Source organism: Trichosurus vulpecula, chromosome 7 (assembly GCF_011100635.1).
Source record: "Trichosurus vulpecula isolate mTriVul1 chromosome 7, mTriVul1.pri, whole genome shotgun sequence".
NCBI lineage: Eukaryota > Metazoa > Chordata > Mammalia > Diprotodontia > Phalangeridae > Trichosurus > Trichosurus vulpecula.
Window position 1 is genome coordinate 195,200,632 of NC_050579.1, and position 51,198 is coordinate 195,251,829.

At 37.8% G+C, this 51,198-nt stretch overlaps 1 pseudogene; it reads left to right on the forward strand.

Annotated features, from left to right (window-relative positions):
* The first annotated feature begins 2,838 nt into the window (after nt 1–2,838).
* On the forward strand, nt 2,839–28,172 carry LOC118857754 (annotated as a pseudogene).
* The last annotated feature ends 23,026 nt before the right edge of the window (nt 28,173–51,198 follow it).

A 51,198-nucleotide genomic window follows, 5' to 3' on the forward strand; every position in this document is an offset into this window, starting at 1 on the left:
TTCGGTGACCCTATTTGGGGTTTTCTTGGCAGAGATACAGGTGTGGTTTGCCATTTCTTTCTCCAGCTCATTTTACAGATGAGAAAACTGAGGCAAACTGATATGAGTCTTCCTGACTCCAGGCAAGGCAGTCTATCCATTGCACCACCTAGCTGCTGAATAAGTTGATCAGGGCTAGGGTGGCCTGGAGACCACGTGTGGCCCTCCAGGTCCTTAAGTGCTGCTCTTTGGCTGAATCCAAACTCCATAGAACAGATCCTCTTAGTAAAAGGATTTATTCCGTGATGTTTGGATACAGTCAAAGGGCCCCACTTGAGGACCTAGAAGGCCACGTGTGGCCCTTGAGGCCTCAGGATCCCGACCCCTGAACCAGATAAATTCTCACTTGCTCTGCTGCCCCTCTTTTTCACCTGGAACTTACTTCCCATGAGGCCTGGAGAGTCAGTGCAACTTAAGTTCCAAGAATGCCAGATAGTCAAGAGTAAGATAATACATGGTGTCCCATGTTTTAATAGCTTAAAGCTGCACCAAGACTTTTGGAACATCTGTATGCTCTAATGTGTTTTGCTAACTTGAAAGCTCTAGGTACTATCATTATAATCCCTTTCCTTCATTTTTCACATTCTGGGTTTTTTTTTTGTTATCAATACGGCTCTATATTGATAAAATTAGCTCCACCTAGACATATTGTTTATAACATTTAAAAATAATACAGTGTTTCTGTTTGTCCTTTTCCCTTACTTCTTAATTTCCCTGCCTCTCCTTTAGCCCAACACCTCCTCCTTACTTCCTCTCCACCCCCCACCCCCCATCCCCCTACCTTACATATTCCTCAAAGGCAAGGACTGGGACTATTTGCATTTAGTATCAGGATTAAAGTTCTAAGAGATTTTTAAGTATCAAGATTTCAGGATTTAGAACTGGAAGAGATTTCAGAGATCACTTAGTCAAGCCTTCATTTTATAGATGAGGAAACTGAGGTCCAGTTAACCTCCAAAGAGGTGAAGAAACTTGAAGTACTCTAGTTCCTTCAGCTCACAGATGAGGAATTCCTCAAAAGACTTACACAGTGTTCATAGATACTGAATGCACTGTTATTGTCATCTTATCTTTTGTCTGCTTGGAAATCTCAGTGATAGCCTAATGCTCTATGATAAAATACAAATGCCTCAGCTTGATTCTTAAAGTCCTTCATAGTTTGATTTCAGCCTGCCTTTCTGGATTAATTTCACATTTCTTCTGTTCACATAGCCTTCACCAGCCAAACTGGACTACTGAGTAGTCTTCAAATTTTGGGCCCCCTTCATTTATTTATCTTTAATAATATTTTTCCAACATTTTTTTAACCATTTTTTGCTGTGCCTACCCTTCAGATTGACTTATTTAAACAGAAAGACAGTCCTTGCCCTTGAGGAACTTAACCTGGGCCTCCTTCCTAAAATGAGGATTCTGGAAAGAACTAGCTAATCAGAGGGGAAAAGGTTTGTTCCAATGTTCTTAGTAGTCCAGGAGTGAAGGAAGCTTCCAGGGAGAAGTTTCTGTGGCGAGGTAGAGAAAGTCCTGTGGTGAAGAGTCAGTAATATAACCTAGAGAGAAATTAGTGAGTTGATCAATTATTCTATAAAATGATGTTTTCTTTTTGCCTTTGCCTACCAGGGATGGATAACCTGCAGCCTGGAGGCTGCATGTAGCCCTCTAGGTCCTCAGGGGCAGCCCTTTGACTGAATCCAAACTCCACAGAACAAATCCCCTTGATAAAAGGATTTGTTCCATAAAAGTTGGACTCAGTCAAATGGCCTCACCACCCAAGGACCTAGAAGGCCACATGTGGCCTTGATGCCACAAGTTCCCCACCCCTGACCCTACACAATTAAACCAGCTCTAATTCCTTTATTTACTTCTCCATGGAGAACCTTTGAAATATTCTTCCATTTTGCTTGTGACTCCCTTTTGTTTCCTAGTTATATTTCTACAGAGGTTGCCCGTATCGATACAGTTCAGTTGTTTCAATGGTATATCAATTTGTTAGTTATTAGATAAGAATTTCACATTTCTAGTACCAACATTTAAATTTGTGTGTATAGTCTAAAAACAATGGTTATATTATCCTCTTACCCCTAATTCTATAACTTGGCCTCTGTCATTGAAGAACTGAGATAAGGCTACATGGGACTGAGAGCCACTGTATATTTGTCTTCATTCTATGAGTTACTGTGGTCAAAGAAGTCTTCACTTAATGGTCCACTCACTAGTAATGATCACCTTTTTATTTGTCAGGTTCTTAGACAGCATGGTCTTCTCACCAGGACTACACTTGAAACTTTCTGAGCTTTAGTAAAACCTGGCAGAATTTGTGTTCCATTTGCCCCGAGAAATCAGGGTCATTGCCACACCACGATGGAGTATAAGTAGGGCTTTTGTGGAGTTTATATATCCATGTAAGATGTGGTAAATTATTGTCAGATATCCAACTTTGGGAGAGAGAGAGGCAGCTAAACTATCCATATGGAAAGCCTGTCAACTGGACCGTACCTCTTGGCCTATGGAGGCTAGAGCCAAACAGACAGAGCAGATAATAACAACTGTGCAGAGCCTAAGACAGAAGTTTATTTTCTATAGTGAGGGAAACAGCTTGCAAGCAAAGAGGGAAACTGGACACATGTGCCTGGTGCCCCATTCCCCACACCTGCAGCGGGGGACCTGATTTAGTGGGGGCAAATCTCAGTACTTCTACCAATGGCTATGCAGTGAGTTGTAGCCCTCACAATGAGAGGTAACAGTAACAATGAGACAAGTTTGATTCATAGCAGAGATTCGTGACCAGAACATGGATACAGCATGGCTTCTCCAAGCTCAGAGAACACCTGGTGCTGGTCAAAGCAATATAATAATTGTGTGAAACAGTTCTGGGATTTTGCTGTGGTTCATCCAGAGGGTGAGTGCAAAAGATTGTTGTTACGCCGAGCTCAGGACACAGCTTGCTTGCTGGGCCTTAGCTCTGGAAAACAGGGTGTCCCCTAATAGTATCTTGACAAAACAAAACTATATAGTCTGTCAGCAAAGAAAGTTGTTATGATTACGGGATTAGAGTATTTGTATGCAGGAAAAGCTTCATAGTCAGGCATAGTAGTTTCACATCATAGATTTATAGATGAAAGGACCCTGCACACCATCCAACTTTCTGAAGAAACAGGCCTAGAGAGGTTAAGTGTCTTGCCCAAAGTGACACAGGAAAGGGACAGGTGCTATTTAAATCCATCTCCTCTAACTCAAAGCCAGTATTCTTTCTTCCGTAATACACTGCCTCAATAGCCCCTTTTGCACAGTGCAGCTTCAGTCAATTTCATTTTCTGTTTGTGTCCCATGTACCTATTACTAGGCAGAACATTAAAGGCAATGGAAGAGGATTTGTTGACGTTCCTTCAGTATAGCATGTCAAGAGTCAGTTTTATAATGTGTATACCATGCATTTAGTAAGATCGACTCTTGCTATGAAACTGGGAACCTGGCAATTTCCTTTAAACTCTGTCATCCGGAGAATCTGAATTTCTTCTCACTCATTTCCATATCTCCCTGGTTCCTGTGTCACTTAGGCTAGCCACAGGTAAATTGTCCAGAAAATGTACAGACTCAAGAAAGTAAAAATTCCCGATAGTGGCACTGTCAGTCCATGTTCATACATGGGGAAGATAATGGATTCTGGGTTCCAGCTGGAGTTGATCAAAATATGAGACGGCATGCAGAAGTTATAAAACTCGGCCACACTATATTCCTGATAGTGCAGACCGCAGGAAGGTTAGAAAGTGTTAGAAAACAAAGGATCCCAGATCCCCTCTTGAACTACTCCATTGAGGTTTATGGATGATACTAGGCCATAGAATGAATGCTCTCTAGATTCTCCTGCCCAAATCATGAATCCACAGAAAGATTTCCCTAGAGTCCCATTAATATCTCAGGATTGATAAGCTTCCAGGTCAGTTTGAGAGCTGAACACAGAATGGCTACCCCTGGAGACCCCAGGGCAGTCCCAGCATAGTCTGCCTGAGCTCCTCCAAGAAATAGCCTTCTTTTAGGCCTGTGACTGCAAGAAAGTGACTTTGGGCCATTCTGGAAAGACATAGCACCACATTTCTTGCCCAAGTCCATTAGTGGCCCTAGCCTTCCCCAAGCCTGGGGCTAACTATCTGAGCCTAAATACCTGAACCTGACACTGGAAAGGAGCAGCCTTAGGGCATTCTAGCTGGACCCAGCTCAGCTCCTCATGAAACAAAGCTTGAGGTCTATCAGATTTTAACTAGGCCCCAAACTAGCCCTGGTTTAGCATAGAGCCTCCAGGCTTTTTAGGCAGGATTGAGGTGGGCACCTAGGCTCCAAAGAAGGTACAAGAACAAGGTCCTAGGTAAAATTAAGCCAGGGCAGTCCCAGAAGCCTATGGTGGGACCCCAGCATGTCAATAATCCCTAGTAATGGGAGAGATGGAACAGGAAGGAATCCAGGAAGAGCCTAGAACAGACAGAGGTCCTGTAGCTCTCTTGCAAGATGGAGCTTTTAGCCAGAGTCCAGCTTCCAGGGTCCACTGTACTCATGAATATGTAGGCTCTGCCCCCATACCATAGGGTTTCTCAGCTGTCCTTGTAGTCTCCAGGCTGTCTGCAAAAAGGAGAGTGGTGAGTTTCATTTTCTATTCCACGGGACCATTATTAGTTTTTAAATCACTCTAATATGTTTTTCATTTATGTTATTAGTCTTAGCATACATATATTGTCCTTTTGGTTTTGTTTACCCTATGCATAGTTAAGAATATAGGTCTTTGGGAAAGATTTCGCTGTAGGTGCTATTTCAGAATCCAAAGATTAAAAAAAAAAAGACTGTTAAAGGTTTCCTCATTCATATTAGAACAAAGACTCCAAACTAAAGTACTATCTTAATATTGTTTTGTAATATCTGGCCTAAAGAGTCAGAGGAGTAGGAGTGAAACCATGTAGTATATTTCCGCAAATGAATCAGCTATATGACTACTACATGTAAAAAGAATGCTACACACAGGACATTCAGAAAGCAGTTTTACAAAAACAAACTTAAAACAGGATTCAGAAACTTAATTTTGAACTGCTATTATAATCTTCTGGGAGAATGATGCTTAAGCTTCATAAGAACACTAGGCAGTTTGTGTGATTGCTGATTAGGCATTTTACCTTTCACTTGTCTCTGCATTATTCCTTAACTCCCCCAAACCTCTGAAATTCTCTCCCAACTACTTCCTCAATCAATTACTTCTTTAACTGCCACAACAGATTGCTTCTTGATTTGGATTTAAGACCTCCAGACACCATTTGAACTCATAAGCTTGAACAGATCCTTTTGAGAATACTGTGCAGTCACCTCCTCAGGAAAGGAAACAAAGCATAAAAAAACAGCCAAGAAACCAATCAAAAACTCAGTTGAGTCCATGCTCCACGTTGGGCACGACAGTTGTTTGGGGGAATGGAAGGGGTGGGGTGGAGGGGACAACAAACTTCATACACCCATTTATGCAATCCTCTTCGCAAGAGTTTTGAGATAGAGTATATCTCATTTGTGAAATGAGATGAATTGGACGGCCTCTAAAGTCTCATGCCTAAATGTTGTGATACTTTGACACAACCCCACTCTCATGGAGCTTAGTATGAAGTAGAGGATCATAACACCTACAAGAATAATTGTTGGGTAAAATGATACATAAATACATTAGAGAGATGTAAAACAAAGTGCTGTTAAAGAGAAAAGAGGATACTGTCATCTGTATAAACATCTCCATTTTCCTCAGCAGTAAGTCATTGATTACCTGTGGCTAATAACAGATATGCTTACTCCAGGTGACGCCTTATTATACTGAATATAAGATGCTATACATTGGAGTCTAGAGACCCACCTTGTATGGGAAAAACTCCAAATCTATCTATAGAGCCATCTTTTTTCTTCTACCCTCTAAATTCATGTTTAGAATACCCCATCAGCTTCTACAGATCATTTTTCTTTTTTTGTTTATGTCCTGGAACATAAGGTTTTGCAAGTGAGTTTATATTTATAAATTGGTTTTGCCTTTGGTTGTCATTCTTTCTCTAATCAATCAAGAAGCATTTATTAAAGGCTGACTATGTACTATGCTCTGGGGTTACAAAAACAAAAATGAAATAATTTCTGTCCTAAAGGAACTCACTTTATTACTTGATAAGGAGATCAAGTGTTTGCTGGATAAGATGGTTTCTAAGAACTTTTGATTCCCTTATAGTGGATGCTTTATATCCTGTTATTATTCATCCTTCATTTTTCAAAAAGGACCAACGACATCACAGGGTGATATCTTGATTTGTGCTAGAATAGGATTTAAGTGAAGCAGAGTTGGGCAAAGTTGTCAGCCTCATTCTCTTTTCCAGAGTCATTAAAGTCCAGTGGCAGGACAAAAGTCAAGACAATTTGCAATGGCCCATGATGCAATGGATGACCATGGCATCTTTGGTGTCTGAACAAGCTGTAAGTGCTCCATAGTTCCTGCTTCAGCTGCTTTCATGGCCATTGGAACAGATTGTTCTCATCAGCCCATTTTCCAGAGGAAGTAGAGGATCATAACACATATAAGAATAATTGGTAACCAGAGGAAGGTAGACATTCACTAGGCATTGGTAGACATTGGCTAATTTGCCAATGGGTTTAATGTATCCTCAACCTGGTTTAGCCAGTCTGCCAAGACAATTTTTGCCAGGGTGTGGCTGCTGCACATGCTATAGCTTCGTGGAGCCACAAGTGAAATCTAGGTGAGAGATGGACACCAAAGGTGAATGAGCAGCCTTGAAAAGAGCTCAGTAAGCCTTCACATCAGAGGTGCTAGTCTTCCCTAAACATTCCATACACTCCAATATATCAATGCCATAGGAAATCATCGCCATCCCTGTCTGTGACTGTTTCTTTATCCAATTTCTATTTTGGAGTGACAATGATCTGTTTATATGTGTGTGTGTACACACACACACACACACACACACACACACACATATATATATATACATATATATGTATATATATATCAGGTTAAAGCTCTTTTATTTGGATACTATATCTTCTTATCATTATCGTTTCTTCTAATTTGATTTTGATTTTTGTTTTTAGTGTAATATGTTTAACAGTACATATACAACTGATTCAGAAATGACTCCCACTTTGGTAACCAGTCATTTCCTGTCTTTTGGAAACATAGTTTTATTTTTTAGTGATGTTAGTATTATTAATACTAGACATGAATCTTTGTGTTAATCTTTGTTGTAAATTTTTAACTGTATATTCAATCAACTATAAATTCCTTGAATACAGGTAATGTTCCATTTTTTCCTTGATATCCCCATTGTTTAGACAGTGATTAATAAATGTTCATTGAATTTAATGCTTATCCTGAACACTGACATGAAAAAATGATGGATCGCCCCATGAAATGATGTTTCTTGTTGCCCTTGGCTGTACACAAAAACCAACTCCACCAGGTTTTTAATTTGCTTTTCCAAGAAGAACCTTTGGGTTGTTGTAATGGGGCAGGGGGTGGGAGAAGAAGAGACTGATTCAAGCCAATCTCCTGTTAGTTTAAATATTAGGATGAAATAAGACATTCGTAGGTGATTCAACTGTTAGCAAAAGATAGCTTAATTATTCATAAGATATTTATTCAGTGTAAGGTATGTGCTACTCATGTAAGATATACATGTCCACATGACAACATTGATAGCTATCTCTGGAATTTTGCCAATTCTTCAAAGGTGAATGAAATTTTGAGCATTCTCCTACTTCAGTGACCAGAAGAAGAAGCTTCAATGCTATTCTCCAATCTCCAAGAGGAGGGTAGAATTATATCTATCTGCCCCCCTAAATATTGCTGACCTAGATGTACATAGGTTCAGAATAAAAGTTACTGGCTCCCATGGCCTCTATCCCTTAAACGGGAAGAATAGTCAATAGCTTATACCCACCAGTTTGACCCTTTTCTACTAAATGTTAGTTACACAAAAGACTATCACACATAATCAATAACAAATAAACCCATTTATCCAAACAACAAGCAGAAATCAGAGAAGTTATACAGATTGGAATATAGCAGAACATGCACAGCAAATGAACTCTCTTGCTGGGAGCAAGGTATCTCAGTTTAAAAAAGAAGAGAGGAAGACTTTGATTTCACCCACTGGCAAATGCCTTGAATTCCCTGGGACATTTTCAGGAGCTGCCTTCCCCTACACGTCTTAAATATTAGATATCAAAGTCTGTCTGTAAGTCTGTCTCTCTCCATGTTTCTAGAGTCATTCCCTAGGAGAGTCTGGCATCATGCATGCTGTCTCAATAACAGGATGAAAAATGTCTCTCCAAAGATTCTCCAGTTTTCCCCCCACACGATCACAAGCATTCTATTAGCATTTTCTGCATCGATTAGCAGAGTCTCCTACAAAATACCCCAGGCTTAGCTAAAGATATGTTGTGGTAGGAGTAACATCCTACCCTTTCCCCTCATGCAAATTAGACTAATTTTTCTGTAAAAAGTGTCAAGACCATCTTAAGTATCAGTTGGCTCAGGGGATTAAAGGTTCGGGCTGTGAACATCAGTTTTTAGCTGCATGAGTACAAAGCGGTCGCAGCGATCTCCAGGAGCTCTCTGCTTTTTGGTTGTTGAATCATGATGGACGACTCAGAGAAGGGAGCTCTATTTAGGTGAATCAACTTGAGGTGTCTTCAGTTTCTATCCTTGTTGACTATCCTGCTATGGTTAAGTAAATCCCCTTTTGCTCATTGTTGGATGATCTTCCAGTGTGTAATTGTTTTCTAATATGTAACCTAAACTGTCGACTTAGGCCCATCCCAGAACACCTGGGTTGCATCAATAAGGACACTGTAGCACTTAGCTTGAGTAAATTGATCCACATAGATGGATCAGCAGGGTGTGATGTGGTGAGTCCCATGGCCTTGGGACATCAGCCAAGTCTGATCCCAATTCCCCATGGGAGTGTTACGCTCTTAGATGACCAAGAAGCCAAATCAATATGGCAAGAGACTACTAGGAAGCTGTGTCAAAGAACTAGCCTAACCTATTTGGTGAGGGAGTGGGAGAAATCTATCTGGGATATAAGGATCCTATCACAATTGCCTTTTCATTTGGCTGAAGTTTCCTTATATCTTCTGATTTCATCTATTTTGAGAATGTCAGTTCTCATGTGACTCAGTTCTTCTAGTAGTATGTTGGTTCACTGGTCATTGAACAAGCATCTCATTTATAATAACGACATATAAATGAATTTTTATAGATATTCTAAAACCCCTGTGAGTCTTAGTAATTGTCTATTCCCTTTTCAACCACTTTGTACAGTCACCATAGGAATAGGAAGGGTCACATCAGACTGAGGGCTGTTTTGTATTTTTCTTTGTTTCATGAATTACAAAACTTAAATGATTAAGATGATTCTATTTATTATTTATAATCAGTTTATATTTTCCAAGTACTTAAAATTAAATGATTCTCAAGGCTTGAGACAGGATTTAGAAGGTTGTAGTGTATACAGACTCTCTCTCTGTGTGACTCTCTCTCTATCTCTCGCTTTCTCTTTCTCTCTCTCTCTCTCCCACTCTCTCTCTCTCACGCTCTGTCTCTCTCTGTCTCTTTCTGTCTCTCTCTCTCTGTCTCTTTCTGTCTCTCTCTCTCTGTCTCTGCCTGTCTGTCTCTCTGTCAATTACTTTCACTTGCCAATTTTGTTTATCTGAGTTAGTAGTAAAAAGAGAAAAATTAGAATCAAGTACTAAATGGGAAAGAAAAGGCATGAGAAGGTGAGAGGAGCTGAAGGTTAACATAGTAGAAGAAAGTGCGATGCATTTTCTAAAGAGCTATATAAGTGCTCAGAGGTGGAAAGGTAAAATTAAAACTTCTAAGAGAAGAACTAGAAACCCAATTGCCCAATTAACCTGAATTAATCACCTGACTGTGTCTGTTCTCCCACCCACCTCCGTATGTATGAGGATTTAGTAATATTCCCGTTAGGTCAGATTTAAGATTGCAACCTTATCAATGAAGAATTGAGATGGAAACCACATAAGAGATTTCCTCAAGCCTACATAGTAAATTAGTAGTATCAACAGTTAAAATTTCACATTTTTCATCCCTCTTTTGATGTTCAGTACGTATGCTGGTTGTGTTACTTCATGAAGAACAATACCATTTGAAAAAGAAGACTATGTAGAGTAAACACAGCAAAATGACATTTCCAGCTAGAACACTTCAACCAATCATTTGTCTAAACCCCAAATTACTATTTTTGTGTGTGTCCAGAATGGTTTGTAAATAGATAAGGTAAACTTTGTTTGGCTAAAACATTTACATAACACACTGAAGGGTCATTGCAATATATTCCTGGAGAAGTTTTCTACTGGTTAAGGAAAAAAAGTGTAAATGATGGCCATAATATGTAGATATTATCATAATAATAACAAAGCATTATGTGATTTGGCTATTTTGCTCGAACTCTCTGGGTGGGCCTCAGCTTCTTTGAGGTATAAAATGAGGGGGTTGGGTTACATAGACTCTGAGGTCCCATTTAGCCCTAGATCTATAATTCTCCTAAGCCAAAGAAGATTGCTATAATTTGATTGAGGTAAAAAATAATTTAAAATGAATTAACATAGTGTAAGAAATAACTATTATGGGGCAGCTAGGTGGTGCAGTGAGTAGAGCACTGGCCCTGCAGTCAGGAGGACCTGACTTCAAATTTGACCTCAGGTACCTGACACACTTACTAGCTGTGTGACCTTGGGCAAGTCACTTAACCCCAATTGCCCCCCCCCAAGAAATTAAGAAATAACTATTATTTGCTTTTTAGAAAGAGTTTCATTTCATTCTTGATGTGATATGGCTTGCTACGTGTATGCATGGTGTATCCAAGGAGACTTAAGTTAGTGAGAAAATAAAATTGTTAATGCCACATAATAATATCTTTATTCAGTAGGAAGTTTCCTGGGTAAATAATATCTGCATCATATAATAACAACACTATACTCACATTTTAACAATAATCTCTTTCATTCAAAGGCTTCCTAAATATCTCACTAACTATATAGATAGATATTGAAAGACATCTTGGAGTGGAGAACAGAGCATGCAGGGGATAACAGGTCTGATCAGTGCTCTTCTTTGTACCATGTAAGCCCAAAGACAATGACTAAGGGACAAATCACAGGGTCACTCCCTGTTTTATCTGATATGTACAAAGTTGTAAGGTATAACTGAGCAAACTAGTCCTGTGAGATCTGTCAGAAACATCAGAGCCAGAAAAGGAGCTCTAAGTATCTTTCCTCACTATAAACAGCTAAGCTGAAGACATAGGAACTCTTAGTCTCACTGTAGGTGAGGGTAAGAGAAAGAAGTCTGAACATCAAGAAAGAGGAGAGACTCAAGAGAGGCAGGCTATTTATGAGTAAAACAGGAATATTTCCATAATATTCTTACTTAATGCAGAGATTATGTGAAAAATCATAAGAAAAGGATGAAAGAGAAAGATGGAAGAAGAGAAACAAAAGATAAAAGTATAGAACACTGAATGAAAACCAATGGGGGAAAAAGAAGTAATAACTTTGGAATAGTACTTTTTCAAATTTTCCTCTAAATGGTGTTTTGGGTTATGGTGATTTTGAATTGTAAATATTTGGAACAAAAACTTTCTTCTCTTCATATGTCTGTGTTCCTCTCTCGCTATGTGTGATTTTAAAAACGTGTAGTCCACTGTATTAAATCATACACAAAAATCTGCCTGTTCTTATGTTTTCATTGGCAATATGCTTAATAAATAGGTATTCCATTCTCAAAAAGACTTCATAGAAATAAGAAAAGCACATCAATATGTAGTTAGTAATGTCTTCTTTGTGGCTCCTTTTCTCATTAAAAACACTGTGACCTTTTCCATATATGTATTTATATGGAATATATGTGTTATGGAGGGAGAGAAAGACAGAGACATTGATAGAGACAGAGAGACAGAGAGAGAGAGAGAGAGAGAGAGAGAGAGCGATGTAATCAGTCCTAAAATAAAATGTTCAGGCACTACGGAGACGCTGACATCATGCAATCAAATAGTGATAATAATAATAATGACTGCTTGCCTTTCATGTGCTTCACTTTCACATATATTATCTCATGATATACTCACACCTTACAACAATGCATTATGGTAGGCAGTCTTGGTGTTACCCCCATTTTATAGATAAGGAAAAGGGTTTCAGAGATAATTAGCAACTTGTTTACAGTCAATTAGCTCACTAGTGGAAGACCCAGAACCAAAACACATTTCCTGACTTTCAGTCCAGTGCACTTTTCATTACATCACTATTTTTGGACAGGTACATATAATGACATTTCTGTATACATATTCTCATTGCTGCAGTTATGGTTGCCTATCATCATTTAAGATTAAAATGGCCTGCAAATAATAAATCTATTGAAGCACGGAGGTTAAATTAATTTATCTATTTGCTTGTCAGCAATAAATTCCACATTGAGAACTTAATGACTGTCAGACATTAGCATGCCATCTAAACAGTCCACTTCCACCCACTCCGCCCTTTGACCCAGTTTCCACAAAAAGACTTCTGCAATTACTTGAATGGTACAGAAGCTTTATGCTAAACATGTCCCAACTCTGTAGAGCAACTTAAAAGCGTTGCCTCCCCTACCTACTTCAATGACCACCATTTCTGTCTTATCCAGACCTAGGCATATATATGCAAATCAGGGCAAACTGAGGGTTTCTCTTCATATAATGACCTCGGAAGATCTATCCATGATCATATTCTTCATTTCCATCTGTTTAAATCCTATCCAAGACCCAACTCAAATGGTACCTCTTCAGTGAATCTTTCCTTCTCTGATTCCCCCAGAAGAGGGAGTAATATTTTCTACCTGAGAACTCAAATAAATAGCACCTTGTCCTTGACTTTATTATGAGCTTAATTTTATTTTGTATTATATTTATCAGCATACAGTATCTTCTCAATATAACTAAAAGAAAGAATGACAAAGAATGATGGGAAAAAAATCAGATGCTCTTACTAGTTTAAAAAAATTGAGAAGATATCAGTAGCTCTTTATCTCTGCCTACTTTCTCATTTCTTTTTCTTCTTTTTTTTTTAGTTTTTAAATTTATTTTAAACATATAGAAAATTAGAAAAGAAAAAACATTGCCATATACACAACAGAACACAAGAGAGGATTCAATAAAAAGCAATAAATTTCCATTTCAAGAAAATCTATATAGTAAATATTATAAATTGTTTTCAAAGCTGTCTAGTCTTTCTTTGCTTCCTTGTCTGTTTTATTTTGTTCTCTGCTATGTACTTATTTTTCCCCTCCCCCTAAGAAGGCTACAATTAAGCACAAATACATACATATATATATGTGTGTGTATACATACATATACACAGATATCCATAAACATATACACGTATACACTCATACACATATATGTAAGACCATACTATGCTTATTTCCACTTGTCATCAGTTTCTCTTATGGTACATAGCATCTTCCTTCATCAGTCCAAGTCTTTCCACGTTTTTCTAAATCAACCAGCTCACCATTTCCTATAGCACAGCAATATTTGAACTCAATCACTTTCTATGAGAGATTGGTCTACCAAGGAAAACTGCCCTGAAGTCATCCCCGCCTCCTCAATTTTCTGCATTCCTTCTATTCTTGGCTGCATAGGTTTTATTTTTGCAAGAAAATATTAATATAAAATAAAAAAAATTATCCATTTTACACTTCAACAATGCTCTCACTTTATAATATGGTTTAAGGTCTGATAGTACTGAATCTGCTTCCTTTACATCTTTTTTCCCCTGGTTTCTTTGAAATTCCTGACTTTTTTGTCCTTCCAAATGAACTTTGTTATTATCTTTTTCTGATTCAGTAAGATAATTTTTTAGTAATTTACTTGGGATAGCATTGCATAGATAGATTAGTTAGGTAAAATTGACATTTAAAAATTGCATGAATAATAAATAGTTCAGTTATTTAGATCTTACTTTATTTGTATAAAAAGTATTTATGTTTATATTTGTATAGTTCCTGTATCTGTTTTGGCAGGTATACTCTCAGGTATTCTATACTGTCTATTTATTTTAAATGGTCTAAAACAATATAGTTTCCCTGTTTTTCTCTTTTGATTAAATCTATTTTAGCTTTAACTTTGTCTGAGATCATGATTACTACTCCTGCTTTTTTAAACATAATAAATTCTACTCCTGACCTTTATTTTATGTTTGTGTATATCTCTTGTTTTTATAACATTTCCTGAGAGGAACATACTGTTGAATTCAAATTTTTAATCTGCTTCCATTTTATGGGTAAATTCATCCCACTCACATTCTAAGCTATAATCACTTGTGGTATATTTTCCTCCTTCCTATTTTTCCTCACTATCCTTCTCACCCTATTCCTATCCCTCTTTACTCTTCTGCTTTACCCTCTACTTTGCTCTCCTATTCCTTAACCTACCCATCCCTCCAAAAATCCCTCCCTTATCCTCTCCCCCCAACCCTATCTCTTTACCCTCTTATTTCTCTCTGAATTTAGAAGACTTTTGCATGTATATATATGTATATATATATATATACACACATATATATATATACATATATATATTTCCTTCTTTAACCCATTCCTGATGAGAGTAAGGTTCCAGCAGTACCTGCCCTCCCCCCACTAGCTTCTTCTGTATCAATTTTTCCTTTTATGCCTCGTTTTTATGAAATAATTACTCCTTTTTTATCTCTCCCTACAGTTTTATTTTTTTAATATTACCCCATCATATACCACTCAACCCATGTCTTTCTTTTGAACTATCCAAATAATTATGACAATCATAAAGTATTGCTAATATTTTAACATATACAAAGTAAACAATTTGACAATATTGAGTCTTTTATAATTGGTCTTTAATATATACCTTATATTTCTCCTAGATGTTATATGTCAAATTTTCCATTAAGTTCTGGGAGTTTTGTCACAAAAGCCTGAAAGTCTTTGAGTTCATTAAATATCCATTTTTTTTCATTCAGGATTATACTTAACTTTGCTGGGTAAGTTACCCTTGGTCATAACTCGAACTCTTTTGCTCTACAAAATATAGTATGCCAAGACCCATGGTCTTTCAATGTAGTAGGTGCTAGGTCTTGTGTAATTCTTACTGTAGCTCCACAGTATTTAATTTTTTTTTCTTATTGCTTCTGATATTTTCTCCTTAACCTGGGAGCTTTGAGACTTGGCTATGATATTCCTGTAAGTTTTCCTCCTGGGATCTCTTGAAGGTAGTGATTGGGGAGTTTTTTTTCCTATTTCTTCTTGTTCTAGAACTTCAGGGCAATTTTCTTAATTTTTTGTAATATTGTATTCTTTTTTTAATCATAATTTTCAGGTAGTGCAACTAACTATTCTTATATTATTTTTCCTCTATCTATCCTCCAGATAGGTTCTTTTTCTGATGAAATGTTTCACTTTCTCTTTCTTTCATTCTTTTGATTCTGTTTTATGATTTCTTGGTGTCTTAGAATGTCATTAGCTTTCCCTTACCCAATTCTACTTTTCAAGGAATTATTTTCTCCCTTAAGTTTCTGATTCTCTATTTCTAGCTGGTTAACTTTCTTTTCATAATTTTCTTGATTTTCTTGGATTGCTCTTTTTTTTTCTAATTTTTCCTTGATCTCCCATATTTGATTTTTAAAGTCCTTTTAAAGTTCTTCCAAGAACTCTTTTTCTGCTGGGGATAACTTAATGTTTCTCATTGAAAAAAGGAGTGCCTTTTTTTAAAGCTCCTTTATCTTCCTCTGAATATGAACTCCATATCTTTTCTATTCCCATAGTATGTTTGGGTTCTTTCTCCTTCGCGTACTCATTTTTATTTATATATTTTTTGGTTTATTTTGTCATTTTTTTTTAGCAGCCAATAGTGCAATTGAGTTGTAGTCCTGCGGTATGGGGAATGATGCCCCAAGCCTCAGCTCCTTCTTACTGTTATTTTCTGAGGTCTCTGGGCCCAACCTTGGGTTTTCCTCTCCACTCCTAAGCCACAGCTAGAGCCCCCAGCCACACTGTTCCCCAAATGATCTTGCTAGGGATTTGTGGTCCCTCCAGTGGCTGCAAACTACAGCTGTCTTCTCTGCCCTGGAACTGAAAGCAGGGACTCTCCTATCTTGTATGTGCCCATAGCCAACAGGGTCCCTGCCCCTTGCTACTATACTCACTGTACTACTGTTTGCTAGCTCCTTCTCCCTGCAGCCACAGTTCGATCCACGTTTGGTCAACACAGCTGTGCTTGACATCCTTCAACAGTGGAAGGTCCTTCAATCTTCTATTCAGCTGTTAGACTCTGTCCCCCTCCCTCCCCCCCCCATCCCCCCTATCCCCTTCCCCCCCCCCCCCCAGCACACACACACACTGTCTGTGGGATGAAAGTTTCTAAGGCTGGGACTGTCTCTCACCCTCAACCCAGCTGTCCCAGGGCTTGTTAATATTGATGCTGCAGTCAGCCTGGAGGTATTTGCACTTCCCTCAGGCCAAACCTCTGCCAGGAAAGTTGGGTCTTTCTTGGTGTCTTCTCAATTGTCTTAGGAGGACAACTGCTTTACCCCATGTTTATTTCTGCTGCTCTCAGGCAATGTTCTTTTTTTTGTGGTGGAAATTTGGAGAACAGGTAAGTTTTCTGATGTATTCTGCCATCTTCCCAGAATCCTCTCTAGTACATATATCTTTGATAAACATTATAGATGAATAGTTAGCAGGGCCTAGAACTGAACAAGAGGAGAGAGGGTTGTATTGCCTTTGGGAAAATGCAAATTAGCTTTTTAATAAACCCAAGCTTCTTCTTAAAACAAAAATCCATCTTTTTTTTTTAAACAACAGTATTCTTCTAATGAAATTATATGGTTATGAATCATGGAATATTATAGTCTCCAAAGAATTAAAGTCAAGGATCACCAAAAGGGCAATGGTTCATGGTGGGCATAAATAGGCTACAATGCATTACCAATGTGGATTTGGTATCATCAGAGAAGGGGCTTCAGAGTGATGGATGATTGGAAAAAGTGGCTCTAGTTATGTAGAGAGAGTGGGAAAAACAGTATATGTATACTCCACTGTTAATCATGTAGTGTTGAGAAATCCAGAGGGAGGCCCATGGGACATTGGATAGAAGGATTATTGGGAGAACATGGACAAGAGTGAGAGGCAGGCAGCCTAATGTAGTGGATAATGGGCCAGCCTTGAATTCAGGAAGATCTTAATTCAAGGTCTTGAACCTTATCTAGTAACTAATAGCCATTATTGTGACTAATACTGAATATATGACTGTGAGAAATCACTAAACCTTATAGTACCCAGGCAACTCTAAAGATTATAAATTAGACATATTTGCTACTCTTTGATGGTAGGAGATTCCATATTAGCAGTTCCCCATACAAGTTAAGGCACAGATCTAAACAAAAATAAATAGATAAGCTTAGTCTTATAACCAAGTATAATCGAGTATAACCAAGAGGTATATATAGGTTGTAATCGGTACCCGAGAAGGAAGTACCCTCATTGATGAGATCTTCACATTCCTCTAAGTATTTAGGTTTGAAAACTAAATGTGTAGCCAACAGTGGATATTGTCTGTATTAACCAAACTGCTTATTCTTCCCAGTTATAATCCTATACCCAGGTTGTTGTCAGTTCACCCACTATTTTCTCCCTCTACATGTATAGCTGGATTTTTATGTGTCTGAGTATTAATATCTTCACCAATCAAATTTCTTGGCCCAACTCCTATAGTGGGAGCAACTGATTAATAAAAATACTTTTTACTGGAAAAATAAAATTCTTTCCCCCTTCCTTTTCTTATATATCCCTTTTATTCTCCCTTTCCTTTCTTCTTTTAATATCATCAAAACAGAACAAACCCATTCCCAGTCATTGTTGTCTTAATTAACTATAACCCATAATGACGTTAGAATTCTGAGAAAACCCTCATATTATTTTCTTTATTTCTCTTCCTCACTCCTTATATCTTTTCAGTTTCTGCTTGTTGTTTCTTCCTTCAAAAGATCTCTTGAATTCCTCCCTTATTTTCTTTTTAAATAATCTATTGTAAAATTAATGCTAAATATAATTTTAAACTGTGAAATTTGATTTATAATTATTTACATTTAAATTAAGGAATTTCTGCTTATAAAATGTCATGTTTTCAATGACTCCGTGTAGTTTGATCAAGATTCCTTATCTGTCCATTCATTTCCACTTACTTTTTTTCTTTTGTGGTAGTAGTTAATATATACTCTGTTCTTTTGGTTCTGTTTTTTATCACTTTATATCAGGCCTGCACAACATACAGCCTGTGGGCCGCTTGCAGCCCACCAAAGGGTTTCGGACAGCCTGTGAAAAATATAGAGGATGTAAAACAAGCCTGCACAACATACTGCCTGCAGGCTGCTTTGGTGGGCCAAAAGTGACCCATGGACCACATGTTGTACAGACCTGCTTTACATTATTCCTTTCCTTCCTTTAAGTTATCAAGCAAAAACTAGCCATATGACTTTGGCATAACAAAACTAACTTACAGGATTGAACGGGAATGCTTGTCCACTGTACAAAGTATTTTACTCCTTGCAAAGAAATAATAGCATCCATTTTATACCTCACACTGCTTTCTATCCCTTTATTCATAAATTGTTCGCCTATATATGTCTGATAGATAATATATTCCATGTTCCTCAAATTTTCTTATAATCTCTCTCTCTCTTTATATTTAGGTCATATATCCATTTTGATCTTATCTTGCTATATAGTATAAGATGTTGACCTATGCCCAATTTCTGCCAGAATGCTTTCTATTTTCCCAACAATGTTTACCAAATAATGAATTCTTGTCCCCCAAATACACCTTTACACTTGTCAAATAAAAACTTACTATATATTAATTAGCTGTTGTAAATTGTTGTCTACTCTGTTCCACTATCTACCTTTCTATTTCTTAGCTAGCACCAGATAGCTTTGATAATTACTCCTTTATAATACAGTTTTATATGCATATATTATATGTATAGTTTATATGTATGTACATAGTTTATACATAATTTAATATCAGGTACTGCTAAATTCCTTCCATTTGTTTTGCTGGACTATGCAGATATTTATTGGAGGATTTGTTTTTGAAATTTTTTTTAAAAAATGCTCAGTTGGGGTAAGGGGTAGTGGGAGGAGCAGATAGATAAAAATGCTTGTTATTTGAGAAATATGGGGTGGAAAAATATGAATGGTAGAGAAAAGGCAGGGATTCATCTGAGCTCTCTCCAAAACTCCTCTCAACACCTTTGAATAATGCCATAAACAATTTCTGGAGTAGCAGAACCAACAAAAGGATGGGGTGAAATAATTTTCCAGCCAGAGACAACCTAGAAGGTTGGCAGGAAAGGTCTGTTGCACCTGGGTGAGAGTGGAGCACAGTCCAGGGCAAGCCATGCCAGTACAGCCCCAGTCCCAGCAAACTAGGAGCAGCCCTCAGTAGCTACTGAATCAGCAGTGGTAGCAGTTACTTCCAGGGTTCTCAGCCCACAAATGATAAGGGGGTTGAATAACTGGTCAGAATGAGATTAAAGGGTTCTCTTTGCTAATACTGAGGCAGAACTCTGTTGCTTTGTCCATACTCAGATCTGGGTTGTAGTCTTGGATGGCAATCCCAGGGTGAAGAGGAGAGCTAGCACACTGGAGCGTGCAGCCTGGGTAGAGCAGGGATGCTGGTCACAGTTCCAGGGTTAAAAAGAATGCTTGTGGTCCCTCACAGATCAGAGCACAGAACAGAAGAGTAGTAAACACACCTCTCCTTAGATCATATCACCTTTGAAGAACTAAAAACTTACAGGTCCCTAGAAGTATCTCTGAAAACAGCTACACAAAACCCCTGAAGCTTGGGACAGTCTGTCCTCCAGCCTGGAAGTAGAGCCCTACTTTAACAAAGAGTTAAAAATCAAGAAATAGACTGGGGAAATGAGCAAACAACAGAGAAAAGTTCTGACCTCAGAAAGTTACTATGCTGAGAAGAAAGATCAAAACACACTCAGAAGAAGATAACAAGGTCAAAGCTCCTACATCCAAAGCCTCTAAGAAAAATATGAATTTTTCTCAGGCCATGGAAGAGCTCAAAAAGGATTCTGAAAATCAAGGAAGAGAGGTAGAGGAAAAATTGGGAAGTGAAATGAGAATGATGCAAGAAAGTCATGAAAAACAGGTCAACAGCTTGGAAAAAGAGATGCAAAAAAAAATACTGAAGAAAATAACACCTTAAAAAACAGACTACGCCAAATGGTAAAAGAGGTCCAAGAAGCCAATGAGGAGAAGAATGCCTTAAAAAGCAGAACTGGCCAAATGGGGAAAGAGGCACAAAAATTCACTGAAGAAAAAAATTCCTCAAAAAGTAGAATTGGTCAAATGGAAAAGGAAGTACAGAAGGTCACTGAAAAAATAATTCCTTAAAAATTAGAATTGAACAAGTGGAAGCTAATGACTTTATGACACATCAAGAAACAATAAAACAAAACCAAAAGAATGAAAAAATAGAAGACAATGTGAAATATCTCATTGAAAAAACAACTGACCTGGAAAATAGAACCAGGAGAGATAATTTAAAAATTATTGGACTACCTAAAAGCCATGATCAAAAAAGAGCCTAGACAGCATCTTTCAAGAAATTATCAAGGGAAACTGCTCTGATATTCTAGAACCAGAGGGAAAAATAGAAATGGAAAGAATTCACCAATCACCTCCTGAAAGATCTCACAATGAAAACTCAAAGAAAAATTGTAGCCAAATTCCAGAGTTCCCAGGTCAAGGAGAAAATATTGCAAGCAGCCAGAAGGAAACAATTCAAGTATTATGGAGCCACAGTCAGGATAACACAAGATTTAGCGGCATCTACATTAAAGGAGCAGAGGGCTTGGAATATGATATTCCAGAGGGCAAAGGAGCTGGGATTACAACCAAGAATCACATACCTAGCACAACTTAATATAATTGATGAGGGAGGAAAATGGATATTAAATAAAATAGAGGACTTTCAAGCATTCTTGATCAAAAGAGCAGAGCCAAATAGAAAATTTGACTTTCAAATACAAGACTCAAGAGAAGCATAAAAAGGTAAGTCAAAAGGGAAATCATAAGGGACTTTAAAAGTTTAAGTTGTTTACATTCCTACATGGGAAGATGATACTTGTGACTCCCAAGAATTTTCTCATTATTAGGGCATTTAGAAGGAGTATATATAGACAGAGGGCATAGGTTTGAATTGAATATGAAGGGATGATGTCTTAAAAAGTAACATTAAGGCATGAGAGAGAAGGCACTGGGAGAAAAGGAAAGGGAGACGTAGAATGAGGTAAATTATCTCACATTAAAAAAGCAAGAAAAATGCTTTTACAGTGGAGGGGAAGAGGTGGGAAGGGAGGGGTGAACCTTACTCTCATCAGAATTGGCCCAATGAGGGAATAACATGCACACCCAATTAGGTATAAAAATATATCTTACCCTACAGGAAAATAGGAGGGGAAAGGGATAAGAAAAGGCATTGGTGATTGGGAGGGCAGATTGGGGAAGGGTGTAGTCAGAAGCAAAACACTTTTGAGGAGAGAGAAGGTGAAAGGAGAGAGAGAATAGAATAAACAGGGAGGGTGAAATAGGGTGGAGGGAAATACAGTTAGCGATCATAACTGTGAAAAAAATTTTGATGCAAATTTCTCTGATAAAGTTCTCATTTCTCAAACATACAGATAACTGAATCAAATTTATAGAAGAACCATTTCCAAAATGATAAATGATCAAAAGATATGAACAGTTTTCAAATGAAATAATCAAAGCTATAAATAGTGATATGAAAAAAATACTCTAACTCACTATTGATTGGAGAATTGCAAATTAAAACAATTCTGAGGTAATTCCCCATATCTTTTAGATTGGCTAAAAGGACAGAAAAGGAAAATGACAAATGTTGGAGAGGATATGAGAAAAATGAAACACAAGTGCGCTGTTGGTGGAGTTGTGAACTGATTCAGCCATTCTGTAGAGCAATTTGGAACTATGCCCAAAGTGCTATAACACCATGTGTGCCTTTTGACCTAGCAATACTACTACTAGTCTGTATCCAAAAAGAGATAAACAAAAAGGAAAAGAACCTATATGAACAAAAATATTTATAGCAGCTCCTTTCTGAAGGCAGGGAATTGGAAATTGAGGGGCTGCCCATCAACTGGAGAATGGCTGAATAAACTGTGGTATGTGATTATGATGGAGTGCTATGGTACTATAAGAAAGGAGGAGCAGGATGCTCTCAGAAAAACCTGGAAAGACTTGCATGGGCTAATGCAAAATGAAATGTACTGTGTACAAAGTAACAGCAATATTGTAAGAGGATCAACCATGAATGACTTAGCTGTTCTCAGCAATGAAAGATGCTATCCATCGCCAAGGAAAGAACTGATGATGTCTGAATACAGATACCTTTTTACTTTATTTTTTCTTGAGGTTTTTTGTTTTATTGGGAAAGGGGTCTATGTTTTCTTTTGCAACATGACTAATATGGAAACGTTTTGCATGACTATACAAGTATAACCTATCTCAAACTGCTTGCCATCTCAATGAAGGGGTCTGGGAAGAGAGAAAGGGAAAGAATGTGGAACTCAAAGTGTTAAATATGAATGTTAAAAATTGTTTTTACATGTAACTGGGGAAAAATAAAATACTAAATAGAGCTGTGAATCAGTACAACCATTTTTGAAATCAATTTGAAATTATGCAAAAAAGTGAATAAAATGTCCAAAAAACTTAAAAGAAAATTAATAAACTATTACAAAAGGAAATGCATACATATTAATAACACAGACTTTAACCTTAAGCTCAATATTTTTCATTTTTATTTCAAAGTCCCATGGATCTAAAAAAGGTGAGAAATGGTGTGCTTCATCTTCATTCTTTTGGTCTCAGTTTTTATCTTTGCATTGATGAGAGTTTTAATGTCAAAGTTGTTTTTCTCTATAATGTTGTCATCTTTATATAAGTTGTTCTCCTAATTCTGATCACTTCACTTTGCATATCCCTCTTACACATTCCTTATACCCTTTTGGTTTCTGTCTTATTGTTTCTTCCTCCAAAAGATCTCTTGAATTCCTCCCTTATTTTCTTTTTAAATGATCTATTGTAAAAATAATGTTAAACATAATTTCAAACAATTAAACTTCATTTATAATTACTTACATTTAAATTAAAGAATTTCCATTTATAAAATGTCATATTTTCAATGACTCCCTATGATTCCATCCAGGATTCCTAGTTTCCACTCACTTTTTTCTCTTTTGTGGTAGTAGTTAGTATACATTCTATTCTTTTGGTTTTGTTTTTATCGCTTTCATAAGAGTCTATCTTTCTTTATATTCTTCATTCTTTTTTATTTTATTTGCCTTATTGCATTCTTTTACATGAATTTATTCAAATAAACAGATCTATGATCTCTTCAGTGTGGGTAATCCTTCTAGTGATCTGGATTAAAATGTATCCATGCCATCTTATTTTGTGCCAATATTATTTCTTCCCATAAGATCCTCAGTGTGGATCTCCCAAGATGATAGGGGCTTTCCTTAAATTCACATGACATTTTGAGGCTATTAATGAGAATATGGGCTGATAACTAATTGTTCTTAGCCGTATGACCAGTTCATTTTCTTTTTTGCTTGTACTTTCTTTTTTAAAAAATAATTAGTTTATTTTTAGTTTTCAACATTCATTTCCATAAGATTTTGAGTTTTAAATTTTCCCCCTTTCTCCCCTTCCCTTCCCCTTCCCCAAGACAACATGCAATCTGATATAGGCTCCACATATACATTCCTATTAAACATATTTTCATATAGTCATGATGTAAAGAAGAATTAGAACTAATGAGAGGAATCATGAGAAAGAAGAAACAAAACAAAACAACAAAAGAAAAGGAGAGCAAATAGTATGCTTCCATCTGTATTCAGACTCCAAAGTTCTTTCTCTTGATATGGATAGCATTTTCCATCATGAGTCTTTTGTAGTTGTTTTAGATCCCTGCATTGCTGAGAAGAGCTAAGTCTATCACAGTCAGTCATCAACAATGTGGCTGTTACTGTGTACTATGTTCTCCTGGTTCTGCTCATTTCACTCAGCATCAATTTGTATAAGTCTTTCCAGGTTTTTCTGAAGTCTACCTGCTCATCATTTCTTATGGCACAATAGTATTCCATTCCATTCATACACCACAACTCATTCAGCCATTCCCCAATTGATGGACATCCCCTCAATTTCCAATTCTTTGCCGCCACAAAAAAGCTGCTATAAATATTTTTGTACATGTGGGTCCTTTTCCTGTTTTTATGTTCTCTTTAGGATACAGACCTAGAAATGGTATTGCTGGGTCAAAGGATATGCACAGTTTTATGGCCCTTTGGGCATAGTTCCAAATTGCTCTCCAGAATGGTTAGATCAGTTCACGTCTCCACCAATAATGCATTAGTGTTGCAATTTTCCCACATCTTCTCCACCATTTATCATTTTCCTGTTTTGTCATGTTAGCCAATCTGATAGGTGTGATGTGGTACCTCAGAGTTGTTTTGATTTCTATTTCTCTAATCAATGATGATTTAGAGCATTTTTATATGACTATAGATAGCTTTAATTTCTTCCTCTCACAACTGCCTGTTCATATGCTTTGACCATTTATCATTTGGGGAATAACTTGTATTCTTATAAATTCATCTTAGTTCTCTATATATTTTAGGAATGAGGCCTTATCAGAGACATTGGCTGTAAAAATTGTTTCCTACCTTTCGGCTTCCCTTCTAATCTTGGTTGCATTGGCTTTGTGCAAAGACTTTTCAATTTAATGTAATCAAAATCATCCATTTTGCATTTCATAATGTTCTCTATCTCTTGTTTGGCCATAAATTCTTCCCTTCTCCATAGATCTGACAGGCAAACTATTCCTTGTTCTCCTAGGTTGCTTGTAGTATCAGTCTTTATATCTAAATCACATACCCATTTTGACTTTATCTTGGTATAGGGTGTAAGGTGTTGGTGTATGCCTAGTTTCTGCTGCACTATCTTCCAGTTTTCCTAGCAGTTTTTGTTAAATAATGAGTTCTTATCCCAGAAGCTGGAGTCTTTGGATTTATCAAATAGTATTTTACTACAGTCATTGACTATTATATCTTGTGTACCTAATCTATTCCACTGATCCACCACTCTATTTCTTCAACAGTACTGAGTAGTTTTGGCTATTGCTGCTTTATAATACAATTTAAGATCTGGTACAACTAGGCCACCTTCCCTTGCATTTCTTTTCATTAATTCCCTTGACAATCTGGACTTTTTGTTCTTCCAGATGAATTTTGTTATTGTTGTTTCCAGCTCTATGAGATAATTTTTGATAGTTTTATTGGTATGGCACTGAATAAGTAATTTAATTTAGATAAAATTATCATTTTTATTATATTAGCTCAGCCTATCCATGAGTGACTGATATTTTTCCAATTATTTAGCTCTGACTTTATTTGTGTGAAAAGTGTTTTGTAATTGTGTTCATATAGTTCCTGAGTTTGTTTTGGCAGGTAGACTCTCAAATATTATAGTGTCCACAGTAACTTTAAATGGGATTTCTCTTTCTGTCTCTTGCTGTTGGGCTTTGTTAGTAATATATAGAAATGCCCGTGATTTATGTGGGTTTATTTTATATCCTTGCTTGTACTTTCTTAATGGCATCTTTTACACCACTTCTCTTTTGTAACCTATTCATACCAGATCAATATTCATTGTCTTTGGATGATCCTTAACTTTGGTTCTTCAAATACTGCAATGTTCTACGACTCACGAGTATGTGTTTTTTGAAGAGTATGAATATTAAAAATGTGGGCCTTTTTCCCCCAAGGGAAAATATGGGGTCATTAAAAGAATTTTACAATTTCCCCAAAGGTAATTTAGCCCACTTCCCTCCTCCTGTTCATCAGTGGACCAAACTAATTATCCATTTATTTCTCTAAGATAAACTTACTGCTGAGGTTGTGCATCCAACTGAATATCATGATTTGGATATCAGGCAATATCCATCCATTTGGTTTTTTTCCTGTGTTAGATAATAGACTTAGGAACTTCAGGGGCCAGGTAGTCCAACTCCCTCTTTTAATAGTTTAGGAAACTAGAACTCAGAGAGGTTAAATAGACTGCGCAACATCACATGGTAGTAAGAAGAAGAGGCAGTATCTTAGCTAAGATTCTGTAACTCTAGAATGAGTGCTTCTTATATGCTGTATCTCATTCAGGAAACTCTATAAGTTCTGGTACTAAGTAATTCACAGAGTAATAAGTGGTTTCTTTAGCCCTTGCTTTGTTTATAAATTGCCTTGCCATCCTCCAACTCCTTCACCTTTCTCTTCTATGACCTAATAATGTCCTTGTTTATACTCCTTAGTGTACTCCTAAAATCAGGAGACCTCACTGAATCTCCAGTTCAAAAATATTTTGATACTTTTCAAGCAAATTGTATCCCATCTGTGCAACAGATTGATTCATGATGGTAGTATTTAAGAAATCTTTGTTGTTATTTGAAACATTAAAAAGATAATATATGTGTAGTAAAGCAGAGAAATAATGAACTATGCCATGAACACCTAGCTTATCACCAATAAAATGAATATAGATTTAGTAGCAAGGTGGAACTTCTTTCATATACCAAGAATTAATAAGTAGGTGAACCATAGTATTCAAATAAAAGTCACTGGAACAAACTATAGTTTCAGAAATCACTTATGGCATCATTAGCTGCACTGAATAATAAAATTTTATATTTATATTCATAATAGGACTGTAGTAGACTGATTATGATAGAGGGAAATACCTGTTAGATGCTTAAACATAGTAAATAAAAAAAATAAAATTAGAAACAGGAATAATTGAAAAATCAGGATGTATGGGGCAACTAGGTGGTTCAGTGGATAGAGCACCAGCTCTGGAGTCAGGAGGACTCAGTTCAAATCTGCCTTCAGATACTTACTAGCTGTGTGACCCTAGGTAAGTCACTTAACCACAATTGCCTCCCCTACCCCCCAAAAATCAGGATGTAAAACCTCACTGAGGGATCAAGAATGCTTCCCCCAAAAATTGTGCATTAAAAATTTTAAGGAATTTTTAAAATGAACGAAATGATTGAACTAATTAGGGTACATGTATGTAATGGAATCGTGCCATAAGAAATAAAAAGATGATTTCATTTTAATCTGGGAAGATTTGTATAGACTGATGCAGAGTGAAACTCAAGTGTGCAGAACCAGAGGAACAATTTATACTATACCATGAACTTGAAAAACACTTTTGGTGGCCGGGCATGCGCGGCTCCGCTGCCCCTCGGCCTCTATGGCTGTTTGCCCGGCTGCATTGTGGGAGTTTGACCCGGAGCCGCCGGACGCGGGTGACGAGCCGCCGCCGTGGGCGCCGTGGGGGCGGTGACGGAAGATGAAACTATGAGAAAGCGTTTTTAATTGATGGCCATGGTGCTAGTGATGATCGGAGAATCAACCTGTTAGTGAAGAATTTCAGTAAATGGTGCAATGCCGGATCTCAGGAAGAAGGCTACAGGCCAGTACCAACGCATGCTGAGTACATTGTCTCAATGTGAATTTTTAATGGGAAAAACCCTGCTTTTATATATGAATCTCAGAGAAATGGAAAACTATGAAAAAATGTACAAAGACATAGAAAATAGCACAGCTGGAGCACATGAAAAAATTGCTGAGTGCGAAAAGCAGATCCTTCAAGCAAAACGAATACGGAAAAATTGCCAGGAATATGATGCTTTGGCAAAAGTCATACATTGTAGCACCATCCAGACAGGCATGAAACATTAAAGGAACTAGATGCTTTGGGGAAAGGATTACAACATCTGTATCGTATCAAAGAAAATGTTGAGGATAAGCTGGAACTAAGGTGAAAGCAGTTCCATGTTCTTCTAAATACTATCCACGAAAATGATGAAAAACTCTCAGAAGTGGAAGAGACTCGGGAAGCAGGCATGGAAACCGAGGTGAAATCGTGAGCAAACGCAAGTTTCACCAGCATGAAGAAAACTAAATATCTGTCTTCATTTCCTTTCACGGGTTAAATCTTTGTTACTTTGGTAAAACTAGGGGACTATGGATGATCCATTTTCAAGGTATTCCAATATACCTTGGAGGGCACTCTAGAGAAATGACATTTTTCTGTCTTGAAAATTAAACATTTTTGTTAATTAGGTAAGGCACGCCTACTACAACTTGTTGGTCTGAGAGTTATAATGGAAAATAAGGATATAGAATTTAGAAATACCAGTTTGATGGGTGTGGGTTTTATCAGGTTCTATCATACTAGACCTCATAAGCAGATGTCCAGAATGTGTAATTTTTTTGGCTGTATGGTATAAAGGAAGCAGTTGCCATAATACTCACCATAGGTCTAGGTATCAAAATGATATGATATATCAACATATTTGAAACATTAGATTTTGAGCTCATTGAGGGCAAGTACTGTCTTTTGGCCCTTTTTGTATCCCCAATGCTTAGCACAGTGCCTGGCACATAGTAGGCACTTAGTAAATGTTTATTAATCAATTGATTTAAATAACCATCACCTAGTTTGACCTAAACTAAAGACTTTTCTGCTTTTCTTGGCATAGTTTTTGTCTTTCTTTAATTTCTTGTCCCAAATTCAAGCTTTTTTTCCATAGAAATATAATTAGACATTAGTTCACTAATGTTGAAAGAAGCAACAAGGTTATTAATGTGAATATTAAAGTATAAATTATAATTCATTCTTCATACACTCAAATCTGTAGTTCCCACGGCATTAGAACAACTCACACTGTTCCTTGGAGCCAGGTTGCCACATCCGGCCTTAGGATCCTAGGATACTCTGAGAGATTGGGATGTCTTCTCTATTTTCATCGGCTTGAGCTCCAATCTACTACTTTCCCTCACTGTTACCTACCACTGACTGATAAGCTTTTACAAAGGCATATTTTCTTTAAGTATATGTTGATAAAAGTACTAATATTTTCCCTAAACACCTAGGAGGGTCACATTCTCTCTTATCCCACATCAATCTCCAGGGAGACTAGGTGTCTAGACACATCATGCCATAGATTTCCTCTCCCTAGAATAGAACTTCAGTTTGTCAACAAGCAGTTAATTAAGTGCTTACTAGTGCCAGGCTCTGTGGAGAGCTGAAAATACAAAGAAAGGCAAAAATTACAGTCCCTGTCCTCAGGGAACCTATATTCTAATAGGAAAGCCAATATGCACAGAACTTTGTATATACAAGTTATATAATGAGTCAATTAGAGTTTGGTGGGAAGGAATTGGGAAAGACCTCTTGCAGAATGTCAGATTAGAGCTGAATCTTTAAGGAAGCCTGGGGATCCAGTAGGCAGAGGTGATGAAACAGAGCATTCCAGGCATGAGGATCAACCATTGAAAAGGCATGGATTTGGGAGATGGAATTGCCTATTGTGAGGCCATTACGACTGCATTATAGAGCATATGGAGGGAAGCAAAACCAAAGTAAAACTGTGCTCAAACTTAGCATAAGTTTTATGATTTTTAGTTCCTATGTAAAATTGGTCCCACCAAGTTCATATCCATACATGACTACCGGATGCATCCTTGTTTCAGACACCACTGGGATGGATCCCAAAGGAAGCTCTCCATAGTCACTCCTTGATTCTTGGGACATCAATGCTGTCTGTGCTGGCTACAAAACCTAGTTACTGAGATGTTGCACTCCTTTTACCTAAAACAAAAGAAAAAACGAGGCAGACACAAAACCTAGGTCTGAACACACAGGGTCACATAACCTTGGGATTGGGCAAGGAAGTGTGTGTGGAAGAACACTCAAGACACTCCTTCCTCTTCCAGGTCCCTCTTAGGGACACCATGAGTGAAGGAGTCAAACCAATAGATTAGCAGAAAAAACTAGGCCAAAACTGACTCAGGCTTTTTTGAATATGACTCTCATTCTGGCTATGCAGCCAATAGAAAAAGGCTTCTCCTAGTCACGTGTCTAGCAGACCAGAAACAATTAGAGGATATCTACATGTGCAGCATAGTCTCTCCAAGGCAAACCCATTCCATATCATCACCACTTTGCTTCTAGAAGCAAGTTCCTTAGGCTTTCCATGTGAGGAAACTCTGTCAAAGGTACCCTGTGCCTGTGCCATGCATTGTTACACTTTGCCATGAAGTTGCTCCTTACTCTTGCATCTCAGAATCCTAGTCTTCATTTAAACTTCATCTCAGCTGGCAGCTCCTCCTGAAGTCTTCCCTGGTTCCATCAGTTCCTAGTGTTCTCCACATCCTTAAATTACCTTGTTTGTATTTCGTGTGTATCATAAATCACTCCTTTACTCCTCTTCTGGCTCAGGTCCTGACTCTCCAGACTTTTCTACCAGATTCCAGCAACTTTCTTACCTCAGAAGATCCCTCTGTCCCTGTATCTCACTATCCCTAATTGGTGGATTCTTAGCAGAGCCTCCATTTTGAGAAAGTCCCAGGCCAGCTGTCCTTACTCCTTCACTCCTCTCTTGGCTCCATTCCTGACTCCCTTGACTGTTTCAACATGGTCCCTCAGGTACCTTTTCTCACCCTTTTCTTCTTCTCTCCACTTTTTAGCTCTCTTTTATGTACTGTCTATCCCCATTAGAATCTAAAGTCTTTGAAGGGAGGGATGATTATCTTCTTTTTTGTTTATACTTGTATTCCCAAAACTGAGCACAATACCTGGCACATAGTAAGGATTTAATAAAGGCCTGTTGACTTGACTTGTATGTGGTATAGCACTTGGAAGTTACTTCCCCCACCAAATTCACAGAATTTGTCCCCAAGGCAAGGCTTCCCAGTTTCAAGGTACTCTGTGGATTCCTATCTAGTCAAAATATTATCTTACAAGCTCTCACTAACACATTTATATTTACTAGTCAGCCATATGAAATAATTTTTTCTAAAACAAAGATGTTTTATGTAATAACCTAATAAGAAAAATAGGAATAAAGCATTTCTCCTATAAAACTAGTGAATATTCAACTAACAGTAACACATACACCACTGGGGAAAGAGTGGCTATCTGTTGGGCATGTGTGGAGGGATTCACTGATAAGGAACATTTGGTCAGAGTGTACATCTGGAAGGACGCTTACATAGGAAGAACGTGTGACTAAGGCACACATGGGGACCAGCTATGTCCAGGACAGGCTCATGGAGGGACAACTCGTACATCTGAGGCTGTAGGGCTACTGAGTGCCCCATTGCTCATTTTGTACTTGTGCTCTTGCTTTTGTCTGGTCACACAATGTCTGCTGGTTACATAGGATCTACAGGCCATGCAGCTTCTACCAGACTCTGATCTGCTGGTCCCATGGTCACTCTTGGTTGCTGTCAGGAAGAACTCCACTGTTCATGTGCTCATGAAGCTTCTCTCTGTTTCCAATTTCTGGCTTCAGCTATGGTCCTTTGCTAGAATGTTATCTTTTCGTTGTGAGAAGAGTGTGCTCTGTCATGCTCTGAGATTAAAGCCCCAAGGCTTTCATATAGCTCTTTTAGAAAGGGGAAGCTCTTAACACACTGAGTCATGGTCCTAAGAAAAATTTTTACTAAGGAAAAAAAAAACCTTCCCAGTCTTTATCTTTGAGGAGTAGTCCAACTATTCCTTGGCTAAAACAGACTTTTTCTTCTCCAAAAAGAGATTCTTTGCCTCAGGAACTAAGCTCCATAGAACATAAAGCAATAACAGTCTCGGCTAGCAAGTGATCCCAGGCTTAATCTGTTTTCTGAAATGTTTCCTGCCCACTCATATTTGGGCCTCCAATAGGGAATGCTGTCTCATTTTGGGTAGAAATTGCTTGTGGCTTCCTATTTAATTCCAACTGGTATTCTGTACCCCACAATTACACCAGCCTTCTCCTGATATAGGCATTCATATCTTTATGAGGGTCACAGGAGAAATCTTTGGCAATAGTGTCAGCACTTTTAAAAGGACTTTAATTAACACCCATTATTTCATTTAATCTTTACTCTGTGTCTGCCTCTTATTATCTATGTAACCTTGGGCAAGGCACTTAACCTGTTTGCTCTGCTCTTCAATTTCTTTACCTGTAAAACATGGGTTTGAACTAGAGGTAGAAAGGGCATTTCAGTGGGAGTCAGGACACCTAGATTCTAGCTCTGGTTCTGCCACTAACTGGGAGTACTGTTGTTGTTTGGTTGTTTCAGTTATGTCCAATTCTTTGTGACACCGCTTGGGGTATTCTTGGTAAAGTTACTGGAGTGTTTAGCCATTTCTTTCTCCTGCTCATTTTACGGATGAGGAAACTGAGGCAAACAGAGTTAAGTGACTTGCCAAGGGTCACACAGCTAGGAAGTATCTGAGGCTGGATTTGAACTCAGGTCTTCCTGATGCCAGGTCTGATGCTCCAACCAGCCAAATACTAGCAGTATGACCTTACAAGTAGTATGACCTTAACCAAATGACCTAATTGTACTGGGTCTCAGTTTTTTCGTTTAAAAAATGTGGAAGGTTGGACAAATTATGTCTAATGTTCTTTTCAAGCCTAATAATTCTATGATTCCAGCAAGTCTTAGGTATACTATACATCATACTTTAGACATTATATATCATACCTTGATATCTCTAATTACCATCCCCATGAAGAGATAAATATTATCAAAGATGTCCCTAGAAGCCAGATGCTGTTTCATGGATCCTATGGAGATTTTTGGTCAAGCAATAATTCAGATTTTATATTTTTTGCTGACTGTTTTCTATAACTTTGTAGTCAAATTCTCAAATAAGTAGAAGAATATTTCAGCACATGATTGTGAAGAAGTAGGGCATCTTTTTGAACATTGGGGGATATTTTTGATGCTGGGCATAAAATTTTAAAACCTGCATTATAGTTACTTGGTTAGACAATGTCCTTTTGGTAGAGGTTTGAGATGGTGATGGTTACTGAGGGCTTGATCATCTGATTAAATGTGAGGTTTTGAGGTATTTGGGAGGACTTACATTTGGTGGAGAGTATGATATAGAATTTCTCTTTTTTTTTTTTTTGCTTTTTTTGGCAGGGCAATCGGGGTTAAGTGACTTGCCCAAGGTCACACAGCTAGTACATGTGTCAAGTGTCTGAGGCCGAATTTGAACTCAGGTCCTCCTGACTTCAGGGCCGGTGCTCTACTCACTGCGCCACCTAGCTGCCCTCATTTTTTTAAAAAAAATTAATTTTTTATTTTCAGTTCTACATTCTCTCCCTCTCTCCAACCCTTCCACTACTTACTGAAAAGGCAAGAAATATGATACATTTTATACATCTACAATCATGCAAAACACATTTCCTCATTAGCCATATTTTAAAAAAAAATATGCCTCGATCTGTACCCTGAGTCCATCAGTTCTCTATCTGAAGATAGATAGTGTTTTATATCATGAGTCCTTTGGGGTTGGGAGAGATTGGTGTATTGATCAGTTACTAAGTCTTTCACAGTTGATTTCTTTTAAAAAATCAAATTAAAAAAATTTTTAATTGGGCTAAATGAGGAACAAGGAGAAAGATTTAGTAAGGTTTCCTGGTAAGTTATAACTAAGGACCTTAGTCAGCCCCTACACCTTTATTGTGTGAGTTACTTTTGGATGTTATTAAATGGGTAAAGGATATCCAAGGAAAAAAGTTCATAACAATGAAGTCTCCTCTTATGAATGGTCAGAAAAAAGAAATGGATAATATAGAAGGGTCACTTATGGAAAAAAAATGTAAAATAGCAAGCAAAAGGGAGTCCATGGCACTAGGCAAGCACAATGAGTGGAACAATAAGTTAGAACGTAGTGGTGATAGGTCCAAAGGGGCCGATCAGAAAACAGTCAGAAGTTAGAGTTTGAAAAAACTGGATCTCCAAACTGATTTGAACTTGAACAGAATTCCTATGTGATTTCTCTTAAGTAAAGAAGTACTAAGCTTATGTACCCACCTCCTACATGTTGGTCTATGATGCTGACACTTTTCTCCTTGTTTCATCAAATGAAATTCAATTATAATGGAATAATTAGTAACATTTTTTTCTTGGGACAATGATTTAGTATCATAAAAGTTTCTGTTTCCTCAAAGAGCTATTTTAGAAATAACAGACAGTTATTGGCCAGGTATAAGCATTTTCTGCAGGAGAAATAGCTGTGGCTGAGTAGAAGTGAACATCTGAGATGGTATAAGAGCTATAGAAATCACAGAGTCCAGAATCATGCCTTCACTATAATGCAGTACTTAATTTGCCCATAAAGACAGAAAGAGCTAAGCTTGATGACCAATTAGCTATCTATAACAAATCAACTTTTATGGTAAAATCCGGAAAATGCAGATTTTCTTGCACCTTTACAATGGCTCCAAAAAGAGTAACTGAATAGCTCGAGGGCACTATTTTCTTTGCAAGCTACCAAGGGATGCTCTAAGTCTAAAGCTACCAGCTTCAATAATAGAGCATGCTAGAGCTGGTACTAGCATTCTAAGCAACATGTTGACTATCATCTGAGCATGCTTCAGATCAAAGTATTCCTAAATTTTTTAAGCTGTTTTTCTTTACAATGTTGTTGTCCTTGTATGAATTATTTTCCTGCTTCTTATCACATTAAGTCTTTATCAATTCATATTATCCAAGTGCTTTATTTGCCATCATAATTCAGGTTAAAGCAAAGATCCAAGTTCAAAGATTTATAGAAATTTTGGAAGCTAGTACAAGCATGAGCTTTCTTACTATACGGAGCAGCAAGCAGGCAAAAACAAAAGCATGCACGCATACACACACACACACACACACATCATACAAACAGGGCCACAGTTAATCACGTGAGGTAGACTTGTATTGTGGCAAAGATCTCAGTGGAGTACCTGCTCGGATGGGAGTCGGAACAGGGAAGTTTTTATATCTTAAAAATAGGCTTGCTTGAAAATAGGTCGTCACTGCCAGCTATGAGAGGGAGAATTTCTAATCAGGCCCAGCTGGGTGGAGAAATTCTCCAGTTCATTCACAGATACTAGACTAAGGTAAGGGAGTTTACTAATTGGGAACAGAAATTGGTTGAGGGTCTGAATGTATATTCAGGGATCACAGAAATGGGTGTTGGTAGGCAGCTGTTGGACTCAGCCAGGAGCTTCATTTAATCAGGAGATACTATTGTTTGCGTGTTTGACAGACTGAGTCAGGACAACAGAAAAATATAGGTTGTCATCATTGCTTAAGTGTTTATGGTCATTAGGACCACTTAGCCTAAGAGATTTCACATTGGAGTCTTATCACTCATACTACATCAAATAATACATTTCGAAAATCACAATTATCCAAGGATCTAAGTCAACTCCAAAAGACTCATGATGGAAAATGCTATCCATATCCAGAAAAAGAACTAGGGAGCCTGAATGCAGATCAAAGCATACTATTTGCCCTCTCTTTTTTTGTTTTGTTTTGTTTCTTCTTTCTTGTGGTACCTCCCATTGGTTCTAATTCTTTACAATATGATTAAATAGGAATATATATGTAGAGCCTATATCAGATTGGATGCTGTCTTGGAGAGAGGGAGGGGAGAGAGGGAGAGAAAATTTAAAACTCAAAATCTTATGGAAGTGAATGTTGAAAACTAAAAATTAATTAATTTAATTTTTAAAATCACAATTATTCCAGAACTCTCTGAAATAGTCTCTTTTCTAATTTCTTATAGTATGATAATATTCCATTTTATCTACATAGAATTTTTTTTTTTGCTTTCCTTAATTGTCTGTGATGATCCCATTTAGATTGTAAATTCTTTGCTTTTTTCATCATTTTAATCTTCTTTTCAGGATTAGGAAGTTTGTTTTCCTTGCAACTGTTGCCTCCTTACTATTATCCTCTATCTTGATCTATCTTTATCCCCATATGTTTCCCTGTTGAACTTTATATTTCCACACCAAGCTATTTTTAATATGTATTCAACCCTTCCTTTGTTCATTTCAGTTAAGAGTGGTCATCTGATGCCCACTCCCCTTCCTCCTTCCTAAATATTTGTATGTTCTTCTTAACTACCTCAATTATGAGAAATAACAAATTCCATGTACTTTTTCCTCCTTTCTACAATAGTGTATTCCTTCTTTTTCCCTCCCTTCACTTTATGCTCTTTTAACCCTCAGAACAGAACCAATCCTCTAGGTCTTTTTGTTCTTATTCACCTCCCTCAACATCATCTGAAGACAGCAAGTGCTAGAGGGACACTTTTTCTTCTCCTCCTATTAGAATGTTAGCACTACATTATCATGTAACTCCAAATTGCTCAAATAAATTTACTTTTCTAGGTCTCTCTTGACTCTTAGGTTTGCATTTCAAAGTTCCTATTCACCTCTGGTCTTTCCTTCAGAAATGCCTGAATGTCTTCTACTTCCCTATTTTTTTTAAAATTTTTTTTATTTAATTTTTTTTATTTTTAGTTTACAACACTTGGTTCTACATAATTTTGAGTTCCAGATTTTCTTCCCTCCCTGAGACAGCATGGAATCCCATATAACTTCCACATATAACTTCGCATTGAATTAATTTACGCACTAGTCAAGTTATGGAGAAGAATTATGACCAATGAAATGAATCATGAGAAAGAAGAAACAGGACCAAAAAAAAAAAAAAAAAAACAAACCAGCCCAAAAACAGAAGCAAAAGAGAGAAAAAGAAAAAAAAGGGGGGGAGAAAAAGGCTAGCATGAAGTGTGCCTCAATCTGCATTTATACTTCATAGTTCTTTCTCTGCATGTAGATAGCATTCTCCATTGTGAGTCCTTTGGAGTTGTCTTTGTACCTTGTGTTGCTGAGACGAGCAAAGTCTGTCAGGGTTAGTTCTCACAAAATCCATGTATCTGTGGTTGTGTATAATGTTCTCCTGACTCTGCTCCGCTCATTCAGCATTATGTCGTGTAGGTTTTTCCAGGTTGTTATGAAGTCCGTATCATCCCCATTTCTTATAGAACAATAGTATTCCATTACCTTCATATACCACAGCTTGTTCAGCCATTCCCCAATTGATGGGCATCCCTTTGATTTCCAATTCTTAGCTACCACAAAAAGAGCTGCTATAAATATTTTTGTACATATGGGTCCTTTTCCCACTTGCATGATCTCTTTGGGATACAACCCTAGAAGTGGTATTGCTGGGTCAAAGGGTATGAACATTTTTATAGCCCTTTGGGCATAGTTCCAAATTGCTCTCCAAAATGGCTGGATCATCTCACAACTCCACCAGCAATGTAACAATGTTCCAATTTCCCACATCCTCTCCAGCATTTATCATTTTCCTGTTTTGTTATTTTAGCCAGTCTGACAGGAGAGAAGTGGTATCAAGGGTTGTTCTGATTTGTGTTTCTCTAATAAGTAGTGATTTAGAGCATTTTTTCATATGCCTATAGATATCTTTAATTTCTTCCTCTGAAAACTGCCTGTTCATATCCTTTCATCATTTCTCAATTGGGGAATGACTTGTATTCCCACATATTTGGCTCAGTTCCCTGTATATTTTAGAAATGAGGCCTTTATCAGCAACACTAGTTGTAAAGATTTTCTCCCAATTTTCTGCTTCCCTCCTAATTTTTGTTGCATTGGCTTTTTTTGTACGAAAACATTTCAATTTAACATAATCAAAATTATCCAATTATCCATTTTGCATTTTGTAATGCTCTGTATCTCTTGTTGGGTCATGAATTCTTTTCTTTTCCATAAATCTGATAGGTAAACTATTCCTTGCTCTCCCAAATTACTTATAGTATCAGCCTTTATTCCTAAATCATGAACCCATTTTGACTTTATTTTAGTATATGGTGTAAGATCTACTTCCCTATTTTTAAAAAAAATCCTCTATTTGCCCTTCAGGATTATATGCAGCATTTCAGAGGAAGTTATTCTTGGTTGCAAATCTGTCTTTTGCCTTTTAGAATTATATTTTGCAAGATATCGTCTTGTTTTTAGTATTAGCTGCTAGCTCTTGTGTAGATTTAACTGTAGTTCCTTATTATGTGAACTGCTCCTTCCTAGTTGCTTTAAGTATTTTTTTATTTGACATGGAAACACTGGATTTTGATTATGACATTACTGGAACTTTTCTTTTTAAGGTTCTTTTTAGAAATAATTGATGGATTCTATTTTACTTTCTCCTTTGGTTTTAATAGATCTGGGCAGTTTTTATTTCTCATTTCTTGAAATATAGAGTCCAGGGACCAGCAAAGATGATGGAGCACAAGGAAGCAGTACAGCTCAGCTGTCCCCCACAACTACTACAACAAAAATCTCTAAAGAACATCAGACTGTCTCACATAATCAGGGTGCACAGGTAGAAGACTATGAAAACAAAGAGGAAAAGGTAGGGGATTAGAGTATCATCTCAATGTCACTTTCATCTGAACCAGTCAAAGGAGGGTAGAATATGCAGTAGAAATACTAAATAGGGCCATAGAGTCGAATAAGAAGAGTGGATGTAAGAGGGAGGGCAAATTCAGGAAGGGATTAGTTATGAGCAAAACTAGCCTGAAAGGTTGGGTTGAATATTGGGGATTAAGAAAAATAAAAAGTAGGAACCTATGACTGGGGCCTAGGTAAAGGAAAGAGAAGAGAGGTGGGGAACAAAAGCAGATTGCATAAAGCATAGTGCCACAAGTGCTGAGCACACTCCTCTCACCACCCTCTTGTTCTTTGTAAATAGGGGTCTGGGAGCAAAGAGAGGAAAAAGTATACAATGTGACAGAGGGAAATACACATCTAACAATTATAATGGTGAATGTTAATAGTACAAAATCATCCATCAAATGGAAGTGGATAGAAGAATGGATTAGATAAAAAAATTGAACAAAATGCTATTTGCAAGAAACATACTTACAATAAAAAACAATGAACATGTATCAAGCACCTACTATGTGTTAGATATTGTGCTACGTACTGGGGAATATGAATAAGAAAAAGAAATGAAGTCCCTGCCCTCAAGGAGCTTCCAGTCTAACGGGGGAAGAAAACGTACAAAAGGAAGCTGAAGTGCAGGGGAAAGGGTAGAGAGTACCCAGGGGGCATAATGATGGTGGAGTCAAACCAAACAGTATAGCTAGTGAGAAATGAAGAGTTGGCTGAGCTTCTGGGCTCTCTTTAAAGGGAGACTTTGGGAGGAATTTTAAGTTTCCCCCTCTAGCTTAGAGAACTGGACAGAAGGGAAAGAAGCAACTCAAAGTACTGATAAAGTGTGAGTACCAAAGCTGAAGCTATCTCTGTAATATTTTCTGGTGACACTGAGCTTATCCTGGGGGGTGGGGCAAGGGGATGATGACTGCGAAGTAGAAATCAGTGCCACCTGTTTAAAATGAAACAAAAATTAACACAGAGTTAAAATAAAGATCTGGAGAAAAATCAGTTAACCTTTAGCTAAATTCAGAAAGGCAGGGGTAGCAATTATGATCTTATATAAGGCAACAGCAAAAATAAATTTGATTAAAAGAATAAACAAGGAAACTACATTTTGCTGAAAGGTGCCACAGACAGTGAACTAATATAAATACTTAACACAAGTACGAACCATATGAATACAACTACAAAACAGTATTTGTAGAAATAAAGACAGACTTAAATAATTAAAGAAGTATTCATTGCTCATGGATAGATTGAGCCAATATGACCAAAAAATGGTAATCTACCAAAATTAAATTACGTATTCAGTGCTATTTCAGTAATACTAGCAAAGAATTACTTGGTCAAGCTAGAAAAAAATATAATGAAATTTATCTGTAAGAACAAAGTTGTAGATTTTCAAAGGAAACAGTAAAAAAAAAAAAGTAGGAAGGAAGGGGCCCAGCTAAACATAAAGCAGTAATCATCAAAATAATTCAATACTGGCTAAGAAACAGGGGGGTCAATTAGTAGAACAGATTAGGTATACAATATATAGGAGCAAATGAACATATTAGGTTAGCGTTCTATAAATTCAAAGACTAGCTATTAGAGTAAGGTCTCATTTTTCTATAAAAACTGCTGAAAAAACAATCTGGTAGAAACTAGGCATAAACTAACATCACATACTGTATGTGAAGATATGCTCTAAATGGATATGTGATATATAAACGATGACATTATAGACAAATCAGATTCATTGATGGGGAAGAGTTTGGTTGGGCAGCACGAAAACAGGAGTATTAGTTTGCTGTTGGTGGAGCTGTGGATTGGTCCAGACATTCTGGATATTAATTGCAACTAATTCCTAAAGCTACTAAACCATACATGCTCTTTTACCTAATGATACTACTACTAGTATTCACCTCAAAGAGATCAAAGAAAGGGAAAGAACTCGTGTAAAAAGAGAATTTATGGTAGCTCTTTTTGTATTAACGAAGAAATTATGGTATTTAAATGTAACGAAAAATTATTATGGTTTTTTTGGAGGGGGGAGGGCAGGGCAATTGGGGTTGCTTTGCCCTGTGTGTCACACAGCCAGTAAGTGTGTCAAGTGTCTGAGGCCAAATTTGAACTCAGGTCCTCCTGACTCCAGGGTCGGCGCTCTGCTCACTGCACCACCTAGCTGCCCCAATTATTATGTTTTAAGAAATAATAAAAGGGACAACTTCAGCAAAATCTGGAAAGACTTGTATAAACTGATGCAGAATGAATTGATCAGAACTGGGAGAAATGTATACATTATCAGCCTTGTAAAAACAAACTTTGAAAGACTTAAGAACTATAATCTTTGTAAATAGGGGTTAGGAAGCAAAGAGAGGAAAAATGACCAACCACAATCTAGGGGACCAAAACTATAGCCTACTACCCACCTCCTTATGTAAAAGTGATGGATTCCAGATACAGATATATGGTTTTTAGATGTGGCCAATGTGAGAATTTATTTTGCTTAATTATGCATATCTATTTAAAAAGTTTTCTCTTTCTTTTTTTTTATCTTTTTAGTGGGGGAGTGGGAAGTGAGAGGAAGAGAGCAAATAGTCTTGTTAATTGAAAAAATGAAATGCATAAAGAATCATATGCTAGGAATAACCTAGGAACCTGTATTCCTGGACACACGTATAGAAGACAAATGTAAGTTGAGTCTTATTATTGAGTCTATATTATAAGAGGAACTCATGCTTCTGATGCTAGGAGGCTGCTAAAGTTCTCTCTTATTTTGCTATGTTTGGCCTCTCTACTCTTTACTGGGTACTCTTTACTGTCTCTTTTTTGTCACTTATTGGCATGAGGTTGATGTTTTCTCTATTCCTAATTTGGGGCTTTATCTTTTTAGGCACACATGGTGGAAAGAAATTGGTTCTGGAATCAGAGAACCTAGATTCAAATCTCAACACAGATGCTTACAACCTAAACAAATCATTTAAACTCCATGGGCCACGGTTTCCTCATTTGTGAAATGAAACAGGCAGCTTTGGAGGTGCCTTAGACTTGGAGGTCCCTTTCAATTTTAGAAACAATGCTGGCCATCTTGGTCCTTATCTTCAAGAGTGCAGTGACCAGAAAGCCTCTCTCTGATTAAGGCATGTTGACACAGTTCTTCAATTGTAGTGAGAAGCTATGGTTTACCACATCCCGTCAAGAGCTACTGAACAAAAGTTAATTATAACGTCTCTAGACAAAAATTGGCTTTTCTTTTAACTCATTGTGTCAAGCATTGAGTCATTGTCTGTTGTCTATGACTACTAGATTAGGGTTAGGGGAATGCAGAATGTCTTCTACCAGAAGCAGAGTGCTTTCATGTTAGGTGATCTGTGCATGCTCCAAAGCCCAGATTAAATCAATAAATTCAAGATTTTTCAAGTTTTTCCTGAAAATCTCTCTTTCTGAAGCTATTTTTCAGTGATATGAAGTGAAGTTGCTTTCTAACCACAGGAATGAAAGGATGAGAAAATTCATATCAGAGCTCTCCAACTATATTATTCTCCTGTTAGGATCATGGATCACAAGATCATAGACTCTGAGCTAGACAAGGCCTTAGAGGTCATCTAGTCAAACTCCTCTTTTTAAAGCTGGAAAATCAAGTTAAGAGAGTTTAAGTGATTTACCCAAGGTCCCACAGATGATTCCTGGAAAGTACAGGTATACATAAATATGGCAGACTATTGTAAGATTAGTGTTTGGAGTCCTAAATCTTATAATTGTCTCAGACTGTTAAGAAAAGGTGATTCTATGGTCTCTTGACTGGTCTCCCTGTTTTAAGTAATGTAGTCTAACTCATCCTTCTCATAACTGCCAAAGTGATTTCCCTTATGCATCATTCTAGCAATTTGACTAAGTATCCCCTACTTATTAAAACTTCAATGGATCCCTATTGACTCTAGGATAAAGTATAAACTCTTGTTTTTAACTTTTAAAATCCCAAACTACCTTTATACTCTATAGTCTATATATGTAATCTATAGTTTGCACTTTATAGTCTAGCCAAGCTGGTGTTCCTTACATGTTATACTCCATCTCCTATCTCCTTGTCTTTGCACTTACTATCCCCCATGCCTAGCATACTATTCTTCCAAACTCCACCACAAAGAATCTCTCATTTCCTTCAAGACTTAATTAAAAGCACTACCTCCTACTCAGTCTTTCCTGAGCTCCATAACTACTAGTGCTCTTTGTCCCAAAATTACCTCAAATTTATTTTATATCTATTTTGTGTATACTTATTTATGCACATGTTGTCTCCCTGAGAGAATATAAAATCCTTGAATGCGAGGACTATACCACTTTTGCCTTTGTATCTCCATTGTCTGTTTGTTTGGTTTTTTTTTTTTGGAGAGGGGAAGGCAGGGCAATTGGGGTTAAGTGAATTGCCCAAGGTCACACAGTTAGTAACTGTGTCAAGTGTCTGAGGCCGCATTTGAACTCAGGTCCTCCTGACTCCAGGGCTGGTGCTCTACTCACTGCACCACCTAGCTGCCCTTGTATCTCCATTGTCTAACCCAGTGCCCGTCACATATTAGGTACTTGTTGTTATTGTCCTTCATTCTCAAAGAAGACCAAAATATCACATGTTAAAGCCAAGATACAATGACTGTGGCTGATCAGACTAATATGAGCTTGGAATGCTCTACCACACACAGGTTGGGCACAAACAGTCCATGTGAACATTTGAAGTGGTTTCTCTAAATTTTTCGCATCTTGCATTTCTTTTGAGTTACTTTAATTCTACTTTGCTCATAGAGCACAGCACTTTCTTTGATGAGGGCACGCCGTGCTAAGCAGTCTTGTGCCAGTGTCTCCCATGTCACAGATCAATTCTAAAGTTCTTAAGAGAAACCTTGAGAGTGTCTTTGTATCATTTCTTCTGCCTACCATGTGAGTGCTTACCCTGTGTGAGTTCTCTGTAAAATAGTCTTTTAGGCAAGCATACATTTGACATTTGAACAATGCGGCCAGCCCATTGTAGTTGTGCTCTCTGCATTAGAGTTTGAATGCTTGGCAGTTTAGCTTGAAAAAGAACCTTAGTGTTTGGTATTTTATCCTGCTATGTTATCTACAGAATCTTCCTAAGATGATTCAAATGGAAGCAGTTTAGTTTCTTGGCATGGCACTGGTATAATGACCAGGCTTCACAGGCATACAACAATGAGGTCTGTACACGTTCAGTTTGGTAGTCAGTCTAATACCTCTTCTCTTCCACAGTTTCCTCTGGGGCCTCTCAAACACTGAGCTAGCTCTGGCAATGTGTGTGTCAACCTCATTACCAATGCGTACATCCGTAGAAAGTATACTGCCAATGTGTGGCATATAGTATAGTGTATAGTGTTATTCACAACATTCAAAACTTCTCCATTTGCTGTAACCAGTGGTTCCACATATGGGTATTGTGGTGCTGGTACCTGTGTCTTCTTGGTGTTAATCGTTAGGCCGAAATTATCACAAGCAGCAGAGAAATGATCCATTATTTGTTGCATCTCAGCTTCAGAGGCTACATTGAGTGCACAATCATCTGTGAACAAAAAATCATAAGCCAACATTCCCTCCACCTTGGTTTTGGCTTGTAGCCTTTTCAAGTTGAAGAATATACCATCAAGGCAGTAGCTGACTTTGATGCCATGTTCATCTTCATTGAAGATATTTGACAACATGACTGAAAAAATCATGCTAAAAACCATGGGAGCAAGCAGACAGTCTTGTTTTCACTCCATTGGTGACTGGGAAAGTATGAGAGCATAATCCATTATCCAGAACCTAGGCAAGCATACCATCGTGAAATTGATACAAGACTGATGAACTTCTCTGGGAAACCAAATTTTGGCATAATTTTCCATAAGCCATCATGAAAAACAGACAAGGCCTGTATCAAAAGCCTTGGTCAGATCTACAGATGTTGTGTACAGACCTCTGTTCTGCTCTTGACATTTCTCCTGGAGTTGTCGGGCAGCAAACATCATTCCTTAGTCTTTTCTGAAGCCTCACTGGCTCTCAGGTAGATGACCATCTTCCAGGTGAAGGATCAGCCTATTAATTTTTTTTAATTTTTTTAATATTTTTTTTACATGCAAGGTATTTTATTAAGTACCATGGAGAATTCAAGGATATTTAAGACATAGTCCCTGACCCCAGGAAGCTTAGAGAAACTTAAAAGATAGTTGGGTGGAGAAAATATGCTCACAAAAAGTTAAATAATGGTATGGGAGATGCTATATATGTACACATATATGCATATATACACGCATACTATATGTATATAATACATATTCTTGTTCAGTTGTGTCCGACTCTTTGTTGACCCCATTTGGGGTTTTCTTGGCAAAGATACTGGAGTGATTTGTCATTTTCTTCTCCAGCTCATTTTTACAAATGAGGAAACTGAGGCAAACAGGATTAAATGACTTGCCCAGGGTCACAGAGACAGGGTCTGAGGCTGGATTTGAACTTAGGCAGAAGAGTCTTCCTGACTCCGGGCTCAGCATTCTATCCACTGTGCCACCTAACTGCCCGTATATTATATACACACATACTATATATGTATAAACACATGCAATATGTACCTATACTGTCAATGTATAAACATATATAACATGCATATTATATATACAATACTACATGTGGATAAACAGATATAATATATGTACAATATAGACACATATAATATATACATTATACATATAACATTACATATGTATAGCCTTATATAATATAAACCTATCTCTATATACTATACATATACAAACATACATAATGTGTACATCATATGCATATTTACTATACTGGTATAAACGTATCATATAGACACACAGAATGGCATATACAATACTATACATGTATAAACATATGTAATGTGTATATAGTGAAAATATACATGTATAAACACATATAACACATGATATGAAAACATTTACATATACTATATGCATATAAGCATGCATATGTATAAACATTATATATGTATGTGTATGTGTGTGTATATATGAATATGTATATATATGTGTGTATGTGTGTATGTCTATGTGTGTATTTTTTTTCTTATTTCTAGGTCCCTAGTTTTCCCGTCAACTGTTACTCTCTCTACCAGAGGTTCCCAAACTTATTTGGTCTACTGCCCCCTTTTCAAAAAAGGGAAATTACACAGCATCCCACTGAGCTTGTTAGATTAACTCATTTTTATTCAACACCCACTAATTGCACCCAAGGCTACTATTGCCCCCTCATAGTACCAGCGCCCCCCATGGAGAGGTATTAACCACTTTGGGAACCTATGTTAGACTTTCTTTGAGTCCAGGGCCAAGCTCCTTTGTTCAAAGAAATATTATTGGGCACTGAAGAAGTAGTCTCAAACTGAGGCTTTTTCTTATTATCATTAGGAAAATTAAAAGTGCACTGGAAAAGAGGGAGAAAATGGACAACTGTGGGAACCATTTTAATGTTAGAGACAAGCACTTAAGGATTTCTCTATTCAACAATTCAGTCCAATAAAACTGCATTAAGTGCCTACTGTATACATGACATTGTGCTAGGTATTGGGGAACGTAGACTTAATAAAGGGGTTGGGGTAATATGAAGGAAGTCATGAAAAGTAGGTGGGAGCCAAATTAGTGCAGGCTGACACCAGCATGAGGACTTTGTTTGCATGCAGAAAAATGGGCTCAGATGCCAGAAAGGCCTAGGTTTCAATCAGATGCTTACTAATTGTATAACCTTGGGCAAGTAATTTAACTTCTCTGTGCCTCAGCTTCTTCATTATACATGAGATCTTTATACATTATACATGAGAAAGTTGGATTTGATGGCCTCTAGGATCCCTTCCAATTTAAAATCTATCATCCTCTGTGTGTGTGTATGTGTGGGTGCGCATGTGTGTGTGTGTGTATGTGTGTGTGTATGATAAAATGAGATAATATTTATAAGGCACTTACCATAGTAGATGCTATATAAGTGTTAGCTATTATTTTTAAAAATTTTCTCCCCATTTCTACCCTCCCCCCACTCCAAGATAGCGTATATTCTGGTTGCCCTGTTCCCCAGTCAGCCCTCCCTTCTGTCACCTGACTCCCCTCCCATCCCCCTTTCCCTTCTTTTCTTGTAGGGCAAGATAAATTTCTACACCCCATTGCCTATGTATCTTATTTTCTAGTTGCATGCAAAAACTTTTTTTTTGCTTTTGAACATCTGTTTTTAAAACTTTGAGTTCCAAATTCTCTCCCTTCTTCCCTTCCCACCCACCCTCCCTAAGAAGTCAAGCAATTCAACATGGGCCACATGCGTATCATGTATAACCCTTCCACAATACTCATGTTGTAAAAGACTAACTATATTTTTCTTCTTCCTAACCTATCCCCCTTTACTGAATTTTCTCCCTTGACCCTGTCCCTTTTCGAAAGTGTTTGTTTTTGATTACCTCCACCCCCATCTGCCCTCCCTTCTATCATCCCCCCTTTTCTTATCTTCTTCCTCCTTCTTTCCTGTGGGGTAAGATACCCAGTTAAGTATGTATGGTATTCCCTCCCCAGGTCAAATCTGATGAGAGCAAGATTCACTCATTCCCCCTCACCTGCATTCTCTTCTCTTCCTACAGAACTACTTTTTCTTGCCACTTTTATGCGAGATAATTTACCCCATTCTATCTCTCCTTATCTCCCTCTTTCAATATATTCCTCTCTCATCCCTTAATTTGATTTTATTTCTTTTAGATATCTTCCCTTCATCTTCAACTCACCCTGTGCCCGCTCTCTCTCTTTTTCTATATATATGTATACACATACATATATACATACATACACACTTACATATACACATATATACATAAACACACACACACACACACACACATATATATATATATACATATGTATATATATGTATATATATATGCATATTCTCTTCAGCTGCCCTAATACTGAGGTCTCATGAATCATGCACATCATCTTTCCATGTAGGAATGTAAACAAAACAGTTCATCTTTAGTAAGTCCCTTGCAATTTCTTTTTCTTGTCCTTTTTCTTGATTACCTTTTCATGCTTCTCTTGATTCTTGTGTTTGAAAGTCAAATTTTCTATTCAGCTCTGGTCTTTTCGCTGAGAAAGCTTGAAAGTCCTCTATTTTATTGAAAATCCATATTTTGCCTTGGAGCATGATACTCAGTTTTGCTGGGTAGGTGATTTTTGGTTTTAATCCTAGCTCCATTGATCTCCAGGATATCGTATTCCAAGCCCTTCAATCTCTTAATGTAGAAGCTGCTAGATCTTGGATTATTCTGATTGTGTTTCCACAATACTCAAATTGTTTCTTTCTGGCTGCTTGTAGTATTTTCTCCTTGACCTGGGAGCTCTGGAATTTGGTGACAATATTCCTAGGAGATTTCTTTTGGGGATCTATTTGAGGAGGCAATCAGTGGATTCTTTCAGTTTCTATTTTGCCCTGTGGCTCTAGAATATCAGGACAGGTCTCCTTGATAATTTCTTGAAAGATGATATCTAGGCTCTTTTTTTGATCATGGCTTTCAGGTAGTCCAATAATTTTTAAAATCTCTCTCCTGGATCTATTTTCCAGGTCAGTGATTTTTCCAGTGAGATATTTCACATTGTCTTCCATTTTTTCATTCCTTTGGTTCTGTTTTATAATATCTTGATTTCTCATCAAGTCACTAGCTTCCACTTGCTCCAATCTAATTTTTAAAGTAGTATTTTCTTCAGTGGTCTTTTGGACCTCCTTTTCCATTTGGCTGATTCTGCCTTTCAAGGCATTCTTCTCCTCATTGGCTTTTTGGAGCTCTTTTGCCATTTGAGTTAGTCTATTTTTTAAGGTGTTGTTTTCTTCAGTATATTTTTCAGTATTTTTTGGGGGTCTCCTTTAGCAAGTCATTGACTTGTTTTTCTTGGTTTTCTCACATCCTTCTCATTTCTCTTCCCAATTTTTCCTCTACTTCTCTAACTTGCTTTTCCAACTCCTTTTTGAGCTCTTCCATGGCCTGAGACCAGTTCATGTTTTTCTTGGAGGCTTTTGTTGTAGGCTCTTTGACTTTGTTGACTTCTTCTGGCTGTATATTTTGGTCTTCTTTGTCACTAAAGAAAGATTCCAGAGTCTGAGACTGAATCTGGGTGCGTTTTCTCTGCCTGGCCATGTTCCCAGTCAACTTACTCGACCCTTGAGTTTTTCAGTGGGGTATGACTACTTGTAGAGGGAAGAGTTCTATGTTCCAAGCTTGGGGGGTTGCTCCAGCTCTGCCACACCAGCACTCCTCCTTCCCCAAGAACCCCCAACCCGGACTAGACTTAGATCTTCAGCAGGCTGTGCACTCCTGCTCTGATCCGCCACTTAATTCCTCCCACAAGGTGGGCCTGGGGCCCCAAGCAACTGCAGCTGTACTTCTGTAGCTGCCCCACCTCCGCTGCCCCTGGGGCGGTGACCAAACCTTGGACTCCTTCTTTTACTCTGTCCCCAGCAGCTTTTCCCACTAACCTTCTCTGTTGTCTTTGGTGTTTGTGGGTTGAAAAGTCTGGTAACTGCTGCAGCTCACTGATTCAGGGTGCTAGGGCACGCTCTGCCCGGCTCCTGGTCTGGTTGGTCCGCGCCACCCAGGCTGGGCTGTGCTCCGCTCTGCTCCCAGCTCCGTGCGGGATAGACCTTACCCAGAGACCATCCAAGCTGTCCTGGGCTAGAGCCCTGCTTCCCTCTGCTATTTTGTGGGTTCTGCAGTTCTTCTCTGTTGTCTTTGGTGTTTGTGGGTTGAGAAGTCTGGGAACTGCCACAGCTCACTGATTCAGGGTACTAGGGCACGCTCCACCCAGCTCCTGGTCTGGTTGGTCTGCGCTGCCCATGCTGGGTTCTGCTTCACAGTTCCATACACCCAGCAATCATCCAGGCTGTCCTGGGCTGGAGCCCTGCTTCCCTCTGCTATTTTGTGGGTTCTGCTGTTCTCAAATTGGTTCAGAGCCATTTTTTTATAGGTTTTTGAAGGGACTTGGCAGGGAGCTCATGCTAGTCCCTGCTTTCCAGCTGCCATCTTGGCTCCACTCCCCTGGATCAGCCTATTAAGGCAAGAATCTTGCCAGCAATGACTAAGAAGGAGACTCCCCCACCCCAATCGTCACAGGACAATCTATTTCCTTTACCTTTATAGAGACGGACAATGGAGGTATCCTTGAACTCCTGGGAGATAACCTCCTCTTGCCTTATAAACCGGAAAAATTCAGTCAACTTTTGTATAAGCAATGGACCCCCCCCCCCCACCTTTTAAATCTCAGCTTGAACAGAATCAATGCCAGGTGCTTTGCCACATGAAAGGAGCCTAATGGTATTCAAAACCTCTTCTTCAGTTGAAACTTCATCTGGGGAGGGACTGACTTAAATCTGAGGTAAACAGTCAATGGCTTTGGCATTGATTGATGATGGTCTTTTGAGAACACTATGGAAATGTTCAGCCCATCTCTCTAGGTTTATATCTATCACTAATAATATTATATTTCCACTCATCAATGTGGCTCCATCAGCAATGAGTAACTGAGATACACCATAGGTCTTCGGCCCATAAATAGCCTTTGGGGCATCATAAAAGTGCTTTGGATTGTTACTCTCAGCATAAAACTGAACTTCATCTGCCTTCTTACTGAGCCAAGAATACTGCATCTCTCTAAGCTTTGCTTCTACTTCACTTTTGATGGAATTAAATGCTGCCTTCTTAGAGATGGATGAACTATCCTGCTGGTGAACCCTGTGTAGTTCTTGTTTTTCATTTAGCAGCATCTGAATTTTCCAGTCATTTTCATCAAACCAGTCTTGATGTTTGTGAGTGTTCTGACTTAGATAAGCAAACGCAGTGCTATGCACCAAATCTCTAAATGTTGCCCACTCCTTTTCTGCTCCACTGTTGCCAACTGTGTGTTGGCTCAACTTTCTCTCCAAGTTAACAACAAACTATTGCTGGTCAGAGAAGTGTTCTAATCTGTTGACATTAATTGTTCTGGTAGTCGTTTTGCCTTGGGTCTGCCACTTTTGTTGAATGTGAACATTTAGTTTGGAGAAGATAAGTCTGTGATGAGTCCAGCATTCTGTGCTGCCGAATCCCACTGCTGCTTCCAGTGAGAAGATGACCCTATGGCCTGGGTTGCCTGTGTGTGGGGTTGTGACTACAGCTCCCACTATATCTGCACCTGCTGCTTCATCATTTGCCTGTTGCCACAGGAATTTGAGGGAGGTAAAATGGTAAAATGGTATGGATGATGTTTTTTGATTCATGTGTAAATTGGATTTAAGTGAGGTAAAGTTGCACGAATTTGTCAGCCTCATTCTCTCTTCCAGAGTCATCACAGTCCAGTGGCAGGACAAAATCAAGATGAATGGTGATGGCTCAAGATACAGCAGATGACCTATATCAGTGAGGCAGAATTCATGACTTCAAAGATAACCATGAATATTCCTGAATGGTCCAGAATCACAGGATATAAGGAATTCTCTAAGTAGAAGGCATAGGAGTTAAAGCATTTATCAAAACTCAAAAGTAGCAGACCCACGGACCAGTGTCCCCAATTTGACATCCTGGCAAGAATCTTCAAAAACCAGTATGCCCATCTCACAATAGTGACCAGGAGGCCACAGAAAAACATTATGGCAGCAA